Source organism: Sander vitreus, chromosome 13 (assembly GCF_031162955.1).
Source record: "Sander vitreus isolate 19-12246 chromosome 13, sanVit1, whole genome shotgun sequence".
NCBI lineage: Eukaryota > Metazoa > Chordata > Actinopteri > Perciformes > Percidae > Sander > Sander vitreus.
In genome coordinates, this window is record NC_135867.1 from 25985642 (window position 1) to 26039752 (window position 54111).

A 54111-nucleotide genomic window follows, 5' to 3' on the forward strand; every position below is an offset into this window, starting at 1 on the left:
CCTCGTTGACCTAGGTTCATATGCTGAAAAGGGAACAGAGAAAAGACCCTGGCCTGAAGTAGGAGCTGAAAGAGTCACAGGAACAACGGCCAGAGGAACTTAATAATCCCCAAATTGGTCCAGTCGAAACACGAGAAAAAAAAGGGTTCTAGAAAATTTATGTTCTAGGAACTGCAAAAATCCCTCCGGTCGGAAAGCGCCTTATGCTGATCATTTATTTCTCTCAGTCCCTGGACAGGTCATCTGCCACTACATGGTTCTTGCCTGGACTTTGCTTGACTTCAATATTAAGTTGACACAGCTGCAACACTAGGCTCCACACTTGAGCCATAGCACATGGGACACGGGACTTGGCCAGAAAAGCTAATGGATTGTGATAACAGAATCATGGACGGAATAGCAAAATTGAGAATTTTTAAAAGCTATAAGACAGCTTCCACAGGGCCCTACATTAAGTCAGAGCTAAAAGCTAACTGGAGATTTGAAAATATGACTACGTATAAGTTTCCAACCGAGCCACCCCACTGTAGTTTAAAAAACATCTTAAAATTACAGAAAAAAAATACTTCCCAGTGGCTAAGGCCTGGTGGGGGGCAACTTAGGCCTGGTGGGCCACCAGGCTTACAATACACTGGGGGAAACCCTGACATGTATTCACAGCCAGAGCACATGGCAAGCACTCCTAGTACAGGGCTGCTGGACACAGTGGTGTAGTCTAATATATTGGTGGGTGTACTGTACTGTATATAAATATATTGGCCTATATACATGGGCCAGAATCTGCCTTTGGGTCAGGGTGTCCTCCCCCAGGGTTATTTTGAGCGTTAAAGACTTCATTTTTGTTGCATTTGGATACACTTTTATGCACCAATTTACGGTGGAAATACCTTTATTTAGCCTATGCTAAGAAGAAAAACACAGATGACAATTCAAAATATATATCAAAAATATAATGGAAAGTATGTTGTTGCATGTCATTGGGCATTTTTAAGTGGGTATATGGAAATCCTAGAGCTTTCTTAGTGGGTATACTACATATACCTGCGTATCATGTAGACTACACCACTGGCTGGACATAGCCTTGACCTGAACTAAAGTCAAGTGGTTGTGACAGACAGAAACACAATGTCCCTGACAGCAGTTTAGTTTTTGTTTCCAATTATCATCAGTCTCCTCTCCTTGTGTTATAATGAGCATAAAGGCATCAACACTGTCAGGAAAAAAAAAAAAAAAAACTATTATCAGCTATCGTTTATTATTTACCTTTATTTATTGCGGTTAACAATTGTCCCTCAATAATACAGTGGAAACCAAGAGTGGAAATGGAAAAGCCTGCAATAGCAGTGATTCTACTGGTCTGGTCTATAAACATATTGTTCTCTTTAGTACTTTTCATTTTATAGTCCATCTAGGAATAATGAGTCAGTCCTCCCAGGGATCTGATTGGTTGCTGGTCGTTCGGGCTGTACACAGGTTTTGATCTGATCCTCTGAAGTTAACAAAACTCATCAAAATAGTCCTACATCATCACATCCCCTTCACCATACCTAGAGATTGGCATGGTTTTAGCCTAATAGCTGGTTTGATTTGCATTGAGAGATGATCTTATGGAAAGTACCCCATGCCAATCTCTAGGTATGGTGAAGGGGTATGTGATGATGTGGGGGGGCTATTTTAATTCCAAAGGCCAAGGGAACTTTATCAGGATCATAGTATCCTGGATCCATAAAATAACTGGCCTTTAAAAATAAACATCTGCCTGCCTCTATGGGAATCTAACATAGGGGTGTACTGACTTATGCACCCTGTATTTTAAGGAAGAACATTTATTTATTTACGATACATTATTCATTCACAACGAAAATTGGTGTCCTTAAAGATTGGATTTTCCCTCATTTTTTTAATTAAGGCATTAAGATCAATTTCCAAAAGATGATTTGTTTTTATTCCTCTTTTTAGTCAACTTTAGCATTAATTATGAACCTGCTAAACCACCTGTGCTACCCTAACCCTAACCCTAACCTGTCTCAAATAAGACCCTCATCATTTGGCACACTCCGTTTTTGGAAAATAACTTGGGACACTAAATTGCACGTATACCAAAATATCGTTCGTTCTTAACGTCTATAAACAGACTAAAACAATACAAAATAGATAGAAATACACTCTCGTCTATCACCGTTGATGAACCCGACCGGAGAACGAAGGTTGTGTCGTCGTTTGACAGTTAAAATAAGGAAACATGTCCGACAGCGTAGCTTTTGCGCGCTCCCGCAGCTCTCCGCACGTGAAGCACAGTGACAGTTTAACTGAGGTCCGGTTCACATAACGGTATGGTTATTAATTAGTTATGTTTATGACAGAGTTGAACAACTCCACGGACCCACTCACCTTTTTCAACTGCGGCTGAGACGAGCCGCTCCACGTGAACAGAGTTGTGTTTCCCTAAATATGTCCGACTGGAAACTCCTACCAACGTGGAACCAGAACACTGCTACTGAGGAAAGTGTGACCGTAGGGGGCGCTGTTGTACTTTGTATAAGTGGTTACATGCTGCGTCTTTTTGTTGACAGGTTGTTTTTTTTTTACAACTGCTTACACACGTTTTCAAAACTAGTGTCTCCTTTTTTTTTCAAAGCTCTGAACACAATTCCCACAACGGCACACACGAAATGCTAAATGCCTCACATCTCCTTCAAAATGAAACACTGCATTCTAAATGCCATAAACACATCTCAAAGTTAAGCATTTTACATCAAATGGCAAACACCTTTTTCATTATAGTAAATTTTCGGATACACCATGTAGGCTACACACCGTTGTTTTAAATCCAAAGCTCCTTTGTCTGAGAGGGGTTGAGAACTACAGTGTAAACAACAATGCAATGTTGAAACAGAGCAAGTGTAGCATTTTGATTAGTTGTTTGGAAGAGGAAAGCATATCAGTTCCTGTTAGATTTTTGTGTCTTAGGTAGAGAATTATGTTTGGAAAAAAAGTGTTTTATGCAATTAAAAAACTGAGTGAAAGGCTGAGATATAGCTTATTGTTTGGTTTGGTGTGCAGTTTTGCTCTTTGAGTAAGAGGTTTCAAAAATCGTGTGGCAGTTGTAAAAGACTGTAATTTCCTGGCACAGCAGGGTCCCATTTTCTGATTGCCTGTGCCAGCGATTGACCTTCATTCTATTGTGCTTGTGTTGTTTGTGTGTGTTTTTCAGCATTTAAAGAAGGTGAGAGAGGCGCCTGCAGATTTAAAAGTCCAATTGCATTATGAATAAAGGCCTTAATGTGAATATGACTTATTGTGCGATGCATCAGAAACTGGCTCTGAGAGGGCAACAGTTCATACAGCTCATACATAGGATACATCGTATCTTTCCAACTATATGTACTGAATATGTGTATAGGTCTGGTGGTGTCTAATTTCTTCTGAGATTTTCTAATGATTTTACAGACTGTGTTAACCTCGGTGTCATCATATACACTATATGTTACATTGTGTCTGTGTGTGTGTGTGTGTGTGTGTGTGGTTTGACTAATGTGTCATTTTAATATTAATATTTTGTGCCAAAAATAACAACTATAAATAACAAATCTGTGCAAGGGTTTCCAATAAGCATACAACAAACTTGTGTGTGTGTGTGTGTGTGTGTGTGTGTGTGTGTGTGTGTGTGTGTGTGTGTGTGTGTGTGTGTGTGTGTGTTCAGGTGTCTGATGGGAGTTTGTGTTTTGCTTTGGAACCGTAGACTGTATGTACAGAACCCAGACTGTCGTCTCTGTTGTGATGTCATATGGAAAGTGGAATGTGTCCCTATGCAGAATCCAGACTGTTGTGATGTCATATGGAATTATGCAGAGAGTCAATAGGTTTTAACTCAGTGGGAGATACATTTCATTTGGTAAACCACATTTTAGACGTAGGTTACACATCGACTTAAACAGGGCATCATGTCTGACAATTGTGACGCCTTTAGAAACGCTTCAGAGGAAGCCAGCGATGCGAAGGCGGGAGTGCATTTCATACATCTGGAAGAAGTAATGGATGTATCTAAGGAGCAGCAGCAAGATACCAAGTATGTGTCTTCGGGCAAAATATGGATGATCTATTTACTCTTAAGTATGGTTTGGCTTGTTTGGATAAAGCCTGTTGTCAATATGAACACTTTATATTCTGGTGTGTCTGTAGTGAACGACAAGAGCTGAGGAGAAGACTCTATGAGGCTGCAACCCGCCTCAGAGAGAAGAGGGAGAACCATGATAGGTTGTTTGAGCATGGACTGGACCTGGAGGTGGAGATAAATGAGACGGAGGCTGAGAATAAATACCTCGCTGGCAAAGTGAAAGAGTATGACACCTCATAACTAGGCTTTTTCTTTTGTTTTCCCATTATAGGCATCATGTTAATTAATGTATGCTGTATACCAGTGGTGCATGTACAGCCAATCTTTAGGTATGGTGAAGGGGATGTGATGATGTGGGGGGGCTATTTTAATTCCAAAGGCCAAGGGAACTTTATCAGGATCATAGTATCCTGGATCCATGAAATAACTGGCCTTTAAAAATAAACATCTGCCTGCCTCTATGGGAATCTAACATAGGGGTGTACTGACTTATGCCACCTGTATTTTAAGGAAGAACATTTATTTATTTACGATACATTATTCATTCACAAAGAAAATTGGTGTGCTTAAAGGTTGGATTTTTCCTCATTTTTTTAATTAAGGCATTAAGATCAATTTCTAAAAGATGATTTTTTTTTATTCCTCTTTTTAGTCAACTTTAGCATGGGTGTGTAAACTTATGAGTGTCACTGTATTTAGGGCTACTTGGCTTGGCAGTGGTAATGTGATGCTTGTAACATTAAGTGTGTCTGCATGTAAAAACTGAAACTGTGAGGGTTTTTTATTTCGGGCCGAGAATCATATACGTGCAGTTTAGTGTCCCAAATTCCCCATACAATGTCCTTAATTAATTATGAAAATCGCTAAACCACCTGTGCTACCCTAACCCTATCTGCGGACATTTGTCATCAACTTATGAGTGCCACTGTAACTAAGTACATTTACTCAAGTACTGTACTTAAGTACAAATGTTGAGCTACTTGTACTTTACTTGAGTCTTTTCTTTTCATGCCACTTTCTACTTCTACTCGGCTACATTTCAGAGAGAAATATTGGACTTTTTACTCCACTACATTCACCTGTTACAGCTTTAGTTTACAAATTAAGATTTTTGTACACAAAACACATGTAGTTTATAAAATACGATGTGTTATTATAAATTAAACTACCCAACAATATAACGGCCTACACTTGCAGCTGAATGATTAGCCCATTAAACACTTTTAATGAATTGACAGAACTGTTTGGATCGTTTCCACTTTCTAAAATGGGAGGATTTGTCTGCATTGAGTACTTTTACTTCTAATACTTTAAGTACATTTTCCTGATGATACTTACATACTTTTACTTACATAACATTTTCAATGCAGGACTTTTACTTGTAACAGCGTATTTTTCCAGTGTGGTATTAGTACTTTCACTTAAGTAAAGGATCTGAATACTTCTTCCACCACTGTTGTATACACAGTGGCTATTGAGTCTGCTCGGCTCCAAAATTCACCATCTATGTAATGTTGTTAGTCAATCTCATAACAACAGGCTAAGAACTAACATCAACATTAATAATTTGACTCTAAGAATAACACTTAATTCCCATGTGTGTCTTTTCTATGATAGCTTATATATGTATCTGTGGTTGACTTTGTATTCAGGTTAAAACAGCAGTTGGAAAATATAAGAAAAAGGAGGGAGGAGGAGGAGGAGGGTGAAGAAGCCCTGTGCCAGGAGATTCTGTCTGAGGAAGAGAACTGGAAGCTGGGGAATCAATTGACACATAACATAAGGAAGATGGTGAGTTCACACTTTCATTTCTCCTGTTCATAATAGGATTGCATTCCTGCCATGCAGTGTCATTAATGCAACAGATTAGATATATCGAATGAGAAAATGAGAGATGGGGCTGCAAAACATTGGAATATATCTTGACAATGTCAAGATATATTAAAGACATGCTTGTGAATGACTACAGGCTCCATGCATATGGGAGAACTGAGGTCAAAGATTTGAAATACAGAATGTAGCAAAATATACATCATATACTGTATTGTTGTCAGACTTCCCTGCTTTGGCATACTTATGTGTGGAGCCTCCTAGACAATCAACGTGAACTTTGAAGGGTCTCGTCTACACGGCTTCTTTCCCATTTGTCTATGTACAGCTTATTTTACATCACTGTGACATGTTTACATTGAGCATATTCTGTGACAAAGATCATTTAGAGAATTGAAATAGACTGTGTGTGTGTGTAAACTCGAGAGTGATAAAGGCAACCTTGTAGCAGGAGTATTGAAGAAAAATTGTCGTGTTGGCTATAACACTTTGGAGTCCAACCCAAATAAACAGTATATGTGCAGTTTGGATTAGGCATATTGGAATAATTACCCACTTCCTGTTGTGCAAGTTTGTTTACACCACAGCTAAATGGTAGATACTGTCTAAACTCGGGATCATAGCTGTTGTACTTGTGATTTGTCTTCATCTAAACAAGATTAGGGGGGAAAAAATGTTGACTGGGGGTCAACATTTCATCTAGTCCATTTTAAACAACATAGCCTATTATATTTTATCACACAACTAGAGTTTAGAGGGAAACAGGATTTTGACCCTTGTGTTGTCTTCCAGTCGACCATGCAAGTTTTTGTTTTTCAGGGTACAAATTTTGACATTTTTGTCACTTTTATCCAAGTATTCTTGTCACTTTTCCCGATGTTTTTGTCAATTGTTTTCTGCGCTATTTTGACATTTTGGTATTTTTTTCTTACCGACATTTTTGTCACTTTTTCAGTGGTCTTTTATCATTTTTTTCTTCAAATGCTATCAAATTGAACCCTCAAATTCAATGAAAGTAGTGAACTGATTTTTTTTTTTTATTCACCTGTGAAGAGTGTTGTATGGAACTCTCCAGGTTATTTTTTTTGAAAAGTTGGTTGAAAGAAACCCAAAATTCTGATATAGAAACTTTTAGAAAATGGGTCAGATTTGACCCGAGGACAGCAGGATTTTAAAATGATAGGTGACAGTGTGGCTGGCTCAATAGCCAATCTTTCCAGCCAGTAGCCTCCACCTGAACTGTTTGCCCTCATTTCATTTCTCACCTTCGTTTTGTGCAGGAAAAGGAGAACGAGAAGCTGCGGGACAAAATTGAGGATTTGAAAGCTGAGGTATGACATCTGACTCTGCCACATACTTATTATCAGAGGTGGAAGAAGTACTCAGATATTTCTTAAGTAAAGATACTCTGTTACAATTACAAGTTCTGCATTGAAAATGTTACTCAAGGAAAAATACAAAAGTATTAGCAACAAAATATACTTAAAGGACTAAAACCTAAAGTTCTCATTATGCAGAACTGGCCCATTTCAGGATAGACATTATATCAATGAAATATAATTATTGATGCATTCATGTGTACATCGCTAATTTGTTGTAGCTGGTAAAGGTGAAGCTATTTTTAATTGATGTCTACATATCTTACTTTACATACTGCTGGGCAGCTTGTGAATTTCCCCCTGGGGACCAATACAGTCTTATTGATATGCAGTAATATCAATTTATGTATTGGTTATATTTTGTAGTGGTAATCTAAGTCTGCAAAGTAATTAGTAACTAAAGCTGTTAGATAAATGTAGTAAAGTTAAAAGTAAGATGTTTCCCTCTGGGATGTAGTGGAGTAGAAGTAGAAAGTAGCAGAAAATAGAAATATTTATGTAAAGTATCTCGAATTTGTACTAAAGTACAGTGCTTGAGTAAATGTGCTCAGTTACAAGCAATAAGAAACATTTGATTGTTGGATACTGTACAGTATATGCAGTCCCTCCAGAAAAACGTGATTATGCGATCGCATAACTCAATACATAATCAGCCAAAGTCCGCATATTTATGCGGGGGGGCGCATTTTTTCAAAGATGCCGCACTTTCACTGCATAAATTGCCCTTTTCCGCGCAAAATATGCGGGGCTTGCATGATTTCATAATCCCCGCATTTTCGTTGCAAAAAAAGTCCCGTATATCTTATCACAAAGTTGAAAAATGCTGCGTTTACTTCACACAAGAGCAGCCATGAAGTAACGTAATTACGCGACGTGAACATCATCGAAAAGCTGCAAACCCCGCAATGAAGCCACGATGGAACCGCAGTTTTTGCAAGTTCCCGCAATTTCGTTTCATAAATATCCCGCATATACCATTGCAGTTTTTAAGAAAACGTGCCGCATAATCAAGGATTTTTGCCCGCAACAATCACAAAAAAACTCTGGAAGGACTGTATATGCCGAGTCAGTGACAGAACTGTAGAAAAAACCACAGCCACAACTGAATAGAAAAGCGTTTAGCTGGTGTTGATGTTCATGTCATGGCGCTGCATCCTCCTTCGGATCCCACTCTCACTTTGAGCTTCTTCTCTTCCAACTGGAACAACTCTCTCTGGGACAGAACTATCAGGAACAAATACAACGGCTGGGGACAGCTGATCAGGAGTTAAAGGTAAAACTACTGTTCTTTACTTAGGTAAAGTAATGTAACGATATATTCTTCCAAACTGCTTACCTGTTCAAATAGCACATTCATTCAGTTAAGTTATAGCGTGCGTCGGTAGTTGACTTGTTGTGTGTTTTACAGCACAACCTGGAGCAGGTTCAGGAAGTCCTATGGAGGAAAGACGATGAAATAGAGCAGGTATGAACACCTTTGTGAAATCTTGTTTGTCAAGTGTCTCTTAGCTTCATCTTTTTAAAATCAGAGTTGTCGGAGAGTTGATGAAAATGTCACTTAATCTGAGTGTGTTTGTGTCTGGCAGAAAGCCACGACCTTAATTCAATGCAATGACAAGATAGAGGAGAGTTTGAACAGCATCAAGGTATGTACCACATACTGTGTGTGTGTGTGTGTGTGTGTGTGTGTGTGTGTGCGTGTGTGTGCATGTGTCAATATTATTGTACCTTTCAGACATTTCATCTTGTCTTCTGCAGAAGCTCAAGCAGGATCAGAAGAAACTTCGAAAGAAGCTGAGCAGGAGACAGGGGGAGCAAATATTGTAATTACTGCACTATAATTTTGCTGGTTGTATTTGTACAACAGTCTAAAGTACATCTTAAAAATAACCCAGTCTGAGTGTTGCGTCGACCATGTCAGTGTTGACCATCTTATAGTTTGTGTGGAGTTGTCTGTTTTCTCTTATCTGTCTGTTGTTTGGTTTGACAGAGCTGCATTGAACACATCAGCAATGGTAAGTATAATTTCCAATAACCATAATTAAACATATATTAACACAACCCCAATAGGACTTCAAAAACAAAACATAACAGATTTATTTCACCAGCCATGGCTAGTACTTCCAAATAAATGCTCTTATTCGCTTTATGAGAAGATTGATACCACTGGCATACCTGTTTGATAAATATGTAGCTTAGTTAGGTTAGCTTAGCATAAAGACTGGAAGCAGGGGGGATTTAATTTTTCATATTTTGTCCAAAGGTAACAAAATCCACCTCTAAAGCTCAATAATTGACATTTGTGTCATGTCTCCGGGTTATCTGCGGGACTGTTTCTTTGGCCGGGCGCCGCGAATTCCTAAAGTCTCCGTGGCGCCATAAGGTTGCCCAGACAACCAGTGTGGACTTCATGAGGTTACTCCCAACTCCAGGCCAGAAATAGTTCAGGATATGACCCACCGTAAAACCACAATGTGTCGATTGTACAGATTTTGTACGGATCAAACAAATGTGATATGGCGTGTTAATTAGTTTGGACTTTACAGGCACTGGTAGGCAGATGCTGTAACCTTTAGACAGAGAGAGGTTAGTTGTTACCCCATTTCAAAGACTTTGTGCTAAGCTAAGCTAACTTGGGGTTGCTGGCTTTAGCGTTCCATTTACCAGACAGAAACGAGTATTATTTTCTCAGCAAGAAAGTCCATCCATCCATCCATCTTTGTCCGCTTATCCGGTATCAGGTCGCGGGGGGAGCAGCTCCAGCAGGGGACCCCAAACTTCCCTTTCCCGAGCCACATTATATATATATATATATATATATATATATATATATATATATATATATATATATATATATAGAAAGTCACACTATTTCTTTAAGTTCTGTATGTCATAGAAGAGGCAGGCCTACTTCTAAGATATGTGATTGATATGCTTTCTGTTATCTTTGTAGGATAAGAAGGGTGGAGAGGACAAAGATGGGAGGCCCCTAATGAATAAAACGTACTTGTCTGTTCCACAACAACAACATACAATTTGTTTATATATATATATAAATAACTTAACCAAAATAGAAACGTTCCCTTTCCTTATCCGTGTATTTTGTGTCTGTGTTAACCAGGTGGTCGTGTCTGAAGAGCCTGTGGGAAGGAGTAAAGGTAGGAGGATGCATCCTCCTTTGTGTCCTCCTTCTTGTGGGTATCATTGCCTCCATGGTGCCTGTCTGCAACTGTCCAGATCCTGACTGCAACCTTTGGGACATCGCTTTCAACCTGCTGGAGCCCTACGGCCAGCTCCATCACACACTCCGCCTTTACTAATAGCTAGCTTACTGTCACAAGGACCACATTACACAGAGTAGGGATTCCCAACCAGTGGTAGTTGTACCACCGAGGGGTAAAAATAGAGATTATGATGAAATTAAAAGAACATACCCGGGGTGTCCTGGTAACTTACCTGATTGAGCATACGCCCCATACATTTAGGCTCCTCTTTTCTGTCTTCAGCTATTCTATCAAATAAAGCTTGTTACCTGTGACGATATATGCTAAATGTTCCGTCTCTTTCACATTAGCGTGTGTGTGACTGACCTATTTAGGTGCGTTTTGAGATGCCTGATGAAGTCTGACGTTGTTGATCCGGCATCATTTATCTTGGTGCCACACACCTTACATGTAGCTGTTGGCTTACTGCCTCTGTTTACCAAGTTATTGAAAGCAAAACTAATGACAAAAGGCAACTCCGGGAGGACTTGGTGTCGCCATGTCAATATATATATTTTTTATGTGAGTGTGAGCACATAAGGCATAACGCATGTGTTACGTTGCACATTATGGCAAAGGGCAGGGGACATGAGGCTCGTCATACGTTTTCCCCAACGTATATGCGCCAATAGATTTCGCCAAAATAGAAATACATGAATACATTTAGATTTAAAAAGCAATATTGCATGAAAACATGTTGACGAGTCTCGAAGCTCGAGTCCGAAGTCTTTTGGGTTGAGTTGCAAGTCAAGTCTGAAGTCTTTTGGGTCGAGTCAAGTCTGAAGTCTTTTGGGTCGAGTCTGAGTCAAGTCTGAAGTCAGCTGTTTGTGCGACTTAAGTGGACTGGAGTCCGAGTCTCAGACTTGAGTCCCCATCTCTGAGATGAACAGTTAAAAAAGTTACCTAACCAACACACAGAGAGCGGAAGGTGAGGGACATCCAGCATAACTTTTATATAATGAGCAATGTCAAACATTTGGAACAAACATTGGGAATTGGTGAAAGGTTAGTTGGCAGGAATTTGTTTGTGGTCCTTCTCAAGGTTTCTTCCATTTGTTCCCGTTAAAAGGATTTCTTGGGGTTTTTCCTTGCCCTCTTGAGGAGAGTGCTTTTTCTAAAGTTTTGCGTGTCAAATAGGCTACAATTGACTGAACTGTTAGCAGTAAACAGTTTGTAGCGCTATTTGTTTATGTACCGGAGCTTACCTATAACAGTGAAATTGTGGCTTGTTTCGACGGTTAACTACTTACTATCAAGTAGTTGATAGTAAATAATCAACGACTTAACTAGTAGTAAAGGAGGTTTTTGCTGCCTTGTCATCTTTACAAGCTAACAGTTAGCTAGCTATAAAAAGAAAAACATGTTTCATTCTCTGTGCAGCTCATAGGCTACCGCCGGCAGCTACTGGCAACTTTTAAAGCGGAATGTTGCATGTTACTCAATGCACGAGTTGATGTTGTGAATTAATCAACAATGATAATATGACAACTTAGATTTTTCCATTTGCTTCTATTGTCTCTCTTGCACAACATACACTTGAGTAATAATTGGATCTTCAAGCACTTTAAAAACGTAGGAGAAAAGGCTGAGTGATTAGCACTGCTGCCTCACAGCGAGTAGGCATGACAGATCCTGGTCCGGGCAGAGTTCGATCCTTGGTCTGGGCTCGGCCTTTCTGTGTGGAATTTGCATGTTCTCCCCTGGTTTGCGTGGGTTTCCTCCGGGTGCTCCGGTTTCCTCCCAACATAAAGGCATGCATGCATGCTAAGTAACTAGGACTACAGTTGAAAACTGTTGGCTGGCTAACACTGGCACATATACAGAAATGTTGATCAATGTGTATTGTCCTCATTAATACACTGAGAAAATTATATTTCCTCTTTTGAAGATATAAAGGGGTGGAGCATTCCAGCAGCACTACACCCCTGGCAATAAAATAAAATAAATAATGAATACATTTAAATGTTGTACTTTTTTGTCTCATTCCTAATTGCATGAAGAGAGAAAAAAAACTAACATCTAAGAAGGGTCTTTTTTTTTAAGCACAGCTATTTAAAGGTGCACTATGAGTTCCTGCATGGTTTCAGCGCGATTTCATTTTTGTCTCAAATCGTAGGCCTCTCTCCTTGATCCGCTAGCTGCCTGCCCCCTGAACACACCGTGAAAAAGCCCAGTCTCGGGAGACAGCACAGGGGTCGTAAACGTCAAACAAACACTAGAGGCACAGGATAGGCATCAAAAATACAACAAACACGTTCCAGCCAATCACCGACAAGATGGTTGGGGGAGGTGGTTAGTGACAGTCAGTTAGTCATGACAGTTACGGAAACACGGGGGAGGGGCGAGCTTGCTCTGATTTGTTTGAAATCTTGAAACGTCAACAGAAGTGTAGCCTGGTCCTACCAGACTCTGGTCCATTTCATTTGTACAGAGAGTCTGTGTTAAGTGTTAACTTCCTTGAAGGCGGGTACTCTGTTGAAGTTTAAAACTATTGGATCTGCCCAGAGCCAAGGGGGTAAGCGATCTCCTCACAACCCAAACCTCCTATGGCACCATTTTGATGCTACCAAGCCATCACCTCCCGTTAGCATCCCATTGACTGCCATTCATTTTGGCGCCACTTTGACAGCGAATATCTTTGCACCTGAAGCTTTTAAAGACTATTTGTCCATTGTTTATTTCTAAAGAAACACGACAATGTATAAAAGGCTCCATTACCTTGTACCTCACGTTATGGCTCCGTAGCAGACGTTTTTGTAAAAATAGGCCAACGATTGTGTCATAACCACGCGACTTACTGTCGCACAGTAGAGGAATTACCGTATAGTACAGGAGAAGCTCTCAGGCAGTTTCGTCTCACATTAGCTGTTTAAGTGTAATTATTAATGTTAACTAGCATTTTAGTTAGCAATAATTAGCCTGTGTCTATGTTATCTCATTACATATACCTACGTTCTCCGTCTCTGCAAGATTGGGAATGATTGAGATTTCTCTTGGCACAGCTACCAGAAGACTTACAACTTTCAGACACGTTGCTCACGTCACATTTACGTCGTCTCTCTCAGTTGGAGGCTGCGCAGTAACGCTCAGCCATCACCGGAAAAGTGCTTCTAATGGCCTTCACTGGTCTCCGTCCAGAGCAACAGGATCTGTTGGTCCATTCTTATATACTGTCTATGCCCAGAGCCACTCTGGATCTGCCATAACCAATCGCTCAAGTTTGGTCGTGACGTCGGCTTAGCATCGCTAGCGTTCGCCTTAGCCAACTCCTTCACCACTAACGGAGCGAGCTGAAAAATCAAACCGTGACGGAGTAGGGAATTAAAGGACCCAAACACAGGGAGAGGCAGGCAGGCAGGAGATGGTTTGAACTTGAGGATTTATTTAAAAAAGGAGTCCTGGGAGTAACGGCAGGCAAAAAAAAACAATTCCAAAAAATGAAGACAAAAGGCATCCAAAAGAGCAAGGGAGAAAAAAACCAGGAACAAACAGAAACAGGCAAGAGCTGACAGACACACAAACTAACCAGACAAGGACAGGAACACACGCAGGCTGGCAGGGCACGGACACAAATGGACGCAAAACAATCTAACAAGAGACAAAGGGAACACAGAGGTTAAGTACATGAGGTAATGAACAAATGAGGGACAGGTGATACAGCAGGTGAAACACATCAGGGCGGGGCAGGACAATTAGACAAGGCGGGAAACATAGAAAGCAAAACTAGACAAGACAAGAAATAAAACAGGAAACAGAAATATACACAGAGAACAGAACACAGTCAAAACGGGGTAAACAGAAACCTACACAATAGACAGGGAAATAAGTAAACAGAAATATACACAACAGAAATATACAAAACAAGATACATACAGGAATCTACCAACATGGCAACAGAAATATACAAACAGGTAACAGAAATGTCCAAAACAGGCAACAGAAATGTCCATAACCATCACACAACCTTTTCCCGAACCCCGTGGGGAGGAGGGCCACAACATCATGGCCACCAACACAACTCAGTAAAGATTATTCTTGCTCGGGCTTTAACTTCTGGATATTCAGCAGCGTTGCCACAACGGACCAAATGGCTTCGCTCGCATCTTTCTCCGCCGCCATCACGGAACTACAACTCAAACTAGCGCATGACCTCAACGTCATCGTTTCTCAGCCACTCCCTCTGTTCGCTGATTGGACCACCAAATAAATTTGGCTGGAGAAAACCCAGGACTATACCGCAAACCCAGACGTAGTACTGAACGGAAATGAAAATTGAGCATAAGTACGTAGGAGGGCGGAGCCAGGCTAACAGAAGTGACCATGCAGGAACTCATAGTGCACCTTTAGGCCCAGATGGGGCCCGTTGAGAGAGGTGGGGCCCTAAATGCAGCACTCACCATCCTGAAAGACAAGCAATGAAACAATAAATGAACCATGAATTAATTTTGCAATCTGGGTGAAGACGGGAAATATCACTACTTAGGGTTAGGGTTAGGGTTAGTCACTGATCTAAATGATATAAATATTACAAAGCAGTTCATCGATTGATTATTGGGTGGCAGTGTTTCAGTTTTTGCCTGGTTTAGCCTTACATGGTATGATATGCCTGCCAATTGGTTTGATCAAGTTTACGTTTTTGTAGCTACAAAGGATTCCCTTTAGTCTTCTCTTTTCTCTATATGGCTGTAATTGTGATTCAAGTGATGTGAGTTTTTTTCAAAGTGGCTTTCTCTTTGCCGCTCTAACATAAAGCTGTGACTGGTGAAGCATCAGGTAACTGTTGTTGTATGAACGGTCTCTCCAATCTCTTGAGTGGTTGCAGGACTCTTGGTGGCGTCTTTCGCCGGTCTTCGTCTTGCACGCTCACTGAATTTTAGAGGACGATCTGCTTGAGGCCGATTTACCGCCGTACTATTGGATTGTCCCTTTGCATTGTGTAGGTTTTGCCACTGACTCACCAAATGCTGGAGTTTACTGACACAGGTTTAGTTATACTACAACCAAGTGAAACCCCCAGTTGATTTTCATTTAACAAAACAAAGGTTTTGTGTAAATCAAACCATTAGGGTGTTGTAAAATGTTTTTTTTAATTAACTGATGTCAATGTCAAATTTCATCATATTTGTTAAATACACATCCGCCACATGCTTCGTCGTTGTATTTTGTATAAATGTGTAAATGTACAGGACATTTCATTCATGGTCTCATGGTGCACAGAGTAGAGTTTATGATGTTTCAGATGTGCTGGTTGTCAAAAAGTCCCATTTTCAGGGAGTGTTCAGTCTCAATGCACAAAGCAAATGACCCATGTCAACCCTACTGAGGCGCTGTTATAATGGCAACCACATTCTTTGTCATAACTCACATTCACACACAAAATGACATTGCAAATTCAAATGTGTTCATTGGCGCGTTCTTTAGATTCTTCTGCATCTTCTGATGTAAGCAGCTGCAATTTCCACCTTAAAAAAAACAACTAATGTCAATATTTATTCAAATCATTTAGATTTTGTACTTGTTCATTTGCCACATGATCTTAAATAGCCCAAAATAATTTAACTTATTATATGACTTCTAAAACCAATCTGCTGCACCAGTGATGATTTAGTTGTGTCATAATACAGTAAAGGGGGTGAATACTTGCAAACATGCAGTTTGTATTATATGTTTGTCATTTTTTATTATTTTTTATTATTAATTTTAATTTTACATGCAAGTCATTAGAACAAGTTCTTATTTATTTTAGGGGAAGGGAAGGAGGGCTAGGAGATAAAATACATTAGACATACATACAGTTTCAAATGACATTAAATACAATTTAACGTAACACCTAAAATTGGCAATGAGAAGCAGTCAACAAGTAGAGTATGACAAGAGAAACGTAAAGGTACATGGGTGAATAAGAAAGGAATGTGTAGCTGGGTAATGATGATGTAAAAAAGCAACGGCAAGGATTTTAAAGGAAGAAATGGAAATGAGTTTGTCCAGTTTAAGAGTCTTTTGCAGATCATTCCAGTGGCGAGCAGTTCAGTTGGTTTTGGGGATGCTTAATTGAATATGAAGTGAGAACCGGGTATTGTGTGTGACAGAAACTTGCTGCAGCAGGCGACATAAGTAATGAGGTGATCGGCCGAGAAGGGTCTTGTAAATGAAAGTGAACCAGTGAATCTTACGGCGAGTATGAAGGGAAGGCCAATTCATTAATTTAGTAATTCATTTAGATTATGTAATCTATAGATATATATATATAGAGAGAGATCGTTTTTTTTTTTTTATTAAACATATTCATGGTAATTCCTAGAGCATACAATCATAGAAGGGTGGCCATACCAATCTATATTAGGACACTATGGAGGGAAGATATCGCTCAGGGTAATGTTGGGAAAGAGGTGTGTTCCAGTAAATTGCATCACTGCTGCACACATAATAGGCAGTAGTGGAATCAATCAAGTGGGGCCGTCTTGCTTTTGCATGCAGGGCAATGTGTGAACTGTGTGCATGCGTATGAGCATGCATGAGTGAGCGTGAGAGGCATATTAAACAGGCTTTGCACTGAATTCAGGTTATAAGCAGCAGCTGAACTCCACCGTTGGGTTTGTGTTGTTGGATTTCCTTGCTCTTATGCCTAAATTATTTCCATATGACTCAGGCTAAGATGATGATGACGATGACAGCGGCATGCTGTGAGCTCTGTTTCAGCTTTTGAGACTCCTGTTTTGCCAGATCTGGCAAAACAGGTTAACTACTGTTGGGGTTCCATTCGTAATTTAATAATAGCCAGTCAAATCACATTTTAAACACTTTAAACGCAGCAGACAGTTCAGCAGTTTAATGACCTGAGAGGGAAGGCCAAGCTGGCGTTTTGAAGAGAACAATTCTTCTAAAGTTGTACCTTTAGTTTATTTACAGTAATTTATATACAGTAGTTACTGGTATAGTCAGTTAAAAAGGTGAAATATAAACATAAAAACATTAAATGGGTACAGTGACTAATATAGGCCACAAAGTGGCAGTACATTTAAGACAGTGGCCAAATGTGGCTTCATCCCAGCAGTACTCACTGCCTCCTCAGTAGAAATATAGAAAGAGTAGAAAGAGATTCAGTTGCTATGATCTGCGATTGAAAGGCCTCAGAGAAAATGCAGTTAGCCCTTACCCAAAATTAGGCTAATATACCTCATAGACCTAATATAGCCATAAAATCTGGAGCTCCATGTCTGGGTGTCAAACCCATAGTAGAATGTGTAAACCCACATGTAGGAGAGTTTTGTAAAAGGCTGAGGGAAAGCTCAATGCAAGTGGTAATCTGCAGTGACCTTGTCAAAAGAGAGAAAGACCTGTGCAAACACAGGCAGTCCACCAGAGGGCACCAGGAGAATACAAAGTATTTTTGACACACTGAATCAGGAGCACAAGGTACTGTGTGCATAGCAAATACATTTGAAATAGATTGATGAGTTAATGTTTAGTTCATGTCTAACCCTTTTTTTTAAGGTGGAAATTGCAGCTGCTTACATCAGAAGATGCAGAAGAATCTAAAGAACGCGCCAATGAACACATTTGAATTTGCAATGTCATTTTGTGTGTGAATGTGAGTTATGACAAAGAATGTGGTTGCCATTATAACAGCGCCTCAGTAGGGTTGACATGGGTCATTTGCTTTTGTGCATTGAGACTGAACACTCCCTGAAAATGGGACTTTTTGACAACCAGCACATCTGAAACATCAACATCAAACTCTACTCTGTGCACCACGAGACCATGAATGAAATGTCCTGTACATTTATACATTTATACAAAATACAACGAAGAAGCATGTGGCGGATGTGTATTTAACAAATATGATGAAATTTGACATTGACATCAGTTAATTAAAAAAAACATTTTACAACACCCTAATGGTTTGATTTACACAAAACCTTTGCACCATCATGTTGTCACTCTGAGGGCGGGTCTTGAACACACCCACTGTCTGTGGAGAGGCATGCGGGTCATCACTGACTACAAGCCCACTCCACAAACTGTGGACTTGTGAGTCATAACTGCATATCCAATGTGCCGAATGAGTTTCAGACCACACCGGGTGTTTTTAATTTAACAGGGTGGAGGACGAGGCACTTGCCTCTTAAAAACTGGATCTGTAGTTGAATTCCCTGAACCACAGCGCTGTGAACAGACCAAGTTATCATTGTGTTGTTGTCAAAACACACACATACAAACAGTCACACACAGACACACACAGTGGCGGTTGTAACCCATTTTAACCACATGGGCCAGACTGGGGCCAGCTGCTATTTAGTTATTTAGCTGCGGAAGGGTTCAGAAGCCAAGTCAGACAGTTTATCTAGAGAAATATAGTAGGAATTAGGACAATGTGTTATCTTACCAACAAAGTTAACAGCTTGGTGTATTACAACAAACCACACAATATTCAATCAGTAAACTTTTGGCCACATTTAACATTTATGTTCACATCAACAAGAAATGTGGCATGACTCTTATCTATGCATAAAGAAAAAAGCCTTCGAGGCCTACAGTATTCTAGTTACTTTATTTTTTATTTGTGTCAGTGTCCTGAATTCATTCTTCAGAATTTTGTTTCATCAGTAACTATAATTAAAACAAGTAATGTTGATAAAGAAAGCACCATAAAGAAAAACTGACAATTACTGTCATAGCATACCCTGCACTGAAAGAAAAAAATCCATAGAAAAACAGATAATGTCCTGGCAGAAAATGACCAGTACCTTTTTCTGTTAAGGTTACGGACATTTCTGTTAATCCAAAAAAACGGTACATTTTATAGAATTCAAGTATATCCTCTGTACCTTTAAACGGACATTTCTGTTAATCCAAACAATTTAAATATGAAAAAACACCTGTGAAAAATCATTACAGAAGATTCCTTCATATTAACACAGTATATTATCTCCTCATTCTGCGGACTTTTCTTACAGTGTGGCTAGTAGAAGAAAATGACCATCCAGCTCAAACATTGTTCACCTGTTGTCCTTTACACATAGTTATTAGCTTATTGGATGCGCCTGTGCTATCTGATGTAATCCATTACAACAGCCCTTCATTAATACAACCTGCCTGACTTGTATAATGTTTAGATTGCCAGATAATTTTAGAGGCTGCAGTGTGTGGTCCAGTTGAATTGAATTACATTATATTGAGAGGTGAGATAGTACCTCAGAGTATTTAGCAGGAATGTACAGTACTGCCATCCAAAAGAACAACACCAACAGCAGCAAACAGTCGTACTTCCACTTGTTGAGAGCACTCAGAGAACGTACAAGTGCAGTTTCAAAAGTCCACAGTGAGTCCCGGGGTAAGATTTTTTCTTCCAGAGTAATGTTCATCCATCAACACTGACAGCCATGCAGAAAGTGATAGCCAGACTATTACAGCCAATGCAAATAAATGGACTGATTACTCTCTTATGAAAGCTGCCTTCAGGAGTGTGAGGAACATTTTTCTCCCAGTTACTAGCCAGCTCATACACTCCAAACCTAGGCGGGATTAACACAACTTTAAAGTGTTAGTTAAATGTCAGGTTAAGACAAACAATGACTTGATTTCAGAATAAAGCAAATAAAGCAGTAAATAAAACGTTTTATTGTCACTCACAAATGTATTCACAAATGGAGACACATGCCGTTGATCTATTCTATTATTGATCTACAGTTTTTTGTGACATTGTAGAGAAGTTTGTTTTAGATTTTTGTTTTGTATTTAATAAGAAAAAGTGATAATTGGTGAAATTCATATAAGATATATTTTATCTATAATATCGTGTTGAAAAATTTGTTCTACTTAACTCAATCTGCTTGAGCCAGTTCTAGCCTCTAGGTTGAAGTATATTGGACAAAAAATAATTCACAGGGTACACTGCAATTTTCAGAACCTGACCTTTTTAGGTGCCTTCCTTCAAGGAGGTCTGCAGCAGAAAAAACACTGATACTTAAACTCCTTCACTTGGGGCAGCAATTCACTCCAAACCTGGAGGGAGCAATCCACTGTTTTCTGACAGAGAACCATGGCTTCAGACTGGGAGGTTCTGCAAACTGCCCCAGCAGTGCATGATGGAAATCACTGTCGGATGAAGCCGACAGAACCACATCATCTGCAAAGAGTAGACACTTTCTTTCCCCCGGTTACAAGATCCTGTCCATGAAGATCCCAAACAGAGTCAGTGATAAGGGACAACCCTGCCAGAGCCCAACACTCAATGACAATGTGCTTGACTTTCTGACGCTCGTTATATAAGGACCAAACTCCCATGGCCCCTCAAGTAACCTTGCATGGGTGAAAACTTGGTCCAGTGTTCCATGACCAGGATGGAATCCACACTGCCCGTCCTGAATCTGAGGTTCTGGGTCTCATTTTAAGTACCCTGGCATGAGCTGTCCCAGGGAGAATCATGGGTGTATAATAATAAGTCAATACAGCATTCGAGGCGGTGCCCCGTTAATTCCTATGAGGGTTGCACAGTGGTGCACGAAGACTTCATGTAGCCAAAAATGACTCGGATGATCAGCACTGCTTCCGCAGTATGGGGCCCATAGAGCATGTGCACTAGAGACCTCTGCTGGGGGCCGAGCCGGCTACTTCCGGTTTAGCGCTCCGCTAGTTTCGCTTGCAAGACCTATCTCCACAGCGCTGCGGAGTAAGGTCTGGCTCCTCCGCACATACACTCCTGGATAGGAGAAGAAAACGCTCTGGGTTGTTTGCATTTCTCGAAAAACAATCACAATTGTCTTGGGAGGCGCTAAGCTCCGGACGCTCTGCAAAATAGTCTCGGGACGGAAGTTGTTTTGGTGGAACATTTTGTCCATAGCCATCCCCGCCAATCAGTCCCAAAACATCCCAGTACGATAATAATTGTTGTAAACGTATTATTTGTAAATCTTAGCAATCATTCCCAGAAAGAACCAAGCAGGCCTGCCTTGTTGCACTATCCAAATGTTCTTCAAAACTTGCCATTTTCAGCGAATAGCTTGCTAGCTCGGTGTTTGTTGATGCTTTCCAAAACCAACAGAGTAATTTTGCAGGGGTTGTGATGCTCACAAAAAAGTATACACTGATTTACAGATGTCTCTTTCCAACTCCACACATCTCAGTCTAAGTAAGTCCATGGGGAAAAAAGTCTTTTTGGGCCAGAGGGCATCACGTGACGGCCCGGGAGTTGCAATTCCACTGTTGGCCTGGAGAGAATAAGCAGTGTGATTCCCAAACAATTGGAGAACACCCTGCGGTCTCCCTCTTTTTAAAAATGGGAACCGCCACCCTGGTAGTTCACCACCAGATCATTTCCCCAGTTAGGGTCAGCAGTTCTCCTCCCCTGCTGAACACAGTCTGGGCCAAGCCCTGCTTCCCCTGCCAGATACTTCCTGGCCTCCTGATTTCCTCCCACACCTGGGTTTTTGCTTCTGCAACCACCAAAGCTGCTGCAGCCCTTCTGGTTTCCCCAGAACCTGTCTGCTTCTTCAGAAGACTCCTGGGCCAGCCAAGCCAGAAAGGTCTCCTTCTATAGCTTGACTGGAAATCTTCTGACCACAACTCAGAGCAGCAGCCTCCACAATGACCATGGACACATGGCCCAGTTCACCCTCACCACATGCCCATCACCCTTGCTCCTCTCTTCACCCGAGCGTCCCAGACATACGGCTGCAGATCTGATCATATGACCAAAAAGTTGACCATTGACCTTTGAACTAAGGTATTCTGGTTACACTTATGAGTGATAACATGGTGTTTGTTATGGCTTATGGATCACATTAACACATTAGCAAGTTAGAAGTGTTGAACATTATCTTGCTTTACATTTTTCTGAGCTGTGCATATTGCACAGAGTATAGCGTAATTAGTGTAGGCAAGCAGTTTGTGGTAGGTAGGCCTAGTTCTCTCTCTCACACACACATACACACACTCACACAGAGCTAGAGAGAGAGAGAGAGAGAGAGAGAGAGAGAGAGAGAGAGAGAGAGAGAGACAGACAGACAGACAGCCAGTGCAGATCAGAGGTTTTGAGGGCTTTTCAGACCAGTTCAGTTAGCAGTCTTCTGCTGCCCTGTCCTCTACATTTGGTTACAACATATAACATATCTAATAACTTCAGTTAGTCTTCTATTTGTTTTCCTTTTTTCGGCGCATGAGGCCATGCACTATGTGCAGAGAGCAGCGGAGCGGGAAATCTGGATGTCTGGATGTAGATGGATGAATAGATGGGCGGAAAACTGACAGCACCGTGAAATCACCGTGAAGTGGACGTGGCGTTCAGCGCCGGGGTTCCTGCAACTTTGTCCGCTGTTACTGTCGAACAGGTGAAGCTGGGGATTGAACAAAGCTTTAAGACGGATTGGCCCGACATGTGCATCTATTCTCTGGTTTTCGGAGTGCGTTGAGCGGCTGACGGGATAAACGAAGCACATGCAGTCTGCTCTGTTCTTCTGGATTGAGATCGGAAATCCTGCTCGTCTTTGAAAGTACTTTTTTTTATATATAGGAACCTGACATTGGGGATGCTAGAGGAATTAATCTCTCAGTAATATAACACATCCTGTACGTAAACTATAGGCCTACATGAGTCTATGGGAAAAGGCTCAGCGGAGACTAACTTTATTGCAAGAGTCATTTATGTGAGATTTCCAGAGATGAAGGAAAAATGCAAGAACGCGGCGAAGACGCGGAGAGAGAAAGAGAACGGGGAGTTCTATGAGCTGGCCAAGCTGCTGCCTCTGCCGGCGGCCATCACCTCGCAGCTGGACAAGGCCTCCATCATCCGACTGACCAGCAGCTACCTCAAGATGAGAGCAGTCTTCCCCGACGGTAGGCACTGCATGGGAGCGCCCGCAGAGGGGACAGGCATTATTAGCCTATAGGCTCCAATTCATTTAAATGTCACATTATTCTAAGGGCCGAAAGGGACAACACACAAGGAAAAAAAATGTAGGCTATAGATAGTGACATATTTAAATGTATAGCCTACCCATACACTCTGAAACATCTGTCAAAAACACACACTCCGTATGTTCTATAATGGTCGATATAGTCAAAGCAAATTGGTAGCCATTCTCTGTAAGAAAGTGTCACAAAATCACGGACCATTGCCTTTTTTACTTCATCAGATTATTGTGAAAAATAGTATGAAATACATTCCAAACATAGGCTATAACAAATACTGTTAGTTCTCAATATAGAAAATATAGCCTAGCTGTTCCCTTGTGGCGTGTCCATGTGTAAAAAAAAAAAAAATAAGTGTCATAAACATCCAACTAATACGAGTTTTCACACTGTTGTCTCTCTTAAATTGTTTGAAGTAAAGAAGAAGAAAAATAGATCCACGCTTCTTTTTGGTAGCCTACGTGTTTCTTAGTAGGCCTATAGGCCGAATTGCTTTTTATAAGTTGGTTAATGAATAATGTAGGCTACTTATATTGCTTATTAATTAAAAAGTGAGTCGTCCGTGTAACAATTTACCAAGTAACTGCATTATTACATAGAAAACCTAAATCAGGATTTTCACAACCATGATGTTGTTCTTGTCAATATTCAAAAACAGGCCTAAATGATTTATTAATAAAGCCACGAGTTACATCTTAAACTCTTTGTAATGAGTAGCCTATCATAGCTTTTTAGCGCTTTAAAACAATGTTGACACGGTAATTAAAATGAAGTTTAAAATAAACTTTAAACTTAAAAAAAAAAAAAATTCCCCAGAGAGTTACTACAAAATGTAGGAGTCTTTGTACCACATTAAGACTTTTGCCCGAAAGATACAATGATCAAATAATAATAATAATAATAATACTAATAGCCTAATAATAATAATCGTTTTCTTTTTCTTTTTATTATTTAGGCTATTTTGACTTCACCGTGACGTAGCCTATGATTCAGTCCTCCTTGCAGTAGTAAAAGTGAAAGTTTGCTCCTTCACTCAATCACCATCTCTGGGCTGTTAAACCAGTTGGGTTAATTAGGGTGTCATCGAAGTGTTGAGCTTGTTTTCCAACTCTGATTAAAAGCTGATGTCTACTTTAAACGCCTCACTCATTCATCAAGGTGAATTATTTCATTAGGCCGCATGCAGCTGCGCCGGGGCAGGTTAGAGGGCAGGAAAACAGAGCCTTTCCTCTCTGTCATCACTCATAAAGTCAGAGGGAACACACGGCCTTCTGTGGCCGGGCCACCCGTTAGAGTGAGAGTCCGGCCGCGTAGCCGCCATCACGGCCTCTCTGTCCGGGACGCGTTAACGCCTCGGCGGCGGCAGGCCTGCCCGTTTACTCCCTCCATCAGCCTGGGGAATGTAACGCTCATAGAGCCACCGGAGATGGTGGATTATTGTGTAGCCCTCCCTGTAATCCCAATAAAGCTCCATAATATAGCCGAGGGGTATGGGGGAAGTCAGAAGATCAGGAAGACAAACTTGGAGTTATCGGCGCGTGGCAGCACTTCATTTGAAGCCTTTATGACTTCACCATCTGTTTAATGCTCGGAAGAAGCACCAGACCTATATGTTTTGTTTTTTTAAAGATCATTTTTTTTTGGGGGGGGGGGCTTTATTTGATAGAACAGCTTAGACACGAAAGGGGAGAGAGAGATGGGGAACGACATGCGACGCGGAACCGAACCCGCGGCCGCTGCGGCGAGGACTGTGCCTCTGTAAGGGGCGCACGCTCTACCAGGTGAGCCAACCAGGCGCTCCAGACCTATATGTTAATATGTTTTTGTGTCACTGTAAATACAGACACGAATTTCAGACAGACAAAAGTCACTTTTTGCCGTTGATCTCCGGCTGCAAACAGCCGATATAGTCCAAGTGGATAAAGCGTCGAGACGTCTTGCGTCTGTTTGCTGACCGACCTGCTGTTTTATTAGTTAATCCAGAGCGTTTCCCTCAGGTTGGCCTATGGCAAATTAACGGCCGGGACACAGCAGTATCGTGCATCTGAAGGCATTATTATTTCGTTGTTTGAAAATACGTGATAACACAAAAACGTAGCTTTTATTATTTTGGATACGCAGTCCATGCATCCGCCCGACGCACAGAAGCCTGATTGTAATGATCTGTAGCCTTACTTCGGCTCCTGAGTCTTTGCTATTTAATACACATGGTTTCACACACACACACACACACACACACACACACACACACACACACACACACACACACACACACACTACATTTAAATGTATTAAGATTAGAAATATGGACTGAACGGCTATACTATTTTAAGATGAATGGCCAACAGTAAAGATGGCTTTTTGCATAGGCTATAATTTCTTATTCAGTTTATTTTATGTTGGTGTTAGCCTTTGTTATTTTGGTAAATGTGTTAGTTGGAGTTATTATGAGAAGGACAACATCAGGAATCCAGCAAAGTCATAACATTTGTTTGAGTAATTTTAGCTAGGGGTCAAGCGATATTGAAGTTAGTGGAATAATCTATTATTCAAATAAGATTATGTAGATTTAGGCTACATTTGTGACTAATTTGTGTTTAGTTCAACACTTGTTTTCAAAGCCAGTGATTGTTAGGAAGAGCTTATCATTTTTTTCACGATTCAAAAGAGTTCACAAGTAACAGACAAAGACAAACACAAGTAGCCTACACATTGAAATACGTGTCATAATTCTGCATAGACATCATAGCCATTTTAATGAAGGCTGGTTCTCAGAGATGAAAAGTAAATCATTTACTCAAACATGGTGCCTCTTGTAATTTAGAGGCACTGCTTTAGTTCAGTATTTAACTGCTGCAGTTATCAGTTACTTTTGCAGTCAAAGATTTTAGATATCAAATATGTTTTGCGTTTTTAAAAAATGTGTGTAGGCTATCGCTGCAGTTCAAATCATTCATCAGCCTAACCCGAACCTGCCACAACCTTCACAAAACCGGCACACATTAACATTATTAAAGTGGCAGAGTTTCAGAATATGTTAAGAACTACTTGTGTACATTTCACTGCTAATACTTTTACTTCTATACCCTAACATTTTAATTGATGCCATGTCCATTCCTCCAACAAGTTTTAAAATATAGAAAATGGATGCATGTTGAGCTTTGATGATTTCTGGTCCTTTTTCTTTGCAACCCTAGAAATTCAACATTTTGAATTTAGTATTTCCCATCGCCCCTCAGTGCCAATATTCCAGCAGCTCTGGTATGAAATTACAATTGATGTGAAAAGCAGAATTGATTGTACTTAGCAGGAACCCTGTTTCTTTCTGCTTTCAGCACAAGTTTGCAGGAAATGCTTCAGTAGAAATGAAATGCTTTTTGCGCATGTAGGCTTCCAAAAAAACATTGATTCTGCCTTTTTAAACTCAGTCCTACAGTAATGTGGGGCATTTTGTGTTCTAGATGTATGCAGATATGTGTTTATTTAGCTTTTAAAGAAGTTCCCCCTTTAGAATAATGTGATAATATTCCATTATATGCTATGTTATCAGTTGAACAATATACTCAACCATACATTTAGTTTGGAGCACTTTGACTGTTATCAGTGTGTATTTTGTCGTTTGTTTATGGGGAAATGTGTGAGAGAGACACATGCAGCCAGCAACAGCTGATTGGACTCTGTGACACTGTGGATAGACTTCAAACTGATGAAAACCTAATGTTTATGTCAGCGAGAAGTGAAGCGTAACACCTTTTACAGATCCTAAAAAAAATTGTCGACAGTTGCATTCTAAAAAATAAGCACTGAGAGCTGGCTGGGCCATGATAAGTCACATTGTTGACCCTCCTAGCTCGATGACAGCTGGGCATTTGATTCACAGCAGACAGCGGGGTCTCTGAATGCCAGCATGGATTATGGAAAAAAGAGTTTAGATTAACAGTGTCAAGCACTAACATTTCACTCCTTCCTGATCAGGTGATGACAGAACTCTCTGTTTCCTCCAATGTTTGTCTTGTTTCGAGCTGTTCCCACACAGACTACCTTGATGCAAATATTATTTTTACCTCCGCCTTAAGCACAAAGTAGGGGTTGGTACACGGAAACGTATCCCAAGAAACGGAGATGCCACTCAGTGTGTTGGCATGTTTCACAAAGCATGTCTCAGTTCTGTCTCCCAAAGCAACACACACTTATTCTTTTCTTCAAGTGTAGAAGTAAAAATAAGTACTGTCATGTCATGGACATACACAATTAGGTAGTTATGGAGTCTGCGCAAGGATGTGGATACGGATACAAAGCAGATCAATTACATATTAACATTTAAATTATTAATTGGAATAAATGAAATAAATTATAATAAATATAGTGCTTTAAATAATTATAAATAATACATTTCAGAATCAGTTGGTCTCCAAATGAAATGTTTTGTATCCAAAAATAAGTGCCCTAGTCCTGTAGCTCTCTGGGCCATGTGTGCCCACTCTCGTGCGATTTCTGGGAAACGTGAAAATGTTGGAGCAGTTGTTGAAATACTGTGTGAAAACACTCCTGACCTTACAGATTGATCGCTAATCTGGAAATGGGCCACAGCCTGGGAATTATGTATATATCGGATGATGTGCACAAATCGCATCACAAACCAGTGGCGACACTCAGTGCTGATGCAAGAAGCAGTGTGTGCTACATGTAGAGAATTGGAAAGTAACTGGAGGACGGGGTCGTGGATGGGCATGTAGCGCATGTGCTTTCCCTAACTTTAACTGTACCACAGCTGCCATGCACAACACCATTGAACATAATCCTAAATGTTGCAGAACGGTCCAATATCAATGCTATGCCCTATTGTCAGATGAATGCAATGTACATTTAACAGTGTACCAGCTGTCTGAACTGTAAATGGCATAATTTGTATAATTCTAAATTGTCATGATGAACTAGCTGATCCTCTCCAATCCGTCTGATCTTTTCCACCAGCAGCAGGCAGCTTGAGCAGTCTTGAATGAGGCAAAAAGGGTTAGTTTGTTAGTTGTATGCATGTTTGAGTTTTTTGTTGTTGCCTATAGCCAGACCAATGTAGTGGTTAATAAGGAAGTCAATTTAACCAAATTCCCCAAAAATATATTAAATTGTCACTTCCCTTTATTGGTATTTCTGCATGCAGATAGTTTGGGCTTCATTTGTCCCGGTTTAGAGATACCTTGCCCTAACACAATACAATGTAGGTGAATGGAAATTAATTTATCCTTGAACAAGACAGCCATTAGCAGCTCTGTGAGGCTGCAGTCTATAGACACAGCAGTGTGGTGTCAGCGTGCTAACATGCTCACAATTTCAGTGCTAACATGCTAATGCTAACCTGGTATATTGTTTACCATGTCCAACATCTTATTTTAGCATGTTACATTGCTGCACTAAAAAACATAAATGAACCTCATGTTGGCGCTAAAATGGACAGTCAGGGGATCACCAAAGTCAATAGGATTCATCCTCTGGGAGTGGGGAATGCCTCAACATTTGTACTATGTATTGTTGTATGTTGGGTTTGAATGTGCCTGACCACAAACGAAGTTCCCTCACAAGAAAAAAAAAGCCGCGTAAGAATCAGATATACTTACAGTAATGTGTTATACTAATGTTCTATTCAAACATCCTGCATTTGATCAACACACATATGATCACAACCGGGATACTGAGCATGTATGTGCACAGCTGCACCCTTAACTCAAGTCATGTAGTCATCAGTCGAAGAGAAGAAAAAACGATGAATATTTGTAATGAGCTACATCCTAAGATGATCGTCCAATACAATGACATTTTGCAAATGAGACATACTTCTAAAATGCTGCTGTTGATGGAAAACGTCAGTATTTTATTCATGCTCTTATTGGAGAACATTTGTCTACATCCCGCCCAGACCTTCAACCGATCCGATATCCTCTGTGGACATCATAGAACGCTATACAAAATATAACAGGAAACCATAAAGCGTCTAAAGTTTTATTTTGTTATTTAGCTGTCATATACACATTGCTTTATTCATTTTAATGCAGGCCTTTCGGAGGCTAAGTTCATACTCTAAGCCGTGCACTGTAAATAGCATTAAAATAAACAATATTGGATCATAAAATGTGGTCAGGATATCCAATAGTTACTGATAATACCTGCAAATCAGTACAGAAATGACAGACTGTCCCTTGTGGAGGAGTCAAAGACAATTTACAGACAAACAAATCTAGGGGATATGAATAAGCAGGTTTCTTATGTTCCATCTCACATCCCTGAAGACTTCTAACAGGAACCGCTGTGTGTGCATGTACACATACTAGACAAGTGCTGTTTATGACACAGACCAGTAGCTGAATAAAGTTGAATTAAACTAAAATATAATGTGCTCTGACGGCACATATATTGGGTGTTCCCCGAGTTAAAGAACACAGCTAACCAAGCTGCAGTTGTGGCCCTCTCTACACTGCTTGCTTGATGACTGATTCTCCTCAAATGGAAAAAGACGGCACCACCATCTCACTAACGCCCAAAAGCTAAAGCAGACTACTCTGTGTACAGCCAGAATAAAATATCTTATAGAAATAAGATCTGATTTGCTTGTCTTGTATTTTCAAAACTGGACAAATCCCCATTAATGTTTTTTTTTTAAACGTATATATATATATATATACATATCTGCAAATAAATAAACATCAACCGATTTGATGACCGGTTGATGTTTATTTATTTGCAGAGTCTACTTGCAAGTCTGACCTGGAGTCACATCTTCTCTGATATATTCTGATATGTTTTTAATATTTCTTTTCCTCAAGTCCGGTGAGTATCAGAGAGTGGAGTTACTTAACTCTGGAAGTTCAACATTGTTATTGGGTTAGCGTTGTGGAAGTCAGCATATTTGGGGTCAAAGTTCAATTTAGTTGAATTATTTTGCCACAGAACCTCGTAAAAAATGAAAGCGTGCTCACACAGCCACTCTCTCCTCAGTCATTTCCTTGATATGCACAATTTTAAACATGCACGTTTGGTGTGAAAGCCTTTACTGTATCTCTCTGAGTATTTGTCTCTTGCATGCTGACTGTCTTACAGTGTCTGTCTCTCTCTGTAGGTCTGGGTGATGGATGGGGTCAGTCAACAAGGTTCAGTCCTCTGGACAGCATGGCTAAAGAACTGGGCTCCCACCTTTTACAGGTCAGTACAGGAAACAACAAACCATGTCCTAGCAGTGCTCTGCCACACTCTACTGTACACTTTTCTGTGGGAGAATGTTCTGCATCAAACTGCTGCTCTATACCAAATCATATCACTGTATGCTAGTGTATGCTTTGCTATTTCAAATGTTGCTATGCTATACTACATTAGAGTGCGGGTCAGCAAACAGCAGCATAAAGCCTATGGGCTAAATCTGGCCTTACACCAAATTATTAAAGGCCCTATGACATGCTGCTTTTTGGATGCTTTTATATAGGCCTTAGTGGTCCCCTAATACTGTATCTGAAGTCTCTTTTATATAGACCTTAGTGGTCCCCTAATACTGTATCTGAAGTCTCTTTTATATAGACCTTAGTGGTCCCCTAATACTGTATCTGAAGTCTCTTTTATATAGACCTTAGTGGTCCCCTAATACTGTATCTGAAGTCTCTTTTATATAGACCTTAGTGGTCCCCTAATACTGTATCTGAAGTCTCTTTTATATAGGCCTTAGTGGTCCCCTAATACTGTATCTGAAGTCTCTTTTATATAGACCTTAGTGGTCCCCTAATACTGTATCTGAAGTCTCTTTTATATAGACCTTAGTGGTCCCTAATACTGTATCTGAAGTCTCTTTTATATAGGCCTTAGTGGTCCCCTAATACTGTATCTGAAGTCTCTTTTATATAGGCCTTAGTGGTCCCCTAATACTGTATCTGAAGTCTCTTTTATATAGGCCTTAGTGGTCCCCTAATACTGTATCTGAAGTCTCTTTTATATAGACCTTAGTGGTCCCCTAATACTGTATCTGAAGTCTCTTTTATATAGACCTTAGTGGTCCCCTAATACTTTATCTGAAGTCTCTTTCCCGAAATTCAGCCTTGGTGCAGAATTACAGCCACTAGAGCCAGTCCCACAATGAGCTTTCCTTAGGATGTGCCATTTCTGTGTCTGTAGCTTTAAATGCTATTGAGGAGGAGAGAGGGGGGGGGGCAAGGTGAAGGGTGGGGGTGTGGCCTTGACCAACTGCCATGCTTCGCTTGTTTTCAAGCCATGTTGTCTCTCTCTTTCTCATGGGCGGGCCAAATTCTCTGGGCGGGCAAAGCAGAGAAAGGGGAGGTAACCTTTCCCCTTATGACATCATAAAGGGAAGATTCCAGATCGGCTCATCTGAGCTTTCATTTTCTCAAAAGGCAGAGCAGGATACCCAGGGCAAAGTGAAATTATCATGCCATGGGACCTTTAAGCCCTGCAGTTACAGTTGGAATTTACAACGCATGAGGGATTTTGTGCTTCTTCATCACTCCACCATAAATATACCATTTTAAACAACAATTAAATACTGTAAATAATATAATATGGACAGCACAAGTATGGTGCTTTTAAGTTTTTTAATTATGCAATGTTTTTTAAAGGTCCCGTATTGTAAAAAGTCAGAGTTCTATGTCTTTTTTATTATAAAGCAGGTCGAGGTGCTGGATAAATACTGTGAAAGTATCAAAACGTTCAATCCACAGACAAATGCACACAGCCTTTATTCAGAAATTGTGCCTTTAAACAAGCCGTCAGGACTTCCAGATGGTTGCGATGTCACAACTCTACAATATATAGGTAGAAAGTGCTGCTACAGTGCCGTTACCGTCATTCCCTGACTGCACTGATGGTGCAGAGACGCCTAGAGCGCAGATGCTGGAAGACCCAGACACACTGACCAATCAGAGCAGACTGGGCTTTTCAGGAGGGGGGCTTAAAGAGACAGGCGATAAAACGGAGCGTTTAAGACAGAGGGTGAATACAGGGATATTCAGACAGACAGTATGAAAAAAATAATGTTTTTTCTGAACATTAAAGCATGTAAATATGTTCTAGTAGAAACCTAAAATGCAAGTATGAACCTGAAAATGGGCATAATATGGGTCCTTTAATTAGTTTTTATTGTATGCGTTTTATCAGGAAGTGCTGGCTTTGATCGTTACTCATGAATCACTTTATGAAACACTTTTACACTGCAGGAACTTAACAACCTGCAGCATGGGGCTTTCCACAACCTGGACTTTTGAGGCTTAGTACAAGATTCTTCATTGCATTTCCACTGTATTAGAATTAATAAGGCAGCAGTAGGACCAACCATGATTAAAGTGCTGCTGATGTTGCTACAAATTGGCCATTAAATGTATTCAGGGCGCTGCGCCCTGTGCATCGAGACACTTCATGGTAATAAAAGCAGAACCAACGGCAGCGGACACACGTTATTTTACGTTTATCTCCAAGTGTCTGCAGTGGAAGAGCGATATGTCAGATAATATCACATATATTTACATATAGGCTAGGTATAGACTACTGCAACATTTTGACCTATCGCACAGGTCGGGCCATCTGCTGTGGGCTCTATGTGGTGTCGGTGCATGGGGAGGAACGCAGCTCCGCGGACTAACTTTGTCCTGGGGCGCTCTGCCTGAGGTTATTTCCTCACACTTGCGCTGGATTGGTATATTGGTGACTCGCAGTGCACCCCTGTGCAAGGAGAGGCGCGATAGAGGGTGTGACGATGCCTTTCCAGCGACATACTGCATTCTAGGAGCCAAGAACGAGTGCGCGGCCGGCCGCTGCCTGCTCAGAGCAGGTCGACACTTATGTTCCATAATATTGTACTCATTTTAATTGGTAAAAACACACCCAAAAACATCTTGCTCTACTTTCCACTACGCTTTCATTTTATTTATGGCAGTGCTGTGGTATTCAACTGTAGATGGTTATGGATCATTGCGATTCCAAGTAAAACTTCAGCATGTCCAGAAAGCTAAAACCAGCCCACTACAAAATCTCTCTCCCAACATCTGGAGCACCACAAGAGCCAAAAAAAACAAAAATAAAGCAAAATATATGACTTATCATATGCACAGAACAATGGCACCTCCAGCAAAGCTATGATACTCACATATACAAAAACAAACAAGAATTGCATCTCTCCTATTACCTTTCCTCTACTGGGGTTCACCACTTATTTAAAGGTCCAGTGTGTAACGTGTTTAGTTGTTCATTATCATATGAATATCAAATGTTGCCTGTTCACAAACTTGTCCTTTTCCATGAATATTTACCACCACCATCAATTCCAAGTATTCCTATTGGCTTGAAATTTTACATTTGCGTTTGCATGAACTGGGGTAGACCCTCCATATTCATGCTCCATCTTGAAATACGTTAGCCTGTAAGGGACATACAGGACATACTGCTCCGCCTTTCGTGTTTTCACTGTCACATGATAAACTCACAGGTGCTGCTAATGCTGCTAATGGGTATCGTAGCTTCCCGGCCCCGGCAAGTTTGAAGAAAGAAACATGGAGGACCACACGTATTCAAAATCCAAATTTCAGGAACAGGAGTCTTCTTCGCCCAGAAAAAGAAAAAGGAGATTGAAAAGAGCAAGAGAGCGGCCATTTGAAGCGTGAAGGCTACCGTAGCTGTAATACATACTTTGAACTGCGTGGTGCGAGAGAGTTGATTGATATCTGATCTCAACGCTAGATGGGAGAAATTCCTACACATTGGACCTTTAAATTTAAGTATCCATTTAGGTATCCTGTCCTGCATTTTCCCTGTGTAGGAGCTCCCCTATGTCTCCTTTCTTAATACATTGGTCAAATGGTTTCCTAAAATCATCTTTAAAAGAGACCTTGTCTGCTTTTGGCAGGGTATTTGAGCTGCTGTATTTATCTCGAAGCTCTTCAGTCAAGAGCAGTAAATTGTTTCCTCTGAGGAAAACTCTCTTAACAGGATTCCCAAACTGTTATTGCATCATGACGGGGGGAGCCCGGTGTTTAAAGGGGATGACAGTAGAATGTAAATGGCCATGATTGTCACAGGCTCTAAAACAGCCACTATGATGTACGATAATGTTTTCTTTCTGATCCCACACCGGCCTAAGTGCAACCACAGGTGTGCCAGGCTCTTTTATATCGCATGACAGACCGCTGCTACTAAAATACCTCCACTACACTTTCAACTAAAAGTGCTACCAGTACTTTGCTATTACTGCCAATGCTACTCATGGTACTGTTATCCCCACCATAGCCTGGGGAGACACTGCAGGCAAAAACATCAGATTTCAATTTTAAGATGTACGACTATTTTTGCTTCCATAACATGTCTTCTTTCAAACTGGTGGAAAGAAACATAAAAGGCGTTTATTTTACTACACTTTGTTTATTTGCGTCTGTGGATTTCTTTTAAATTCACCAACATTTAGCATTAGATAATAAGATAAAATAAACTTTATTGTCCCAAAGGAAATTTGTCTTGGGGCAAAGAGAAGCGCTGGCAACAGCTGCATGCACACACATACACCAGACATTAAGTACATAACAATATATAACAAGCCAACAATGTGCACGAGCAAAGAGGTTTGAAAATATGACATATAACATCTCAACACAAACGCTCACTCTCCACGAAAAATAAGAATGACAAAGTGAAACAAACATGAAGTGGCAGCAGCACTAAGCCCCGGTCGCCAGCATAGCAGCGGCACAGAGTTTGCTCCTCGGCCTCTAATGACTCATTTACATTTCAGAAACATTGTAATATAAAAAATATATATGTCTTAATGTAAGTATTCAGCTGGGGAAGTGTCACTGTATCTTTTCCCTAACGCCTTGCAAAATGTGGGGAATTTTACAATCCATATCTTTAAAGGCCGTTTTCTCAAAAGGAGTTGTTCTCAGACTCCCGAGCCAGAAATCTCCACTTCAGTAGCACTTACTGTACATACAAACTTTCCAGTTTCATTCCTATATATCGGGCTTGGTTCATATATCAGTCCTAAATTGATTTTTAGCCTATAACATTTTATTCCTAAAAACATGGGGACATTTTTTTTTTATGGCTGTTGACAGTATTTTCTGATTTATGGAGTGTAAAAAGAGATATCCCAAATCCCCTCTGTAAAATGAAGGCTTTATCTAATGTTCAGATTTCTGTTCTGGAAATGTAAGCCAATTGGTGCGTATTGTATTTAATTGGATAATGTCCCATTTGCACATTTAAACATACCATTTCAGAAAACTTATAATACAAAAATGAATTGTCTTGCTGTGAGTAATCAACTGGGGAAGTTTTATTGTGATATCAGTTAGTTAAAATGTTTTCCCCATTCACCTGCAGTGTGTCCCCTTACAGTGCATATTCATTCTGCTACTAACTATTTTACATTTTACTAATGCTGATACCACCAACCACTGTTACACTAACACTGCTAATACAATTATTATTATTATTATTATTACATATGTAAAATTCCTTATTTGTTTTTATGTTGTCTCATTGTCTCATCATATCATTGTGCTTATACATCAACTATTTTCACACACATTTTTATTTAACCCTCCTGTTGTCCTAAGCTTTCTATATCAGAACTATGACAAAAGAATGTTGAAAAAAGTGCCAAATGTTGGAAAAAGATACAAAAACGCAGGAAAAAAATCGACAAAAACATTTATTTTTTTTAAAGCTGAAAAAAGTGACAAAAAAAACATCAAAAACATCGCTAAAAGTGTTAAAATACATAGAAAAAAACGACAAAAAACGTGTTAATAAATTGACAAAAACATTAAAAACACGCCAAAAAAGTGACAAAAAATTGGAAAGAATGTGACAAAAGAATTGGAATAAAATCGACAAAAACGTCGAGAAAAGTGTAGAAAAAGAACAACAAAATGTTGTAATTTCGACCCAGAAAAACACAATGTCGACAGGAAGACAACACAAGGGTTAATTTTTTTCCATCATCTGGCTCTGGCTACTTCTGTGTTCGCTTACACACACCTTAATGTCCCTTGGATAATATATCAGACGTACTAGAATGATGAACACCTGTAAAATGTTCACTGCCTGTATTTTTTAATATGGTTTAAGAAGTCTGGCTCATCATTTTCACAATATTTCCTGAAAAATCTGTAATTGTTCAAATATAACAGAAGATTTAACTGGAATGCTCCTGGATGTTATGTCCGCATGCATCAATAACATAAAGAAGAGAGTGTCCACTGCAGTTAAGAATGAACAAGGTCTTCTTGCTGCAGGTAGCACTCAGAGCATGCATTCCAGTGGGAGAAAATGCAAATGAGCCGCTGATTATTATTTACAGTGTATATATCTTTATGTATTAATTTATATCAATTTTTAGAAATGTATTTATGAAGACACATATATTCCCAGATGTTTTTCCTAATAAAAAAATGAAAAGGGTTAATAAAAAGTTACTTGCAGGGTGAATGACAAATTCCAGTCTTTACTTACTAAATTATGAAGTCGCTACCACAGAAATGAGGCCGGGCTGGAAACTCTCAGAATAATGACACCATCTATTCTTACATAATATGGGCCAATGTATTGGCATATAACACTGTAAAACATGAAAAACATCAACATTTCTAATGTGTGCGTGTGCGTGTGTGTGTGTGTGTGTGTGTGTGTGTGTGTGTGTGTGTGTGTGTGTGTGTGTGTGTGTGTGTGTTACGGCTCCATCAGACTCTGGATGGCTTCGTGTTTGTTGTTGCCTCTGATGGTAAAATCATGTACATCTCTGAAACAGCATCCGTCCACCTCGGCCTGTCCCAGGTACAGTAAGAGCCTCCTCCTACACCTCAGTGGTACCATAAGGAATACAGTCTCATAATAGAATGTAACATATTCACTGGTGGAATGTAACTAAGTACATTTACTCAAGTACTGTACTTAAGTACAAATGTTGAGGTAATTGTACTTTACTTGAATCTTTTCTTTTCATGCCACTTTCTACTTCTACTCTGCTACATTTCAGAGAGAAATATTGTACTTTTACTCCACTACATTCACCTGTTACAGCTTTAGTTACTAGTTAAACACATTACAATTTTTGCACACATGTAGTTTATAAATCTGATGTTTTATTATAAATGAAACTAGCCAACAATATAACGGCCTACAAGTCCAGCTGAGATGATTAGACCATTAAACACACAATTGATTAGATCATTTACACTTTCTAAAATGGGAGGATTTTTCTGCATTGAGTACTTTTACTTTTAATACTTTAAGTACATTTTCCTGATGATACCTACTACGCATGTCTATGTTTTGTCTCAACTTCTGGTCGGTTAGTTGTCATGTAGCTGTTCACTACACAACTCAGCACATTCATGAGTATGTGAAATATGTGTGCTGCAGGTGGAGCTAACAGGAAACAGTATATTTGAGTACATCCACCCATCAGACCATGATGAGATGACAGCAGTGTTGGGTCTGTGCCAGCCCCCACACCATCACTTCTCTCCGGGTACGTGCACATGTCAGGGTATATCACACATACTGGAAACTCTCAAATGGATCTCAACAGCACAGAGAACCATTATTTAAAACAGGCTTATATTAGAGACAGACCTTTGCTAATTTAACCATGTTCCCTGGTCAATGCAAACTAAACTACCTAGCTAAGACTAATGCAGTATAACACAACAGTCCTGCAGTAAATCCTCCTTCATAACCAAGGCCACAAAGAATCTGTGGACGCAGAATTTTCCACAGATTTTACGCAGATTTTCTGCAGATTTTACGCAGATTTTACGCAGATTTTCTGCAGATTTTACGCAGATGTTACGCAGATTTAAAAACATAACATCAAATAAAACTCAGAATTGTAACACAGCTCCACCACAAGTAGAAAAACAGGCTGCTAAATTCTGCAGATTTTCATTCTGGATCACTGCTGAAAATTGTGGAGAGGGGGGGAATACATATTCCGTTTGGGTCTGTTCATAAGGTTCTAATGGTCAGTTTTTGTTCAAAATATTTTAGAGAGGTGCTGATTCAATCTGTATGGTCGTTTAGAAGACTGCAGTCTCTGGTGAACTGTATTGTGTTTTACAGAGATGTGCTTCCCTCATTGATATAAAAAAACTAAACATTTTAACCTTCATGAAGGGAGGATTTATTGTGGATTGCAATACATTTAAATCATTTTGATTGACTGTTGAATGAGACTGCATTACTGTAGTTTTAGCGAGGTGTACCTGGCATCTAAGGGTACATGTACCTGTTGTCTTCATAACTTCAGTATAATGTACATTTCCACAGCATTAATTCCATCAGTATTATAATAGAGTTATATGAACTCTTTTTTCTTACAGCCTCTGTTATTTTCACAGTTTTGCCACCAAAGCTATTGCTAATGAAAACATAACTCAACAGCTTCCCTGGAGAGATATTGTTAAGTCTGAATGAAGCTTTTTGTTCTGTGAGGTTCTGCACATGCAGGTTCTGTTGGTCGGCTACCACTGCTCACTTCTATCCACCAATATTACATAAGCATTACGGTGCCAAATGATACTGATACGTTATGAGAAACTTTATTTTACAGTGACAATTAATTTTAGATGATGGGTCTTACATAATAATGTAATGATGTCTCGGAGTGTGCTGCTTCAATTTCGACCACTCTTTTTTCAATCTCGGAGGTCTTGAGAATCGCTGGCATGCCCCATTATTAAACTTTTAAAACAATATTCCTGGATTTGTAGACAGAGGGAGTGACCTTTATTTTTTTTAAATGTGGGCTGTAGGGTATGTTTCCTTGAAATTCCTTGAAATGATCCCGGTCAGATTGTTCCAAAAGTTTCTGGCTGATTGTCCAACCTTAGGAGGAGCAATACAGACAGTGAAGCAACTTTTTTACAGCCTCAGATGTGTACTTGCGGCCTGGATTTTACCTCATTTGTAGGTTGCTTTGGACAAAAGTGTCTGGCAAATGAGTAAATGTGAATGTAGCCTACATGTGTTAGGGTCATGAGATGTTTCCATGTCTATAGCTTTATGAAAACATTAAGGATGTATTGGAGATGATACCAATCCTAAAGTAAACTAGCCAACAATATAACGGACTACAAGTCCAGCTGAAATGATTAGACCATTAAACACACAACTGTTTGGATCCTTTACACTTTCTACAATGGGAGGAGAGTTCTGCATTGACTATACTTTTAATACTTTAAGTACATTTTCCTGATGATACTTACATACTTTTACTTAAGTAACATTTACAATGCAGGGCTTTAACTTGTAGCAGAGTATTCTTTTTACAGTGTGGTATTAGTACTTTTACTTAAGTAAAGGATCTGACTACTTCTTCCACCACTGAATAGGAGTAAGAAATAGTGACCAGAAAACTGTGCTATGACTTGTAAAAACACAATATGCTGTAACATGTGAGTAATGCCTCTGTAATGTGTGTTTGTGTGACAGAGTATGAAATAGAGCGCTCCTTCTTCCTGAGGATGAAGTGTGTTCTTGCAAAACGAAATGCAGGACTTACATGTGGGGGATATAAGGTAGGTGGAGCCACTGGATTGTCATTTACTCCAACACACACATGATGACTTCATTATAGTAACTTAGGGGTCTGGAAGTGATTTCATTTCATAAAGTGATACATAAACAAGTAATTGGTCATTTTGCTGGCTACACATTTTGGACACTGGAATATTAGGAGTATAATAAAACTAGAGCTGCTGTATGATATTTGTCCAATCAACGAATAGAGCCTCTCATAATCATTTCAAGCTCACGTGTGATGCACTGTGCAACAGGTAAAAGAGCAACCATAGACTACAAAGACTGGGAGAGCACTCCTGAAGGAATAATAATGTTTGCTTGTTTGAAACCAAGTATTTATGACAAGCCAGTGGAGAAGTGGATGCATGAAGAATGTGAAAATACCTGGCTCACTGCTTAGTAGAGGCTTGTGTTTTGTAAAGCTGTTAAATCTAATTTACATTGATATGGGTAGTATAATTAACAAAGTACTGGCTGCAATTAAAGACATTGTTGGTAATATTGAAAGCTAGCAAGATTTGAAAGTAGCATCTCCTCGGGGCTCCGTCTAACCCCTCCCCCTGCCCTCTATGCTCCGTCTAACCCCTCCCCCTGCCCTCTATGCTCCGTCTAACCCCTCCCCCTGCCCTCTGTGCTCAGTCTAACCCCTCTTCCTGCCCTTGGGGCTACGCCCACACACAGTCGTGCACGAGCACCGCTGCGTCGCTGCTTCAGAGCAGAGGGGAGAAAGGACCGCCATTTCACTTTATGTGTCATTCACCAGTTAGCAAGCACCTAATATTATCATACTAATTTTTAAAACAAACATGATTTCTTTTGGCAGTGCGTCGACGACACGCATTGAGCTAAGGCTCGTACACGGGAGAGTAGAGTACGCACAGCGGGGCAAGGACGCATTTCATTGGTTCTTTCTAAGCGGACCGCGAAGCACTGATTGGTGGACGTTTTTACAGGATTACAGCAGCTACAGATGATGGATTTATTTGGCTCCTTTTTCAGAGCCCAGAAGATATTTATTGCTGTTGACTATTTCAGACAATACATAAAAAAGTGTACATTGGAAAAAGTTCCCAACCCTGCCTTTTATCTTAGAATTTGTATTGTCGAAAGCGATTCAGTCTCTGTACTGTTGAGTCTCTTCTGGTTCCAACACAAAATGTCAAAAGGAACAACTGTCTCCCAATGCAAATCAGACAAATGTCCTTCTGTCGTATATTATATATTGTTATTGTATATATATATGTTTGCTAACACTTTCCAAAACGCAATTAATATAAATATTAAGTTACAAAACAGCCCTATTTTACTGCAAAATACAGAAAATACAGGTTACCTCTGGTAACAAGCTTGACTATGTTTTTCTTACTGTGGCTTTGCCTGCACTCTGAGACAGATCAATGCATTCACCACTAACTGGGTGGTACACTGTAAGAAAAAAATTACCAGTACCTTTTCCGTTAAGTATACAGACATTTCTCTTAATCCCCAAATGGAAAATTCTGCAGATTTACAGTATCCTCTGTACCTTTAAACGGACATTTCTGTTAATCCAAAAAAAATCAAAATATGGAAAAACACCTGTGAAAGATCATTACAGAAAATTCCTTCATATTAACACAGTATATTAGCCAGATTTCTACTGACTTTCCTAACAGTGTAGCATGTACTCTAAAGGTGTAGCTGCTAGACTCAACTGGGTAAGCAGTAAGGGGGCTACACATGCACACATAGAACTGGAGTTACATCCAGGTAACTGCCAGTATGTTTGTTTGTTTTTGACATATGTGGGGGCCTCTAACAGGATTTGTTACTTGCGTATAACATGGGTTAAGGTTGTTAAAGGAACACGCCAACTTATTGGGACTTTGTCTTATTCACCGTATCCCCCAGAGTTAGATAAGTCCATACATACCCTTCTCATCTCCGTGCGTGTCGTAACTCTGTCTGACGCCCCCACCACTAGCTTAGCTTAGCACAGATCCTGGAGGTAACCGGCTCCATCTAGCCTACTGCTCCCAATAAGTGACAAAATAACGGCAACATTTTCCTATTTACATGTTGTGATTTGTATAGTCACAGCGTGTACAAATGACAAGGTCACATGAGACACAGCCATCTTCTAACCGGATACATACTGGGAACTATATTCTCAGAAAGGCGAAGCACTGCTACTTCTGCTACTTGGGCGGAGTGATATTACTCCAACTCTCAGCGAACTCCAGGTGTACTCTCTTCTCCTCACCACGGGGCTTCTCAGGTGCTGCGAGCAAATCACTCCGCCCAAGTAGCAGAAGTAGCAGTGCTTCGCCTTCTGAGAATATAGTTCCCATTTTGTATGAGGTACACAACATGTAAATAGGAAAATGTTGGCGTTATTTTGTCACTTATTGGGAGCAGTAGGCTAGATTATTTGTTTGGAGATTGTGATCATGGATGGATAATATGGCAGTAGGTGGACAGCCCAGGCACAACTGGTAGCAGTAGTTGCATAATGGTAGTTGCAAAGTATAGGGAACACTGAGCAACCTTAGTTCAAATCACAGTCTGCTCTCGAATAAAGTGTAGTTTGGTTTCCAAAGTACCAAGATCTTGTGTTTGGTAAAATCCTTTTCAACTTTTCCCGTCACTCTGAATTCCTTTTGAAAGTGTAAACTTGTAATGAATGACATTGGTGTCATGCTGTGGTTTCCCAGGTGATCCACTGCAGCGGCTACCTGAAAGTGCGTCAGTACATGATGGACATGGCGCTGTATGAATCCAGTTATCAGACTGTGGGCCTGGTGGCAGTCGGTCACTCCCTGCCCCCCAGTGGTATCACAGAGATCAAACTCCACAGCAACATGTTCATGTTCCGCGCCAGCCTGGACTTAAAACTCATTTTCCTGGACACAAGGTAGGAGAAAAAGCTTGACTGAGCAGGTTGATAGAAAAATAGAAAAAGCCATGATATCTTGATGATCCCTGTATGGAATGTGAAATCATAAAAAACATCACAAATAATCATTTGTAATTACAGAACAACCCTTTCTACAACACATGCATAAGATACCATGTTAAAGGATTGTGAATTATGTACACAAAATGAAATAGTTAGCTGGTAACCCTCTGAGGACGAAAGACGCACTGGACAAACGAAAAAAAGCAATATTACAAAATTTCATTTCAGACATTTATTTACTATTTTAATCATATATAACCATAGGGCTTTGGTGAACTTATTTCAAGCACCGAAACAATTTGTACAACACATCATAAGTTAAGGTTTGTTTTCAAAAGAGATTTGAGGACTTTCAAAAAGCCAACATCAATGTTTCAGCTTAAGCGCCACATTGTCTCTTTACACATTGCTCTAGGAAAAATGGGTCTGTCACTATAAGGAAAGCTGAGTTTGTTCTGAACATTTTGATATGAAACACATGGGACCAATTATATGCAAATACCTTAAAAAGGTACATTTAAAAAGATGTGTGAAAATGCCCTTAGACCTGAGAGGTTTAAATATGTAGATTGCTGGATTGTTAACTAAACATTATGATGGACTTGAGCTTGAACCGATGTCCAAATCCAGCCCTGACTGTTAGCCTGTGCCTTCTCTCCTGTGTGCTGGAGCCAGGGTGGCAGAGCTGACAGGCTTTGAGCCTCAGGACCTGATAGAGAAGACTCTCTACCACCACGTCCATGGCTGTGACATTTTCCATCTGCGCTATGCTCACCATTTATGTGAGTCCCCGAAAATCCTTAGTCACTCTTGAGTGGGATGGTAAGTGGAAGTTAAGTGACAAATCAACAACGTAATGGCCTCAGAAAAAAACACAGCAAGCTTGAACCCCAGAACATGACTCACAGGCAGACAGGTTAAGCTAAAAGTTCACATTTACCTGAATCAAAAACACAGGCAAGGGTCAAAACCAGGAAGGCAGTCAGAACTATCCGTGTTTAGTTTAGTTTAGTTTATCGGTTTACACATATACCAATACTACAGATTAATATACACAAAATCAATAAAAGATGTGCAAAAAAAAACATCACAGGGGCTTAATCTGGGCACCCTCCAATGCATAATCCAATTCAAATAGAAAGAAACTTAAATACTGATAAAGAAACTAAAATACTGATAAGATCAGGTAGGCAGAATCAGGCAGGCAGAAAAAGGCTTGAACGCTATAGGGTGGATGCAAACTGAACAATCTGGTAAAGACAAAGTGGGAATGGGGTGGCAATTATACTGCAAGACGAAACCGGTGAGAAGGTGGGTGGGGGTGGTCAGGTGATTGGAATGGTGGGAAACGGGGTTACTGCAGAGCAGGAGGATGTGGCTGGATCTGAAAAGGAGAAGGAGACTAGTATTGCACACAGGGCTTAAACTACGTAAACAGCTATTTTGTATATTATATTTGTTTCTGTTTCTGTATTTATTGTTTATTTCTTAATAACTGTCCGTAACTACTGGATGTGTGGTAAGCATCTGTTTGCTATCAAGTTCACCATATAAAACTAAAATAATAATATGTCAATAATTTGTTCACAGCTTGTTTCTGCCACCCCCAAGTGGCAAAATCCTTTAGCTATTGCAGGTTTAAAGTCCGTTGAGAAGTGTTTCTTTTGCTTCTTTGAATGGCCGATGCATACTGCTGGTTATTAAAAAAGAGGCCCTTCCTGTGTGATTCTAAGGGGCTGATGTCAGATTTGTCCATTTTTCTCTTTGATCCGGATCTTTGTGTTCCCTGTAGTACTGGTGAAGGGGCAGGTCACCACTAAGTACTACCGCATGTTATCAAAGCATGGCGGCTGGGTGTGGGTGCAGAGCTACGCCACCATCGTCCACAACAGCCGTTCCTCCAGACCTCACTGTATTGTCAGTGTGAACTACGTCCTCACGTGAGTAGGCGCCCTCCCCCCTCTAATAATCCATGTACAACCTCCAGTTAAACCAGTACAAAACTACACAGGGCCTGCCTGTTTGCACACAGTGACATCGAATGCAAGGAGATGCAGTTATCCGAAGACCAAAGTCGAGCCACTAAGCCTGGTCTCGGTCTCCCTTCCACTCAGGACCACCGCAAACATCTCAGAACCAAAGCAGTCAAGATGAAGCCCAAACCCAGAGCAGCTCCCTATCCTGAGGTGGGACTTCCAATTGGCTTACTGAGTGAACAAAAGGTGAATGTTTTCACACAGTTATGATGGAAAATGGTTTGTGTCCCCATGTTAAAGCTTTAGTGCGTACATTTTTTTTTATACATTAATGAACGTATGTTACATTCAAGCCATTGCCAAATGAGTTGATACAAAGCTAATTAAAACGATCAGCTCCACACAACTCTCTCTGTGTTTCTCAGTATGGCTGTGTTTACAAAAATGGTCTCATCCGGCGACTTTCGTGCGCAGAAGCTTGAGTGGATATAATTACCTCTTCCATCAGAGTCCATCATGTTTTTTTAATCCTCCGTGTCCTCCTTGGTTACTAGCAACTGTGTGGAGGAGGGGTGTGGGGTGTGCATTGTATCATGTGGACGCGCAAACAGTTTTGTTGTCATTGCTTAGAATTCCTCATCGGCGGGGACAGAAACTACGCGCTATAGCTTTAAAGAAAATAATATAATCTTGAGCATGCAATTCAGATCTTGAAGTGCTGCTGCATACACACTTTTATTCCTGTGTTTGCAGCAGTAATTTTGTTTTCAGTAACCTTCTCTATGCTGTTTTGTGTTTGTTCATGGATAGCAGCAGGCTGCTAGCGTCTTCCAGCCAGACCGCTCAAGCTGCTCCCCACAGAGGGGGCTGTGGAAGGAGAGATCCCCGTACCCACTGACCCCATGCAGGGAGAGGAGCTCTAGCTTGAGCCCTGAAGCAGGCCAGGTGTCCGGCTGCGGCCCCACTTACAACCTGACCCTGCACTACCCCTACAATCACCGACATCTGGATGCTCAGAGCCAGCTGCCGTGCTCAGGCCCGTCCTCTCAGCTGGCTCAGCAGATCATCGGCTCCCTGCACAGCAGAGGGTCCGTTGGCTGGAACATCAGCAGCCCCCCAGCACCCAACAAATACACAGGTACACTCTTTATCGAACAAAGGAACCACAATTAAACCTCATTAAGAGATAATTGTACAATCTGTAGATGTGTTTATTTTTACCTACATGTTGCCCTCATTATGGAAAACAGCTCTTCTGTTTCCAATCCACAAAGGTGGTGATACCTAAACAACTATTGGCCTCTGTCCTAAAATTCTAGAATCACTGGTCAACACTCAACTAAAGTACGTGCCTTGCTGAAGGAAAATAATGTCCTTCAGCCACAGCAGTCAGAAAGTTAGACGTGCTCACAGTAGAAATGCAGTGGATAACATTGTCAGCTTACTTCATAAAAGGCCATCTTTGTAGATGTCTCCAAGGCTTTTGATACCTTACTGTAAATCAGTTTATTTGTGACACACTGGATGGTTAGCCTGTTTACATTTCTGGCATTGTGGACATTTGGTTTTTGCACCTTATTTCTAATCTTTATTGTTTATGTGCACTTTTTACAAGTACACTATTTCCTACTTTGTACTGCAATTGTTGCACCTCAGTGTCCCTCGGGATTAATAAAGTTCTATCTCATACTTTTTGATACCGCTGATCACAACATTTTGTTAAAGCCTCTGCTCAGGTTGAAGGCGGGCCAGAGCTCTACCAATAAGAATGATAAAGCTGCCATTTGTTCCGCCCTAACTGGTGCAACAGAGCTTAACAGCTGACTCAGGAAGATGTCAACAATCAGTCTATACACACCCACACAGTCCTGGGAAGAGGTTCAATCAGCCACATTAACTGGAAACACCTGTGTGGGTGTTCAGAACCTTTAAGTTAGCTGCTTTTCATGCGTTTTGACAATTGTGCTTACAGCTGATTCAGATCATCAATAGTACCTATTGCAATACTTATTTGACTTGCTTTTAAAAAAAAATAAGGTAGTCATCAGCAAGTAATATGAATTCCTCAATCAGAAATAGAAGTCCCTTCTATTTCACTATTTTTAACATAAGTTGTGCACTTAGAAGAAATAAAAATGGTTGGGTGGTGATGGCGCAGTGGATATGCTTTGGTGTGGGAGACCTGCGATACATCAACCAATGTGTCCCTAAGCAAGGCACTTAACTCCTAGTTGCTCCAGAGGCTTGTGACCTCTGACATACTGTATGTAGCATTCGGAAGTCGCTTTGGATAAAAGCGTCAGCTAAATGACATGTAATGTAATGTAAAAAATAGCGATTCAGGGCAGCACTAATTTCTCAGCCTAAATTAATTCTTGCAGATGTGCCTCTTTTTGACCTAATATAACTATTACAGTTTGCATATATCTTCCTAAAGGTTTCACAAAAGACGTTATGCTAAGAAAAAATAAAGTTATGCCTATGGTATCAAAGGCTTTATAAAAATTCAGGAAAGAAGATCATGGGGAAAGTCATCAAGTCTAAGCCTAATATTGTTATGAAATATGTCTTCCCCCCTGCCCCCCATAAAACCTGATGGGACCTGATTGATTGATTGATTGATTGATTGATTGGACATGATTAATCACATCAGGTCCATTTCTGATCATTTTGGTGCCCTTGGTGAGACTTTCCACTGGTGCCCCTGAGGGGATTGCTCTTTTCATTATAATACTGTATGACAATTGAACTTTATTAACCTTCACTCAACTTCTGTTCTGTGTCCTGTCATCAACATTTTCCTGATGATACTTACATACTTTTACTTAAGTAACATTTTCAATACAGGACTTCTACTTGTAACAGGGTATTAGTACTTTTACTTATGTAAAGGATCTGAATACTTCTTCCACCACTGAAAAAATGTATCTCTTCAGAAGTCTTTAGACCAGCTTCATTAACACACTGCCTGCTCTGGTGCTGCCTTCTCTCTTGCAGCAGATGTTATGGTGAGATTTCAGCCTCTAATGCATACTGTCCCCCCCCCCCCCCCCCCCACCAGGCCCAGTGTTGGCAGCTGACCGTAGGTACCCTGATGAGCTCTACCATGATTGTCCCAGCAGCACCGACCCACATGCTACCAGCAGGCTGAAGGAAGAACCCTACGAACATTACATGCTCGTCCACAGCGAGGTGTCTGAGCTTTGTCCACACCCCCGCCCTCACGCCAACAAGGACAGTAAGCCTTTAAACCCGGAGGTCCAACATCACACAAGAGGTGGAGAGGGGCCCGGAGGTGACCGGGCCCTTGCCTGCCCTTTGCTCAGCGGCCTGGTACTGGGTAAAGCTGAGCAGGGTGGCCCGCTGCACAGTGTGGGCCAGCCTCTCCCTGTGCAGATGGCGCTAGAGCAGAGGAGGAGGCGGTGCATGATGGAGGCTCCGTACAGCCACCCAGCTACAGGATATCCACACCCTGCCGACGGCCCCCAGCACCAGCAGCACGGAGCATCCGCGGAGCTGCTGCAGCCCAGAGCTGCTGGGGACGACCGGAAGATGTTGATAGGTATGGGGGTCGGGGTGGGACTTCCAGCCCAAGCTCCATATATGTCTTTGAACTTCCATAAGGTCTTGGGCAAACACGGTTCAATTAAAGCCCCCGCTTTTACCACACTGAGCCATATAACAGACGGCCACAGTTGCCACGGTAAAGAGACAGCCTCTTACGGCTATAACAGCCAGAGCCAGAGTCCCAGCTCGGGCTCGTCGCCTGACAGCCACAGAGAGATCCCACATTACATCGGCACATCCGTTATTATCACAAATGAGAGGTGACCCATGCAGGACAGAAGCTCCGGAGACTCTCAAAGCCATAACTCTGACTGCTTCAAAGACTCCAGCCAGGGTGAGCAGGGGTGTCGGACTGGGGGTGGAAAGGGGGTGGAAAGGGGACTGAGTACCCAGGTCCCTCATGTGAGGAGGGCCCAAAAAGATGCTAGAATGAATAGCTGTGGATGTGGGGAGAGGCCCATAGAGAATGCCTTTCTACAGGGCCCAGAATTTTGTGATACGCCCCCTGAGGGTGAGACTTTCATTTTGCACTCCTGCAGGATAGTTTGACACGCAATAGGGCATTAAAGCTGTAAGCTGATTTTATTTCTCTCCCATGTTGTACGTCCTATAAAAGATCAACCTGAAGATGTTCTATAGAATATATATATGCAATACAGCTTTCGCAGGAATCTTATTCACTTTTTCTTTTATTATTATTATTCATCCCAAACTAAGGGCCTAAACATTATATATTATTTGAACCTTGTTTCGTTCGTAAATAAAATATTGTTTTTTTTAATTTAAATTTGCATACATGGAAATGCCATGTCTAACTTGGTAGGTTCCATAGTGATGCCAAGCATACATCAATAAACTAAAAAATCTCTCTCAATTTGTTTTGGCAAATAAACAGATTTGCAAATCCTGCACTCGACCCAGTGTATAACTGTGTGTGTGTGTGTGTGTGTGTGTGTGTGTGTGTGTGTGTGTGTGTGTGTGTGTGTGTGTGTGCGTGCGTGCGTGCGTGTGTGTTTGTGTGTCTGTTGAGGTGCAGCAACAGGCCTCCAGCACAGCAGCTCTTGAGAGGAAAATGCCATTATATTTACCAGGCAAAGGATTTTTTTTTTTCTTTAAATGCTCTATTTATTCAACATTATTTATTTATTGCCTAACTTCAATCACGTATCAGGCATTAACACACTCACAAAATGGTGCAATCGAGTGGGCAGCCGAGGGAAGTGTTTAGCAGAATGTAAGTCAGCAGCCGTTAGAGGCTCAAACATTCATCACACTCAACTCTGTGGCTGAGTTGGCATGCGGATATTGGAATTGGTATCATGAAAACATGTCTTTCGACAACAAAATAAAGCTTTTTTTTTTTTAAAAGGAAAACTGTGGTTCATTACAAGTTGGGTTTTATTTCCATAGCTGTCCATCCACAATTTGAATTTGCTCAGCGAGTCACTCTGGCAATGAGTAATGATGCTCATTAACTATGCCCTTGTAGCCGAGCCGCACCAATCACATCGGTGTATCTGATATAGGCGGGCCAGAGGCAAGATAAACAGATGAAGACAGCGCTGCAACGTCCAAGTCATTAGTGTACATTGCAAGATCGCTACGGATGAACACCAGTTGTTTGAAACAGCTTTGGCCGCTACAATGAACGAGTTAGACTTGGCTTTTTATCTAAAAGCGGAACAGAAGACGGCGCTCCAATCGTTCCTTTGCAAGAAAGACGTTTTTGCTGTTTTGCCAACCAGATACAGCAAGAGTTTAATCTACCAGTTAGCTCCGCTGGTAGCTAAGAGTTTAATCTACCAGTTAGCTCCTCTGGTAGCTAAGAGTTTAATCTACCAGTTAGCTCCGCTGGTAGCTAAGAGTTTAATCTACCAGTTAGCCCAGCTGGTAGCTCAGCGTATGGGACTCTGGATATGTCACCCCGTCTATTGTTGTGATTGGTCGTAGTGTTATCCAATTGCGTGCAGTGAGATTTTTAAATGCATGGTTGGTGCCGCCAAGGTGATAAGATTCTTCTCACAACCCCAACCTCCTATGGCACCATTTTGATGCTAATAAGCACTCACCCCACGTTAGCATCCCATTGACTGCCATTCATTTTGACGTCACTTTGACAGCGAATAACCTAACATCTGAAGCATTTAAAGATTCTATTTTTTCCATTGTTTATTTCTAAAGAAACACGACAATGTATAAAAGGCTCCATTACCTTGTAGCTCACGTTATGGCTCCGTAGCAGACGTTTTTGTAAAAATAGGCTAACGATTGTGTCATAACCACGGGACTTACTGTCGCATAGCAGAGGAATTACCGTATAGTACAGGAGAAGCTCGCAGACAGTTTGGACTTACATTAGCTGTTTACGTTTAATTACTAATGTTAACTATCATTTTAGTTAGCAATAATTAGCCTGTGCCCATGTTATCTTCTTACATATACCTATACTCTCCGTCTCTGTAAGATTGGGAATGATTGAGATTTGTCTTGGCACAGCTACCAGAAGACTTACAACTTTCAGACAGGTTGCTCACATCACATTTACGTCGTCTCTCTCAGTTGGAGGCTGTGCAGTAACGCTCAGCCATCACCGGAAAAGTGCTTCTAATGGCCTTCACTGGTCTCCGTCCAGAGCAACAGGATCTGTTGGTCCATTCTTATATACTGTCTATGGGTGCCGTCCATTGAATTGGGCCATTTTCATTACTCAGTGACAGACCCTTAATCTTTCGGATTTGGGTCTGGATTTCCCGCGGGGCGGGGAGAGGGGTTTAACAGTAACACATTTTAAATTACAAATGAGTCAAGTAATTGGTTGCATTTGAAGCTGGAAGTTTTACATCCAATAACAGTAATGAACACATAAATCAGATGATACACAGACAATTTAGTGATCCTCAGCTGCAGGGTCCTGAGTCCTCTTCATCGAAGACCGAGATAATACTGAGTAATACCAAGAACTTCAAAAAGTGGTCTTGAGACCAAGACCGATCTCGAGTACCACAACAAAGCCTGTTGGTTGATCTGATGTAGCCAAGGCGCCAGGTGTGGAGATGATGAGGAAGTGATTCATTGAGGAGATTGAGTTCCGGCTGGGAGCGGTCGAAAAAAAAGAGCCTCAAGCAGCACGCTGCATACCACACGTTTCTACTAAGTCAGTCTCATTCTCACATTAAACGCAACACGCAGGGAAAACGAGCCAGGGGGATCCATGTTAACGGCTAGGTTAACCTTTAGTAGCTGTGTGCCGTTATTATACGATCTCAGGTTAGCTTTAGCCTTTTGTAACACCAGCAACTGTAATACATGCCTGTTGATCTTTAAAACTGGATTTGCATGCACAAACATGCCCAGTTACATTATGCTAGCTCAGTCATGTCATTGTAACCAAAGCCAGAAACCTCTGAGCTAATCCAGACCATGTAAATATGGTTTCTTAAAGTATTTTACAGAATATACTGTAACCGTGATGACTTCCATATTGGCGTGTTATGTCCGAGATGCAGGGAAGAGGCTGCATGCAGTTCCAGCCGTTTGCATGTTTCCTTTGACATTTTCACTTCATCTGGAGAGGATGAGCCAGGAGGCCCAGGTGCTGAAGACAAATGATCTGTAGCTGTGGGACTGACTTCAGAGAAATAACCGCCTCCCACACACACACACACACATCACTACCACGTATACAAATGGTGTAATGATGCAGCAATCGTTCGGCTGTTCAAAGGCTCCAGATGAATTCCATCCTCTCCTCTGCAGTTAGCACTGTGTTCAATTCCAACACAGGCACTCTTCAATTTAGTGGTAAAGTTGTTTTTTCGAAAAAATAACAATTCTGAAAGTTATTTATAATTGAATGTAAAGTTATCGGAACAACTGCTGCTTAGGTTGGTGAAGCGGAGAGCGCAATACATTTAGATGAAGCATCTCACACTCACCCATTCACACGCACACACACACACACACACACACAGTGTTTTCCCTAAGTTTGTGGAAGACTTAGGTGCCCATATTTATCGGAGGTTTTAGGGGTACTCCCCCAAGAAAATGCTATGTATTCAATAAAAGAAATATGCAATTTTGCATACCATTACCATATTAGGTGGGGCCTAAAATGGCTTGGGTGCTGCGCCTGAGCCCTATTGTAGTAGGAAAACCCCTTATAGCACTGCAGGCCGAACCACTGGGAGCAGTTTGGGATTCTGTGTCTTGCTCAGGAAGACTTTGACACGTGAACAGGAGGAGACAGGCTCCAACCACCGACCCTGCGCTTGCTAGACCACCCATCTATTATTTGTTGCATTAACCATTTACTGGTATTTATGTACATTAAGAAAGATACACGAGGTACCCGAATACATTCTTTTCTCTTGTTTGTTTTTGGCTATCCTCTACTTTCTACTACATCACCCTCTAATGATCACACTGCCAAAACATATCTTGAGCATATGCTTGGGATATTGTGATAAGCGTGCATATTGTTATTTTTAAGGATGAAATAAAGATTGCAGAACTGCCTATAATGTGATAAAATGTTAAACGAAAAACGTACCTTTTTGTACATAATGTTACAAGTTATTACATTTTATACTTAATTAAAAAAAATGTATGTCTTGTAATACCAAATTGAAATCTAATTGTAATACATAACATTTCCATCCCAACCATCCCCTCATGGTCTGCATGATGCCCATTCCAGCTATGCCCGATGTAACCAAACCACATACAGTGATTACAGAGTGCTCCTTTACAGTATGTGCATGTTAACTGTTTTATATACTGAAATGAAGAAACCTTCCCAGAATCCACTTCAGAAAATGGCCCAAAACATTAAACACAATCATGGCAAACTTAGTTCAGCCTATGCATAAGGTATTGTATAGTTGGTCCTGTAATTCTGTCCATAAATGGCTGTGAACCATCTTATTATGTAGGTTCCTCAACATGCTTCATTTCCTTCTGAAATATCAAAATGCATGGCAACCTCTTATTAAAAGAAAGTTGGTAATATTGAGAGAGTTTTGACCTCAACAAACGCAGCGATGCACTCAACCCAAGCAGAATCTGCTGCTTTTAATAAACAACTGAGGATCTATGCTGAGGATGTACAAAAAAACGTCAATTCAATTACTTTGGGAATACTTTTCTAATCAAATGAATGAAACATCAATTGTCAAACTTAAAGTTAATACACAAAATTGTCTCACATAGTTTGGAAACTGGGTGAATATAATATCTAAAATTGACCGTAAACTAACTCATTGAACATAGTATATGAAATCTACCTGTCACATTTCCTGTTTTATTTTGTAGGTTCTCTGTTCTCCCTTGTGTTGTCTTGTTTTACTTCCTGTTGTATATTTTCCCACCTGTGTGATTACCTGTCCCCGCCCTAATGTGTTGCACCTGTGTCTCATTGTCTCCCCTGTCTTGTGTATTTAAGTGCAGTCTTCCCCTTACCCCAGCGTGAGATCGTCTGCTTCCATGTGTCCTGTTATCCTGAGTTCCTGGTTTCCTTGGATTTTGAACCATTGCCTGTTTTTCTGGATTTTCCCTTCGCCTGCCGTTTACTGGA

General features: G+C 40.6%; 2 protein-coding genes across 2 annotated transcripts in view; one reads left to right on the forward strand and one right to left on the reverse strand.

The window, feature by feature from the left end:
* riox2 (ribosomal oxygenase 2) overlaps window positions 1–2478 on the reverse strand; it is a 17136-nt gene extending 14658 nt beyond the window's left edge. Inside the window, exon 1 of the mRNA XM_078266372.1 lies at window positions 2392–2478. The gene's annotated coding sequence lies outside the window, so the exon portion shown is untranslated. The remainder of the gene's footprint in view (window positions 1–2391) is intronic.
* A 20770-nt stretch (window positions 2479–23248) lies between these two features.
* Window positions 23249–48803, forward strand: sim2 (SIM bHLH transcription factor 2). The gene is made up of 11 exons (XM_078266434.1): window positions 23249–23423; window positions 30610–30692; window positions 37221–37310; window positions 37899–38007; window positions 39969–40054; window positions 42752–42951; window positions 43672–43778; window positions 44789–44936; window positions 45029–45182; window positions 45783–46110; window positions 48034–48803. The coding sequence occupies exons 1-11, from the start codon at window positions 23249–23251 to the stop codon at window positions 48801–48803; spliced, it is 2250 nt and encodes a 749-aa protein (XP_078122560.1).
* The last annotated feature ends 5308 nt before the right edge of the window (window positions 48804–54111 follow it).

What these genes read in the sequence shown, in the direction of transcription:
- sim2 (XM_078266434.1), top strand. Translation starts at nt 23,249, where the DNA reads ATGAAGGAAAAATGCAAGAACGCGGCGAAGACGCGGAGAGAGAAAGAG. An exon ending in TTACATGTGGGGGATATAAG is followed by an intron (nt 40,055 to 42,751) that starts GTAGGTGGAGCC and finishes GTGGTTTCCCAG; the next exon opens with GTGATCCACTGCAGCGGCTA. An exon ending in GAGCAGCTCCCTATCCTGAG is followed by an intron (nt 45,183 to 45,782) that starts GTGGGACTTCCA and finishes GTTCATGGATAG; the next exon opens with CAGCAGGCTGCTAGCGTCTT.